Below are 56,370 nucleotides of genomic sequence, written 5' to 3' on the forward strand. Positions count from 1 at the left end.
TTAATGAACGGTTCTCCAAATAAAAGGCCCTGGGCCTCCTTTCCAGCCTCCGTCAGAGCTAGGTTTGACAGCTTTGGCTCAATTTTGAAGAGGATGGCCTTTCGCCTCTCTATAGCCAAGGACGTATTCACGTTCCCTGCTATGCAAATGGCCCTCTGTACCCATTCGCGCAATTCCAGCGGGTCAACTTGCTTGTCCTCGGCTTTAGCAGTCTCTGCCAGGTCGAAAAGCTTAGCTAGCGGGCCAAATATGTCCAGGAGTTTATCCTGGCAGGATCGTAGCGCCGACTCCAGACCCCTACGCGGGTTCCAACCAGATTTGGCGAGGAACTGCGTCATCTTGGGGTCGACCGCTGGAGTCTCGCACACCCTGTTAGGGATGACGGGTCTGGGGCACTCCGCCCTAAGCTTATTGCGAGCCTCTTTGGAAAGAGGACATCGCACTCTAGCCTCCAAATATTTGGAGACGTGCTCCAACGGTAACCACTCAGCCGAGCGGGGGTGGTGGAGCGAATCTGGGTCGAACAATGGTTCCCCAGAGGGATCCGTCAAGGGTGCAGGCATACCTTCTGCAGCAGACAATAGGGAGCTACACCCAGGTAGGGGGTTATCCTCCATGACCCCTGATGGGTCCTCCTCTGCCTCCTCAAAGGCGTCATCTAAAGCCTCCTCCTCGGATCCGATATCAGAGTCGGAATCCATCTCCTGCAGTGCTCTAGCACTTTTCCAGTTGCGCGTGCGTTCTGCCCGACGCGTACGGGCTCTCTTGCGCGGACCAGGCGCGCCAACATTGGTGGGAACATCATCACCTTTCTGAATTCTTTTTCTGGAGGCGGACGGCCCTGGCCTGGTGGGCGAGGACACCATGACGGGCTGCGGGGACTGAGAGGTAGTCGGATGGGCAGCTAGGGCCTGAGCGATAGTCTGGGAAATGACCGAAGTCATTGAACCCATGGCTGCAGCAATGGCGCTGGACAGCGACGCTTGAAAATCAATGGTCTGATCCCCAGGGATCGGGATATGGCCATCCTCCCCCGAAGGGGTTAATTCCACCAGAGGGACGTCCTCTGCTGCAGGGCCCTGGCCAGTATGCACATTCTTAGGCATGATGGCCTGTGCAAGTGTGTACTGATAATGGTACTGCCTTAGTATAATAGGCGATCTAGCCAGTTATGGTATGAGGGAAGACAGGGTTAAAAACCCAGTCTCAATCACACAGAAAAAACGCTAACAATGGCCGCTCAATAGAACAAGCGGCAGCCACAGGAGCGTCTGGGGAGAAGGAAACTGGTGATGGGGATTTGCCCCAGGCCAGTAACAGGGGATCGCTGCAAGAGAAGAACCTAACCGGACACCCAGGGACGGACCGAGGCAGCCGAGCTCCAGGCCGAGAAGACGCGCAAAGCGGAAGCGGAAGTGCCCGAGATCTCGCGAGATCTCGGGCGCGCCTGCCGGGAAGGAAGAGAGCGCAGCCGCGGCCGCACTGAGGTAAGCGGCGGCGGGAAAAAGAGCCGCCCGATTAGGAGGGGGGAACAGAAGAGGGCACAGTGAGGGAGAACCAGAGGGAGAAACAAGATGTCCGTCCTGGGATCCGAACCACCAATAGGAGACCCCAAAAGAGACCAATAAGATAGGGGGAAAAGGATAAATTTAACAGGCACAGTATAAAATCACCTATATGCACCCCCAAATAGCCCCACAAGGGGAAAAACAAATCAAGACAAATTTCCCAAAGAATATAAAAGCATCAGTAAGACATAATGAGAAAAACAGTAACAAAGCACTACTTATCTCTGCGGTCAGCAGCAAAGAAAGAGAGAGGATTTGCAGGCGGTGTGGCCTGTTATAGAGAGACTATGGGGAGGGGCTGATGACATGTTTCAATATTTTTATTTGTTCTTTGCTGCTATTGGTCAGAGTAAAGAAGGAGAATAGCAATAGGAGCCTCCGGGTCTTGTAATAAAATCTGTATGTAGTGAGCTCCCTCTAGTGGTGGCTGTATAATCTGTATGTAGTGAGCTCCCTCTAGTGGTGACTGTATAATCTGTATGTAGTGAGCTCCCCCTAGTGGAGGCTGTATAATTTGTATGTAGTGAGCTCCCTCTAGTGGTGGCTGTATAATCTGTATGCAGTGAGCTCCCCCTAGTGGTGACTGTATAGTCTGTATGTAGTAAACTCCCTCTAGTGGTGACTGTATAATCTGTATGCAGTGAGCTCCCTCTAGTGGTGGATGTATAATCTGTATGTAGTGAGCTCCCTCTAGTGGTGGCTATATAATCTGTATGTAGTGAGCTCCCTCTAGTGGTGGCTATATAATCTGCATGTAGTGAGCTCCCTCTAGTGGTTGCTGTATAATCTGTATGTAGTGAGCGCTCTCTAGTGGTGGCTGTATAATCTGTATGTAGTGAGCTCCCCCTAGTGGAGGCTGTATAATCTGTATGTAGTGAGCTCCCTCTAGTGGTGGCTGTATAATCTGTATGTAGTGAGCTCCCTCTAGTGGTGACTGTATAATCTGTATGTAGTGAGCTCCCCCTAGTGGAGGCTGTATAATTTGTATGTAGTGAGCTCCCTCTAGTGGTGGCTGTATAATCTGTATGCAGTGAGCTCCCCCTAGTGGTGACTGTATAGTCTGTATGTAGTAAACTCCCTCTAGTGGTGACTGTATAATCTGTATGCAGTGAGCTCCCTCTAGTGGTGGATGTATAATCTGTATGTAGTGAGCTCCCTCTAGTGGTGGCTATATAATCTGTATGTAGTGAGCTCCCTCTAGTGGTGGCTATATAATCTGCATGTAGTGAGCTCCCTCTAGTGGTTGCTGTATAATCTGTATGTAGTGAGCGCTCTCTAGTGGTGGCTGTATAATCTGTATGTAGTAAACTCCCTCTAGTGGTGACTGTATAATCTGTATGTAGTGAGCTCCCCCTAGTGGTGGCTGTATAATCTGTATGTAGTGAGCTCCCTCGAGTGGTGGCTGTATAATCTGTATGTAGTGAGCTCTCTCTAGTGGTGGCTGTATAGTCTGTATGTAGTGAGCTCCCTCTAGTGGCGGCTATATAATCTGTATGTAGTGAGCTCCCTCTAGTGGCGGCTGTATAATCTGTATGTAGTGAGCTCCCTCTAGTGGCGGCTGTATAATCTGTATGTAGTGAGCTCCCTCTAGTGGTGGCTGTATAATCAGCCCTAATATTATGTTATCAATCACTGATTTACACGTTTTTTTCAAACTTTAAACATAAAAACACAGGCGTCATTATTACAGGGCACGAATCCTGATGTCGCTACAGCCGAAAAAATATTACGTGAATCGGAGGCATTCCATATTAATGAAGGGATATTGCCGGCCCTCGCTTTGGTTTTCAGTTTTCATCTCGGCCACTAGGTGTCAGTCTTACAATCCAGAGGACTCTCTTGCTTTACAGCCTGCTGCCAAACTGATCACCTCGTTAGTGCTAATTATGACAGATGGAGTGTATATATATCTATATATATATATATCCAGACACAGAGGTGTCGGCCACGTCTGTGTCATTCGTATATGTAACCTGGCATTGTGAGATATGTCGCTCCCTGCAGCAGACAATCACTACTGACAGCCTAATGGGAGGCCTGGCGCTAATAAAGGGGCTGCGGCTTACATCCCCCCGGGGCCTTAATGAACGGCAGGCTGGAAGCGTCACGTCACTTCATATCAGGCGTCTAATGAACACATCCGCATTGCCCGTAAATGAAAATCTGGATGAGAATTGGAGTCTGACTCCCCTCTGGGCACCGCAGGGAGCGCCCCCTACCTGCGGGGCTTATGAAGGCCACATAGGATAGGTTTGATACGATGTACGACCGAAAAATAATGCAAAAAAACGGATACAATATGACTGATGTGATGCCGGAAGGATACAATGTATCTCATGTTTGATTCTATATAACAGACACAATACATAATATAACGTCCCCTGCTGATGAGTCTACGTTGTATCATTCACTGTACAATCAACGTAAGCGGCTGTGACATCACAACTGTTTCAAATAAGATACTGTGATGTCACAAGTGGATTTAGTCGGTTACACCACGCTCCCGTGGCCACAAGTCTGGGTCTTACAGTTACATCACACTCCACACGTATCACAAAATAAGTAGCAAATGAAGGTGCCCTATACTGTGCTGCTGGTGCCCACCCCACAATGGGGCACACTCACCTAGGCGGGCTTCTTACAGTGGTCTTAGTTTCTCCCTCTGTGCTGCTGTTAGATTCATATAATTTAATGACAAGGTGTGTGCATCTGTGGCAGCCTTTGCGCCTGGCATAAAAACTACGCTACCCCCGGCTTGCGTCATTTTTCGCTAACATTCATCCCTTTTTCCAGGCATAACCATTAGTAAATTTGCCGGGGCTGGAGTCCCGACCTCAGCGTGGCCCCTGACACGCCCGGCCCAACTGGTGGACACCGTGTAAAAACCAGCTCTGCAACTAAATATTGTCAAATGATCAGTTAAAAAAAGGGTTAGGGAAAAAGGTTTTACGCCTAAAATAATCGCCCTTAGTAAATGTGCGCCAATGTATAACTAATATAACGTATAATGATCAGGCCTGGCGGTGTATAACAGATGATACAATGGATACCTGCTGTTGTGGTGCCGTCTCACCTTCTGCTTTTCTTGCCTCCACTGATGATCTCTCCAATCTAATCCTGGAGGCCCTGAACTGTGATATCTATGGCGCCATCTCATGAAGCAAGCAACGATCCAGAGTTGTGTTCCAACAGATTCCTGGAGGAGTCACTAACTACTTATACGTCCCATCTGCAGCACTGGACATAATGGCCACCAGTCCCTAGCACTGGAGCATGTAATTAGTAGCTTTCATTTTTTAATTACCAGTAATCATTTCAGAGAAAAGTCTGGGGGGGAAAGTAAGGAACATCATAACCCCTGATACAAAATTCACACTGAGTCGTCAAAGCCGACATATTCCCATTGCATCTGTAATATACTATAGTGCTCACCGTGGGACTGAGCGGCCACAAAGACCCAGGAATGACACCGCTCAGAAGTGGTTAATGATAATCTACTAGCAGCCACCGCTAGAGGGAGCTCACTACATCCAGATTATACAGCGACCGCTAGAGGGAGCTCACTACATCCAGATTATACAGCCACCACTAGAGGGAGCTCACTACATACAGATTATACAGCCACCACTAGAGGGAGCTCACTGCATACAGATTATACAGCCACCACTAGTGGGAGCTCACTACATACAGATTATACAGCCACCACTAGAGGGAGCTCACTACATACAGATTATACAGCCACCACTAGAGGGAGCTCACTACATACAGATTATACAGCCACCACTAGAGGGAGCTCACTACATACAGATTATACAGCCACCACTAGAGGGAGCTCACTACATACAGATTAAACAGTCACCACTAGAGGGAGCTCACTGCATACAGATTATACAGCCACCACTAGAGGGAGCTCACTGCATACAGATTATACAGCCACCACTAGAGGGAGCTCACTACATACAGATTATACAGTCACCACTAGAGGAAGCTCACTGCATACAGATTATACAGCCACCGCTAGAGGGAGCTCACTGCATACAGATTATACAGTCACCACTAGAGGGAGCTCACTGCATACAGATTATACAGCCACCGCTAGAGGGAGCTCACTGCATACAGATTATAGTCACCGCTAGAGGGAGCTCACTGCATACAGATTATACAGCCACCGCTAGAGGGAGCTCACTGCATACAGATTATACAGCCACCGCTAGAGGGAGCTCACTACATCCAGATTATACAGCCACCGCTAGAGGGAGCTCACTACATCCAGATTATACAGGCACCGCTAGAGGGAGCTCACTACATCCAGATTATACAGGCACCGCTAGAGGGAGCTCACTACATCCAGATTATACAGGCACCGCTAGAGGGAGCTCACTACATCCAGATTATACAGGCACCCGCTAGAGGGAGCTCACTACATACAGATTATACAGCCCCCGCTAGAGGGAGCTCACTACATACAGATTATACAGCCACCACTAGAGGGAGCTCACTGCATACAGATTATACAGCCACCACTAGAGGGAGCTCACTACATACAGATTATACAGTCACCACTAGAGGAAGCTCACTGCATACAGATTATACAGCCACCGCTAGAGGGAGCTCACTGCATACAGATTATACAGTCACCGCTAGAGGGAGCTCACTGCATACAGATTATACAGCCACCGCTAGAGGGAGCTCACTACATCCAGATTATAGTCACCGCTAGAGGGAGCTCACTGCATACAGATTATACAGCCACCGCTAGAGGGAGCTCACTGCATACAGATTATACAGCCACCGCTAGAGGGAGCTCACTACATCCAGATTATACAGGCACCGCTAGAGGGAGCTCACTACATCCAGATTATACAGGCACCGCTAGAGGGAGCTCACTACATCCAGATTATACAGGCACCGCTAGAGGGAGCTCACTACATCCAGATTATACAGGCACCCGCTAGAGGGAGCTCACTACATACAGATTATACAGCCACCGCTAGAGGGAGCTCACTACATACAGATTATACAGCCACCGCTAGAGGGAGCTCACTACATACAGATTATACAGCCACCGCTAGAGGGAGCTCACTACATCCAGATTATACAGCACCCGCTAGAGGGAGCTCACTACATACAGATTATACAGCCACCGCTAGAGGGAGCTCACTACATACAGATTATACAGCCACCGCTAGAGGGAGCTCACTACATACAGATTATACAGCCACCACTAGAGGGAGCTCACTACATACAGATTATACAGCCACCACTAGAGGGAGCTCACTACATACAGATTTTATTACAAGACCCGGAGGCTCGTATTGCTATTCTCCTTCTTTACTCTGACCAATAGCAGCAAAGAACAAATAAAAATATTGAAACATGTGATCAGCCCCTCCCCATAGTCCCCCTATAACAGGCCACGTCGCCTGCAAAACCTCCTCTTTCTTTGCTGCTGACCGCAGATAAGTAGTGGGATTTATTGCTTGTGTCATTGTGTCCCACATATAGATTTGGTTTTATTTTGGGGTTTTCAGTTTTATCTGTACTTGATTTTCCCCCCTTTTGGGGCTATCTGAGAGTATATATATATTTATGTGGATATAGATTGTTTTTCTTTTTAGGTTGTTCGCTCAGCTTGTGGCGATCAGGTGGTTAATTTGGCGTCTTCCCTCTCTTGTTGTGGGGCGCTTTTCATTTTCATCCCCCCCTTGTTCTGCCGTTCCGTGCCCTCTCTGTTCCCCCCCTTTGTCGGACGGCCCTTTTTCCCGCCGCCACTTACCTCCGTGCGGCGGCTCTCTCTTTCATTCTTGCAGGCGCGCCCGAGATCTCGGGCGCTTCCACTTTGTGTCTGTACCGATCGGCGCTGCCTGCGCCTCGGTCCGTCCCTCGGCTCGGTTTTTCCAGGTTTCTTTAGGTTTCTTCTCCTTTACTGGCTTGGGGCAAATCCTCATTGCCAGCATATTAACCCTCACTCCCCCATCACCAGCACATTAACCCTGCGCCAGCATAATTAACTCAATGCTGGTTCAGGGTTATATACTCATATATATATATATATATTAGTCAGCAGTTCGTCAGCCATATCTGCCAGCAGGTCAACATGCCTAAGACTGTGCATAGTGGGCAGGGCCCTGCAGAAGAGGATGTTCCTCTAGTTGAATTAACCCCTTCGGGGGAGGATGGTCATGGTCTGACCCCTAGTGATCAATCTATTGATTTTCAGGCGTCACTGTCTAGCGCTATTGCTGCTGCCATGGGATCTATGACTTCGGTCATTTCCCAAACGATTGCCCAGGCCCTTGCTGCCCATCCCGCTACCTCCCAAACCCCACAGCCCGTCATGGTGTCCTCACCCACCGGGCCAGGGCCATCTGCCTCCAGAAAGAGAAATAAAGGTGATGATGTTTCCACCAATGTTGGCGCGCCTGGTCCGCGCAAGAGAGCCTGTACGCGTCGGGCAGAACGCACGCGCAACTGGAAAAGTGCTAGAGCACTACAGGAATTGGATTCCGACTCTGAAATCGGATCCGAGGAGGAGGCTATTGATGACGCCTTTGAGGAGGCAGAGGAGGACCCATCAGGGGTCATGGATGATAACCCCCTACCCGGGTGTAGCTCCCTAATGTCTGCGGCAGAAGGTATGCCTGCATCTTTGACGGACCCCTCTGGGGAACCATTGTTCAACCCAGGTTCACTCCACCACCCCCGCTCGGCTGAGTGGTTACCGTTGGAGCACGTCTCCAAATATTTGGAGGCTAGAGTGCGATGTCCTCTTTCCAAAGAGGCTCGCAATAAGCTTAGCGCGGAATGCCCCAGACCCGTCATCCCTAACAGGGTATGCGAGACTCCGGCGGTCGACCCCAAAATGACACAGTTCCTCGCCAAATCCGGTTGGAACCCGCGTAGGGGTCTGGAGTCGGCGCTAAGGTCCTGCCAGGATAAACTCCTGGACATATTTGGCCCGCTGGCTAAACTATTTGACCTGGCGGAGGTGGCAAAAGCCGAGAACAAACAGGTTGATCCGCTAGAATTACGCGAATGGGTACAGAGGGCCATTTGCATAGCAGGGAGCCATTTGCATGGCTATAGAGAGGCGAAAGGCCATCCTTTTCAAAATTGAGCCGAAAATGTCAAACCTGGCTCTTACGGAGGCTGGCAAGGAGGCCCAGGGCCTTTTATTTGGAGAACATTTCATTAAGGACCTAGGGAGGTTTGTGGGGGTTTCCATGGCCCTAGACAAGGCCCAAACCTCTATGAAGAGTTTTTCACGGTAGGGTCTCTACCAGGGCCGGCAGTTTCAGGGGCCGCCTGTCCGTCCGTGCCCAGTTTCAGTCCCGTGGTTCGGGCCGAGGCTCCTTCTCCCAGAGGTCTTCCTTCCAGGAGCACAGACGAGAACAGTCATCGTTCTTCCCTTCACAAGGAAACTCCTGGCGTCCAAGAGGATATAGAGGAAATCCTTCTTCCAGGCGTCCCTACGGTGAGTCTACCAACTCGTTTCAATTCTTTAAAGGCTTGTGTAGGGGGCAGACTACGTATTTTTTCTCCAGCTTGGTCCCGCATCACCTCAGACCAATGGGTCCTGTCCACGGTCAGGGGTTTCCATATCGAGCTGACGTCCTCCCCACTGTCCATCCCACCTCCGCACCCGGCAATACTCTCAGCGGAAAACCGCATACTGGTCGACTCAGAACTGTCGGATCTTGTCCGCAATGGAGCCATAGAACCGGCTCCAATGTCCCCTGGCCTGATAATCAGCAATATTTTTCTAGTGGCAAAAAAGGGGGGCCAACTTCGGCCTGTTATCAATTTACGCACCCTCAACGCGTTTGTCAGATACCGCCATTTCAAAATGGAGGGCATCCATCTCCTTCGGGACCTCCTACAGATGGGCGATTGGATGGTCAAGCTGGACTTGAAGGCCGCTTATCTTACTGTCCCAGTAGAGGACGCGTCCAGGAACCTTCTCTGTTTCTCTTGGCAGGACAGGATTTGGCGGTTCACGTGCCTCCCATTCGGCCTAACTTCAGCTCCCTGGTGTTTCACCAAGCTGATGCGTCCGGCTATGGCGTGGCTACGCAGTCGTGGAGTTCGCCTCATCGTATATCTGGACGACATTCTGGTCATGGCCCGGAATCGGTCAGTATTGCTGGATCATCTTCGCTGGACCATGGATCTTCTGTTGGATCTGGGTTTCCTCCTCAATCAGGAGAAATCTTGCCTCACCCCGTCTCACGAGATGGAGTTCTTGGGGTTTCTGGTGGATTCCACGGCAGGGACGCTCAGCCTACCTCCGGCCAAGGTTCGGTCCATACGGAAGGAGTTGTGCAAAGCCAGGTCATCTTCCCAGATCCCTTTGCGCCAACTAGCCAGGATCATAGGTCTGCTGGCCTCATCTATCCAGGCGGTTTTTCCAGCCCCGCTCCACTACCGGGCTCTGCAGCGCCTGAAGATCTCCCACCTACGGGCGGGAGCTTCCTATGCGGATTGGATCTCGCTGGACGAGGAGACCAAGGAGGAACTATCCTGGTGGATCCACAATCTGCAAGCTTGGAACGGCAAGGCGATCTTCGGCCATCGTGGTGGATTCGGATGCCAGCCTGTCGGGCTGGGGAGCTCACTGCGAGGGGATCACGACTGGAGGAGGTTGGTCAGAGGCCGAGGCAGGATTCCATATCAATGCGCTGGAACTGTTGGCTGGATCATTTGCGATCAAGAGCTTCACGAGAGACACGGCCAGATCCTGCATCCAACTACGCATGGACAACGTGTCAGCGGTGAGGTACATCAACGGCATGGGCGGAACCTGCTCCACCATCTTGTCTCGTTTGGCGAAGGATTTCTGGGACTACTGTCTAGACAAGGAGTTGATTGTTTTGGCGGAATCTCTCCCTGGCGTCCAGAACATTCATGCGGATTGGAGTTCTCGGTATCTTTCCGATTCCAGCGACTGGCAGTTAGATCCAACGGTGTTCCGTTCCTTAATGTCAGTCTGGGGTCCTTGCTGCATCGACCTGTTTGCTTCCCGTCTCAACTCGCAACTACAACGTTTTTACCGTTGGCGCCCGGACCCGGAAGCTGAAGCGGTGGACGCGTTTCTGCAGGATTGGTCCAGAGATCTGCTTTACGCATTTCCTCCATTCCAGCTGATCCCCAGGACCCTGATTCAAGTGCGACATTATTCGGCGGATCTGGTGCTGCTGGTCCCATTTTGGAACTCCCAGCCATGGTTTCCCCACCTTCTGGAGATGATGGTAGAGATCCCGTACCTGCTCCCGACATCTCAGACTCTCCTCCGAGGACCGAATCACCAACTACATCCTCTTCTCCTAGACGGATCCCTGCGCCTGCTGGCATGTCGGATTTCAGGGGACCCTGGGAGGTCCCAGGAGTTTCGGGAACAGCTAGAGTCCTTTTGGAAAGTGCGTAGGCCCCAGAAGATCTTACAGAATATGAAGCTAACATAGGGCAGACTAATAACATGCAGAGTCTAATGTTATGAAAACGGGGGGAACATGAGCACCCGGGTGACTGCAGCAGAGGCACAGAGAGCGCCCCCTCCTGTAAAGGAGATGGACATTTATCTTTGTAGAATAAAAAGTTTTGCAACTCTAGTATAAATTTCCCCCCATTTCAAGATCTCTGCTTGCTGCCAGTAAAGCCAGAGGCTGTAAACTGGTCCTAATCATGTGCCACAGCTGCATGGCTTGTCACATGGGTTATAGCCTATGGATGTGAACAAGGCTTCCATTCACTAGGTGCAAGCAGAGATCTGAAGTGGTGAATGCTGAAGCAGCAGAATTGTTCAACATATCAGAATACGAGAAGCGGCGGAGCGCGCGGCGCAGGGGGATCCGCCACCCGGACCAATCCCATTTTCCTTCCACCGCTTTTCTCTGCACAGAAAACGAATAAAGCCTCGAACTAAACGTCTGGTAATTCATCAGAGAACGCGACCCTCTGCTCCGAGGATGGAGAACGCCCCTCGGCTGCCCCTCCCCCACTAACTCCGCCATCCGCGTCCTGCTATCGATTTTCCAGCTAATTTGAACATAAATGACAAATTGTTTTTCATTTTCTTCCATCTACAGAAATTGTTGCTAAATAACGTTGTTTGCCGCGTCCCCCGTGGCTGCAGCGCCAATGATGCACAGCTTCTGCCATTACTCACAGGGCACAGCAGTGGCGGGATGGCGCAGCCCACATTGTCTTCTTTTTGAACCTGCCTGGCATCGAGCGCCGCCGCTGCCCATTGCTGCCAACGCCGCAGATCCGGTTCAGCTGGAGGTCTTCATAAATGAATCTGCAACAATGTCGCCATCTGGTGGCCTGAGGCCGTATGACAAGACCATTAGAGCAGTGACGCGCAGCAGCCGCCTTAAAGGGGGACTCTAATTATAGTGCCTTGGAAAACGATTCACTGCCATTATCTCTTCACTTCACAGATACTTGGACTTTGTGTCAGTCGATCACATAAAATCCCAATAAAGTACTAAATTACGTTTTTGAGTTTAACGTGAATTTTTTTTATTTTTTTTAAGTTCAAGGGGTGTGAATACTTCTTCAAGGCCCTGCATATATGACACAGTAATTAAGGACTTGGAGCAGAGTCCCCACTTCTCGTCTCTGCTCCGTGACTCCAGCTCAGCTGCGTCGTCTACTGGAGTCTCCTACCTCATGAGGCTGCTGATCTGTCTCTCCACCATGCTTTACCCTGCAGCAGTAATAATTAGCACCAGCATATGAGGCTGGAGTCCAGGACGGGGACTAAAGAATTGCCTAGAATGAGTGCCATCTTGACCTTGTGCTGCTGAGGGTTTGTTACAATGTATCAGTCGCACCACACACCTCTCTGCTGGGGTCCAGGCTGAAGGCTCTTCCATAAACTGACACACTGTAACAAAGTGCAGGTGTGTGAGCAGGCATTGATTCTCTGGCTGTAGAAAAGGATGTCAGTCACTGACAACAAGCAGAAGTCTTGAAAATGGTGAGTAATTGCAATATACTGTAAGATGTTACAAAGTTGTAATTTATTTACAGCGTCCTGAATTTTGGCCTGCCGACTGCTGACTTCAGCCAGATGTGAACAATGGCGCGGTGACGAGACGGCGACATCTGGAGCGCGCTCACCGGGAGCAAGAAGATGTGTCAGAGGCGGAGCCACGAGTGATCCTCATCATCCGCCCGGTCACAATACAGCGAGACGACCACCCGTACCGCACAGGGACAGCGCCATCCGCCAGACTGAATAGTCATTCTGCTCCGACCACCATGGGGGAGGGGAAGTGGTCAGCGGCGATCATCAGCCGCTTGCTTCGTCCTCGTACGCTATAGCGATCCCTCTGCGGCCCTCCACGGCCTTCACAACCGGCGTCTCCCCTAGAGCCTTGTCCAGTCCCTGCCAGCTCCGCGACGACAGGAAGGACGCTGCAGAAGAAAGCGGAAGAGGTCACAGGTACTACAAGTACCACCATCTGACATCACAGTACAGATCAATACCAAGTAAGAACCTGGAGAATTGTAAATGCAGCTCTGGCTGTGAGTGGAGTATAAGCCATAGTAAAACTACAATTATAAATGCAGCTCTGGCTGTGAGTGGAGTATAAGCCATAGTAAAACTACAAATATAAATGCAGCTGTGGTTAGCATGGAGCATATCACATGATAAATCTGCAAAATGAATGCAGCTCTAGTTGTAACTGGAGTATAAGACATTACAAAACAGTATAATTATAAATGCAGCTGTGGTCATGACTGGAGTATGAGACGCGATGAAATGTTAGCATTGTGAATGCAGCTCAGGTTGTGACTGGAGTGTATGACAAGGTGTAATTGTAAATCAAACTATTACTTAGGGGATTGTAAACTAGAGATTTAAAGGGGAAGTCCATCTAAGAGAACTCGGGCAGTCACAACACAATCTGCAGGCTTTTATGATGGATTCCTTGTTTGGCCGCCCGTTACCTGCAGGCCCCAGCTCTGCCACGGAGGTGTTACTGTTCCTGTGCACCAGGGTGGCGCTGGGCTCCTCCGCCGACGCCTCCTCCGCCCCTGATGAGAACCGAAAAGACCTCAGCTCCCCTGTGATCAAGGAAACATCTGTCCGGTCCGCGTCTTCGGGGTTAATCTCTGGGAACACCACGTGAGCTGCACCGCCTATAACGCCATCACAAGAACACAAGATATGCATAAACAGCTGCTTTACACTGCAGCCTTGCTCCATTACAACCCTGGTGGCCCATGACCGCCGCTGTCTCGCTCCTTGAGCAGGCACAGGTGCAGCAAGTGGTCCGGACCGACTTGCCCTCCTCTACCCACCAGCACCAGGCCTGACCGCCGGCGCCCCGCACTGTCTCCTCTGCCGCAGACTAAACTTCCTTCTAAGACCTTCCAGCTCTGCTTCTTGGGCGCACGCTCTCCAGCTCTTAAAGGGCCAGCACATGTGCACCCAGTCAATGGCCGGTCGCTGCTGGATACCCTATGGGTATAGTCCTAGTGAAGGTGTCTGTGTGCCAACCTCTGCCCGTTTCCTGACCCCGAGTCTCCGCTGCCAGAACTGACCATTGTCTGTTTGCTGCCTCCCCTGACCTCAGACTAGTTTGACAGTCCATGTACTGTGTCTGCTCTGACCGCTGCCTGCTTCCTGACTACGACTATCGCCTGATGTCTCTGATCCCCGAGAGTCGGCAGTCTACCTCTAAGAGGTAGCAGCCTGGTGTCTCCCCTGCAGCGAAGTCCAGATCCCTTTATAGGGGGTTAAAGGGTGAAAACCGGGGACCACCAGGATAACGCCCTGAGGTCTAGCCTGAAGTCAAACCATTTGGTTGGCACAATGCATCCCATGCCCATAAACACACCCATGCCCTGTGACTCCAGCCTGGCTGCATTGTCTATAGGTAGTCGGAGCTTTATCTTCAAGAATTGCCACCTATGGCCTTCCGAGCCCCCTTTAGCGTCGCTCACCCCTTGTTTCCCCATTTCCTCTACATACCTGGAAGTATTTCCCGGAAGTCAGTGATGCAGCGGCCGCCCCACTCCCGCGCCGGGTTACAGGCCACCTCCATCTCATCCGGGGTGACGATTGGCCGGTAGAAGTCAGAAGAGTCGAGCAGGGAGTTTTCGGGACAGGCCACCAGCACAAAGACGTCCACCTCCGGGAAGTTGGCAAGCTTGGCGGGGTTCAGCTTCCCCATAGACAGCAGGTAACTCTTCTTACCGGCGCGGTGGAGGAGGGCCTTCAGGTGGGACAGTGCAGAGAGATAGTCCGAGACCCCCAGGGTTCCCACCAGTATACCCACCACCTGGGCATCCCGCGCCTTCTCGATCAGGTAGAAGCGTTTCATGAGCGCTCGGTTGACGTGGACGCCTTCCCTCCTGGACTCGTTGGTCACTGGGTTGAAGCTGAAGAAGGTGCAGTGCGGCCAGGTCAGCAGGAGGTTCGTGAGCGCCGCGCCTTCTCCACCCACGTAGAAGAAGCTGTAGCCATCTGGCCAGAGAGCGGGATCAGGAGAGAACTTCCTGCCAAACTTACAGACTTCACCAGCAGAGGGCGCCTCGTTCAACCAGGACAGAGTAGAAAAGACTATGCGGGAATAAATGGGGGCAAAATGCATGTCCAGCTCACCTGCGGGCACAAGAGCAGCGTGTTTAGGGCATGTAAACCAAAAGAGACGCTTATCTTATCATTAGGTCAATGGCACGAGGGCGACACCTGCAGGCAGCAGGAGGTACAGCACCAAAACCAGTACAATCACAGATAAGAGCGACACCTGCAGGCAGCAGGGGGTACAGCACCAAAACTAGTATAATCACAGACAAGAGCGACACCTGTAGGCAGCAGGAGGTACAGCACCAAAACCAGTACAATCACAGATAAGAGCGGCACCTGCAGGCACCAAAACCAGTACAATCACAGACAAGAGCGACACCTGCAGGCAGCAGGAGGTACAGCACCAAAACCAGTACAATCACAGAGGAGAGTGACACCTGCAGGCAGCAGGAGGTACAGCACCAAAACCAGTACAATCACAGACAAGAGCGACACCTGCAGGCAGCAGGGGGTACAGCACCAAAACCAGTACAATCACAGACAAGAGCGACACCTGTAGGCAGCAGGGGGTACAGCACCAAAACCAGTACAATCACAGATGAGAGCGACACCTGCAGGCACCAAAACCAGTACAATCACAGACAAGAGCGACACCTGCAGGCAGCAGGAGGTACAGCACCAAAACCAGTACAATCACAGAGGAGAGTGACACCTGCAGGCAGCAGGAGGTACAGCACCAAAACCAGTACAATCACAGACAAGAGCGACACCTGCAGGCAGCAGGGGGTACAGCACCAAAACAAGTACACTCACAGATGAGAGCGACACCTGCAGGCAGCAGGGGGTACAGCACCAAAACCAGTACAATCACAGATAAGAGCGACACCTGCAGGCAGCAGGGGGTACAGCACCAAAACAAGTACACTCACAGATGAGAGCGACACCTGCAGGCAGCAGGGGGTACAGCACCAAAACCAGTACAATCACAGATAAGAGCGACACCTGCAGGCAGCAGGGGGTACAGCACCAAAACCAGTACAATCACAGATAAGAGCGACACCTGCAGGCAGCAGGGGGTACAGCACCAAAACCAGTACAATCACAGATAAGAGCGACACCTGCAGGCAGCAGGGGGTACAGCATCATAGTAAGTTTATAAGGCTGAAAAAAAGTCCTCCATCTATCAAGTTCGCCCTGTTATCCTGCAAGTTAATCCGATGGAAGGCAAAAAACAAAACAAAAACTGGTAGAAGCCAATTTTTCTCACTTTAGGGAAAAAAAATTCCTTCCCGACTCCAATCAGGCATCAGAATAACTCCCTGGATCAATGACCCCTCTCTAGTAGCCTGTAATATATACAGACAAGGGTGACACCTGCAGGGCTATAAGGCAGTGGTCAGGTGCAGGATGGTCGCAATGACATCTTTCCAACCTCTTGCTCTGGGTCACAGGCGTGAGGAGGGGGGGGGGGGCAATGTTTACACAACTGCGGGGCATTATATGCACATAGGGCACTACTGGGGGATAAAAGGCGGCATTAATACTGAGAGAAGCTGTGGTCGGAGTCGTCATGGTGATCTGCGCAGAATGACTCCAGTCAGAGGAGACATCCTCTGCAAGTCACTGAGTGCAGCCCCAACAGGGTTATTAATTACTGTGCGTGATCCATTACCCCCTCCCCCACAGGTGTCAGGACTGGAGCTCGTGGAGACGTTGCGGTCCGGCGCAGACGTACCGAGAATGTGATCATAGACGACATCGCTAAGCACCACGACTGGAGAGTCTCTCTCAGGGAACAGGTTCCGGAACGCCTCGGTACAGAGATCCACGTTCACAGCTTTACGTCCAAACGCGTATGTGACAGGCAGCCGCCGACACGGGCTGAGACAGGCCTGCCCATAATGTACCAGAGCGTCCGCTCCGACGTGTTCTGCCGCCACCTCGTCCACACAGCAGCTGCAACAGGAAGCAACACAATAACATTGATCAGAGGAAAAGGGAATATGAAATGTATCCGATCCTGGGAAAGCTGGGTGACAACCAGACTGTCTGCCAGGGCTTCAGGAGGTTGTCATCCATCTTTCTCAGGGTCCTGATCGGTCCGAATCTACAGCACAATGGGCCTGCTTCCGGGGGACTTGGCGGCCATATTGGCGAGACGTGACGCCCCTCACCTGCCGTAAGACGTGTCTCCCAGGATGTAGATCTTGGCTCCGGTGGCGTCCTCCAGTTTTCTGGCTATAGGGACGGAGCAGCCGAGGAGACCGTCTGGAAACTGCAGAGCCACCTGGGATCAGAGAAGACCAAGTTAAAGGGCCGGCGCCCTGAGGCTTAAAAGGGTTCTCCAACACTTTATAACGGATGACCTATCCTCAGGACAGGTCACTGGTATCTGATCAGTGGGGTCCGAGACCCGGGACCCCCGCCAATCAACTGCTGAGAAGACATCAGCACTCTGCGAGCGCCGCGGCCTTCTCCCCGCTCACCAAGCACAGTGCCGTACATTGTATAGTGGCCGTACTTGGTATTACACTCTGACCACGTGACCGATGAACGTGACGTCACCGGCCTAGGAAATCCGTGAGAAGGCCGCAACGCCACTGCCTTCTCAAACAGCAGATGGGTGGGGGTCCCAGGTGTCAGACCCCACCGATCCTATGACCTATGCTGAGGATAGATAATCAGTTATTGTGACATAATGAAGTTCTGCAACTCTGTGATCACCAATTCAAGATCTGCTTGCTGTCACTGAAAAGGAACATTTATGTTTACCTCCAGGGATAGATAAAAAATAAAAAAAGTCAGCTGGCGGTTTGTTCCAATGTATCGGTGCAGATGAGAGCTGTGACGTCAGACAGCAGAGATGAGTTTAGTTCACAGAGATTGTCTCCACCGACACAGTGCAGCAAACCCTCAGCTGTGAGCCGGACACTGGCTCCTCCCACAACATAATAAGGAGAAATAAAGGGGGACGCCCCGCGACGCAGCAACACGGCAGTAGCAGAATAACTATATAACGGTGCCCCCGTAATCCGGAGGGCCCCACGCTGATGGCGGATCATCCGATGTCCTGGACATTACCGGCCGGGCCCCTCGTGGTGGTCACTGACCTTTCTTGCTCCCTTCTCCTTAATGAAGTCGATGGTCTTTGGAATTTCGTAAATATCGTCCAGCACTGCGTCCGCGGTGACCGCTGCGCTCGGCTCCGGGGGGCTCAGCTCTCGGTGGATGACATCTGCGCCATCGCTGCTGAACAGAGCGCTCGTCATCTCGCTGCCGCCGTCAGGACCTGCCGAGAACACAGAGACCCTGTCAACCTGTAGGGCGCCTAACTGACAGCAGCACAGAGGATTTCAGGGGAGAAGGGTACTGGCAGGGAGTTACACCGTGAAAGTAGAATGGGCCCCCCAGCAGCACAGAGGATTTCAGGGGCGAAGGGTACCACTGATTGTATGGGAGGTCACTGGCAGGGAGTGACATAGTGAAAGTAGAAGGGGGCCCCCAGCAGCACAGAGGATTTCAGGGGAGAAGGGTACCACTGATTGTATGGGAGGTCACTGGCAGGGAGTGACATAGTGAAAGTAGAAGGGGCCCCAGCAGCATTTAGTTACCTCCTCTATAAGGCAGCGGGAGCTCCACCATTACACGGGTCCGTCCATCACCAGGAATCAAGCACACTGACAGCAGAGCAGCCGCCACATGGAGGAGACCCCGGAACTCTCCGCGCCACCTCCAACATGGCCGCCCGCCGCCAGCGGAAGACAGGGGAACGTAACGTCATGACGTCATCACAACGGCCTGAATGAGCAGCTGAGGGCAGGTAACGGCGGCGACTTCGGCGATACATTGTAACTACCCCCAGCTCTGATACATTGTAACTACCCCCCAGCTCTGCTACAGTGACCCCCCCTCCACAGTGATAGATTGTAACTACCCCCAGCTCTGATACATTGTGCCCCCTCCACAGTGATACATTGTAACTACCCCCCAGCTCTGATACATTGTGCCCCCTCCACAGTGATACATTGTAACTACCCCCAGCTCTGATACATTGTGCCCCCTCCACAGTGATACATTGAAACTACCCCCCAGCTCTGATACATTGTGCCCCCTCCACAGTGATACATTGTAACTACCCCCAGCTCTGATACATTGTGCCCCCTCCACAGTGATACATTGTAACCACCCCCAGCTCTGATACATTGTGACCCCCCCTCCACAGTGATGCATTGTAACTACCCCCAGCTCTGATACATTGTGACCCCTCCACAGTGATACATTGTAACTACCCCCAGCTCTGATACATTGTGCCCCCTCCACAGTGATACATTGTAACCACCCCCAGCTCTGATACATTGTGACCCCCCCTCCACAGTGATGCATTGTAACTACCCCCAGCTCTGATACATTGTGACCCCCCCTCCACAGTGATGCATTGTAACTACCCCCAGCTCTGATACATTGTGACCCCTCCACAGTGATACATTGTAACTACCCCCCAGCTCTGATACATTGTGCCCCATCCACAGTGATACATTGTAACTACCCCCAGCTCTGATACATTGTGACCCCTCCCTCCAGTGATACAGTGTAACCACCCCCAGCTCTGATACATTGTGCCCCCTCCACAGTGATACATTGTAACTACCCCCAGTTCTGATACATTGTAACTACCCCCAGCTCTGATACATTGTGCCCCTCCACAGTGATACATTGTAACTACCCCCAGTTCTGATACATTGTAACTACCCCCAGCTCTGATACATTGTGCCCCCTCTACAGTGATACATTGTAACTACCCCCAGCTCTGATACATTGTGCCCCCTCTACAGTGATACATTGTAACTACCCCCAGCTCTGATACATTGTGCCCCCTCTACAGTGATACATTGTAACTACCCCCAGCTCTGATACATTGTGCCCCCTCTACAGTGATACATTGTAACTACCCCAGCTCTGATACATTGTGCCCCCTCTACAGTGATACATTGTAACTACCCCAGCTCTGATACATTGTGCCCCCTCCACAGTGATACATTGTAACTACCCCCAGCTCTGATACATTCTGCCCCCCCCTCTACAGTGATACATTGTAACTACCCCCAGCTCTGATACATTGTAATTCCTAACATCCCCTTATTCTCATAGCTTGTTCCCCCTAACTTACCACCATACCCTCCAGAACTGTGATAACATCCTCCAGTCTGCTCTCAGCCTCCTCCCCTCAAACTGTGATACATTGTAACTGCTAAATCCCCCCCAATCTGTTACATTGTAAAAACGTTCATTGTCCAGCATGTCAGGAAGGGACAGCCTCGCCATTTCACCGCAGGATATGTGCGGCACGATCTGGGGGGAGTCTGTGTCCGGATCCACATGATGCAGCGTATAGGCCCGGTGTGGATGTACCCTTATGGTGATGGCACCATAAGTAACCACTACCCCATGATGTATTTTAACCACTTATGTGCACACACCCTCCGCCTTTATAATTATCTGCGTTTGTTCTTAAAGGGGTCCTCTCACTTCAGTAAGTGGCATTTATCACGTAGAGGAAGTTAATACAAGCCACTTACTAATGTATTGTGATCCTCTATATTGCTTCCTTTGCTGGCTGGATTCATTTTTCCATCACATTATACACAGCTTGTTTCCATGGTTACAGACCACCCTGCAATCCATCAGTGGTGGTCGTGCTTGCACAGTATAGGATAAAGCACCAGCCTATGTGCGCTCCGATGGTCCCGGCCACCAGGGAGGCTGATGCTTTTTCCTATAGTGTGCAAGCATGACCACCGCTGCTGGATTGGGTGGTCGTAACCATGGAAACAAGCTGTGTATAATGGGCCAGGTGTTAGAATGAACTGAATTGGACGTTCCGTGCAGCGATCGGCGGATATCACGCGGTTTGGCCGCAGTGTTTCTTGGGGCACAAACATTTCTGCAGCAGACATTGGAAAGCGTCATCTCATAAAGTATCTGCACAGGATCGGCACCCTCCGAACGTGTTCCCCGCTCTGATCAGCTCTTTCTTCCAGGTCATCTCTGGTTGTGCGTCAGTCATGGATCCGGCGTCCACCGCCTCCCTGCGCTCGCTAGAGAATCACGCACAGCTGGTGCTGCAGCAGATGGAAAAGATGAGGCGACGGCTGGAGTTCTGCGACCTGCACCTCCACGTCGGTCCGGTGGTTTTTGGGGCACATAAGCTGGTGCTGGCCGCGAGCAGCCCTTACTTTGCCGCTCTGCTGTCTGGCGGCCTGAAGGAGTCGTCGGGTGACGCGGTGCGGATTCAGGAGGTGGAACCCGCCATCTTCCAGCTGCTGCTGGACTTTATTTACTCCGGTAAGTGGATTATCCCATCATCTCTGCTGCATGAACAACCTGCATATATACAGGTGTAGCAGAGCTGAGCGTGTCATCACTGGAGTAGCAAAGCTGAGCATGTCATCACTGGTGTAGCAGAGCTGAGCATGTCATCACTGGTGTAATAGGGCTGACCATGTCATCACTGGTGTAGCAGGGCTGACCATGTCATCACTGGTGTAGCAGGGCTGAGCATATCATTACTGGTGTAGCAGGGCTGAGCATGTCATCACTGGAGTAGCAAAGCTGAGCATGTCATCACTGGTGTAGCAGAGCTGAGCATGTCATCACTGGTGTAATAGGGCTGAGCATGTCATCACTGGTGTAGCGGGGCTGAGCATGTCATCACTGGTGTAGCAGAGCTGAGCATGTCATCACTGGTGTAATAGGGCTGAGCGTGTCATCACTGGTGTAGCAGGGCTGAGCGTGTCATCACTGGTGTAGCAGGGCTGAGCGTGTCATCACTGGTGTAGCGGGGCTGAGCGTGTCATCACTGGTGTAGCGGGGCTGAGCGTGTCATCACTGGTGTAGCGGGGCTGAGCGTGTCATCACTGGTGTAGCGGGGCTGAGCGTGTCATCACTGGTGTAGCGGGGCTGAGCGTGTCATCACTGGTGTAGCGGGGCTGAGCGTGTCATCACTGGTGTAGCGGGGCTGAGCGTGTCATTATTGGTGTAGCAGAGCTGAGCATGTCGTCACTGGTGTAGCAGGGCTGACCATGTCATTAATTGCCTAATTATACTGTCATCATAAGAGCAGACGATGTATAGATGTCAGCAGACGCTGTTTCCTTTACTTGGTTGAAGTGTCCTCCATCTTCTGTGTGATGATGTAAATGGCTTCTTAGCCATTTCTGTTTCTGGTAAAGCTGGGTGGCAGCCATTGCTATATATACAAACTGAAAAGAATAGCGTGGTATTAGCAGGTGCTCAAACCCACATGCAGTCGGGCATATATACAGGGGAGCAAATCCTGCACTTGTGGCCCGTTGCTAATGACAATCCCCAGCAAAAATGCATACGTTGGAGGATGCCCGCAGCGAACCACAAGTACCACAATAGACATCCCACACAAGATAGCAATTATGTGGATGTGATAATCAATGTAACAATATAACAAAATAATAGCAAAGCCAGGTGCACTCTGCGGTCTTACTAAACCCTCAAACTGATTTTAAAATTGAGAAATTAGCCAACATGTCTTACGGTGTAGGACATGTCTGAGCCCGGGCACCGCGCCAAGGTTTCTCAAGTAGCCCAGGACCTAACACTCTCCTACCTGAGCCGTATGGGCAATACCAGGAGCCAGTGGGCAAATTACAGGAGCGTGAGGTCTGACTCGGACCACTCACATGTTGGCTAATTTCTCAATTTTAAAATCAGTTTGAGGGTTTAGTAAGACCGCAGAGTGCACTTGTCTTTGCTATTATTTTGGCAGCCATTGCTACCATGGAGTTTTGCAGCCATATTGGATGTCACAAAGTTTCCCAGATACAGAGAAGACATGAGGCTCATATATTGTGGATCTTATTTTTTTGGGCCCAGGCTCGGTCCTCATCAGTCCAGAGAATGTGCAAGAATTGATGACGGCGGCTGACATGTTGCAGCTGAACCAGGTGGTGGCGCTGTGTTGCGATTTCTTAAAGGAGCAGATCGTGCCCGGCAATTGCATTGGATTCTTTCAGTTCTCGGAGCAGCTGGCGTGTCAGCCCCTGCTAGAATTCACCGAGAGCTACATCCACGCTCATTTCCCAGAGGTGCAACAGGGGGACGAATTCCAGGCACTGACGAAGGAGCAGCTGATCCGCCTCTTGCGCAGCGAGGAGTTGTGCATTGAAGACGAGCATCAGGTGTTCGCAGCCGCCATGTACTGGCTCCAGAAAGACACCACGACACGGAAAAGGCATGTGGTCGAGGTCCTAGAGCCCGTGCGCTTCTCTCTGCTTCCACCTCAGCGGCTCCAGAAGAACATTGAAGGTAAGAACGGTCTCTGCTCACCGCGCCCTCCGACAGGAGCGCCTCGTAGTCCTGACCATTTGCTTCCGTGTTACAGAAGTAACAGATTTCAGCCTGCGGGTGGCGCTGCAGACACTTCTGAGGGAATACTGTGACACCAACCTGTCCCCTAAAGATAAGAAGCTCTGCAGCTTCCTCCAGCCCTCGCGTGTCCGACCGCGCAGGAAAGCGCGCAAATTCCTCTATGCTATAGGTAAAGGTCAGGATCATGGACCAGGGGTAATACTGGAATCCTGGATATTGTAACATGTGGACCTTCTGCCATACAGGGGGATACATTCGCCTGCAGGGTGGACGGTGGAGCGACAGCCGGGCGCTGAGCTGCGTGGAGAGGTTCGATACGTTCAGTCAGTACTGGAGCACAGTGTCCTCCCTGCACCAGGCACGTAGCGGGATGAGCGCGGCCGTCCTGGAGGGGCGGATCTACGTGGTCGGAGGTACGTAACAAGCTGCCCAGGCTCCGCCCCTTATAGAGGCCCCTCCTCTCAGTCTATTCAAAGTATGGAGGAAAAACAGAGCAATGGATGGATTTCCAACTATCATGGACTCCAATAGAATAAATTAATGAAAATAACACGAGTAGTGCAGTGAGGACTGACACTTTACAGACAACGGGCATGTATATAAACAGGGCAGAGTTCTGTACCACGCAGGGTGTGTGAAGGGGTGGTCCGTGGCACCTGTGGACTCTATAGAGCTGATGTTTTGTGTTTCGCCTGCAGGGGAGAAGGACTCCATGATCTTTGACTGTGTGGAGTGCTACGACCCCGTGTGTAAGCAGTGGACAGCAGTTCCCTCCATGAATCAGCCACGTTGTGGTCTGGGGGTCACTTCCTGCCATGGTGCCATCTACGCCATGGGTGAGCGCCGCTCCTATGATAAGTCACTGTATCTGTATCACAGCTGGAGACGATAGAATCTCTCCTCGTCTGTCCCCGCAGGCGGCTGGGTGGGCGCAGAGATTGGAAACGGCATCGAGCGGTATTCACCAGAGGACAACGCCTGGCAGATAGTGGGGCAGATGTCCCTGCCCAGATATAACTTTGCTTGTTGCGAGAGACAAGGTGATCGGCGCAGTTATCTCATCCTCATTGTAATAATTCTATGTGCTCGAAGTATAATATATAAAACTCTAGTGTTCTATTCCTGGACATCGTTAGGGTCTAGTAGTGCCCCCCAGTGGTCAATCATTAGGGTGACAATGTATACAGGGAGAGGGGAGTATCCCAAAAATTTCAAACAAAGAATGCATCTGACTGACTGATCCTGAGTTACATCCTGCATTATACCCCAGAGCTGCACTCACTATTCTGCTGGTGCAGTCACTGTGTACATACATTACTTATCCTGTACTTATCCTGAGTTACAGCCTGTATTATACCCCAGAGCTGCACTCACTATTCTGCTGGTGCAGTCACTGTGCACATACATTACTTATCCTGTACTGATCCTGAGTTACATCCTGCATTATACCCCAGAGCTGCACTCACTATTCTGCTGGTGCAGTCACTGTGTCATACATTACTTATCCTGTACTGATCCTGAGTTACATCCTGCATTATACCCCAGAGCTGCACTCACTATTCTGCTGGTGCAGTCACTGTGTACATACATTACTTATCCTGTACTGATCCTGAGTTACATCCTGCATTATACCCCAGAGCTGCACTCACTGTTCTGCTGGTGCAGTCACTGTGTACATACATTACTTATCCTGTACTGACCCTGAGTCACATCCTGTATTATACTCCAGAGCTGCACTCACTATTCTGCTGGTGCAGTCACTGTGTATATACATTACTTATCCTGTACTTATCCTGAGTTACATCCTGTATTATACTCCAGAGCTGCACTCACTATTCTGCTGGTGCATTCACTGTGTACATACATTACTTATCCTGTATTATGTCTGTGTTGTGATGCAGGAACCTTCTCTTTTAGGGCTGATCTATGTGGTCGGGGGTATTAGCTATGAGGGGACAGAACTTTCTTCTGCCGAAGTGTTTGATCCCATTGCCAAGCGCTGGACATCACTCCCTCCTATGGGGACCCGCAGGGCGTATCTGGGTGTAGCCTCGCTAAACGACTGCCTGTACGCGGTGGGCGGCTGGAATGAGCGGCAGGACGCTCTGAACACGGCAGAGAAGTTTTCTTTTGAGGAGGTAATTCATTGTCTTATGAAACATCTTTGCACTTTGTTTTCTCTTCCTCTCTCCAAAGCCTCACTGTTTTCAATATCTCTGCTTGTTATCGGTGAATAGAAACATTCTTGCTGACAATCAGAGGCCTTCTCACAGCTGTGGGTTTGTTCGGCTACATGCACACGGCGTTTATTTAACAGCCGACCACTTTCAGCACCAATGAAGGTCTATGGGGCTATTCACATGGCCAGTGACTATCAGCCGTCAAAAAATAGGACAGTCACATGACATCAGTGGGGTCCACCTAGAACAATATAGTCTTTTAGGGGTTAAAAAAAGTACTTGCCTCATCCACTTACACGTGTAGCAGCAGTCGCTCCTCTCTTGATTGAAAAGGACCTGCGTGATGATGTCAAGAGTGGAGTGACCGTAAAAAATGTTTGCTAAAAAATTGCAACTGGGGGACATTATGTGCACTGAGGGCACTGCAGGGGTTGGGAAATTCATCCGTTTTTCATGGGTATTTTTAACGCCATGAAAAACTGATGCAAAACGTCCATTAAAAACGGACAGATGGCCTAAAAATCGATGGAAAAATAGTTGAAAAATGGCCATTAAAAACTGCCAGTGTCTGTTTTTAATGGATGTTTTTTCCCTGTGGTGCGCATGTAGCCTTACACATGTATCCAGCCTAGCCACTCCTCTCCTGACAGATACATTTTGCCCGCAGTGATACATTGTAACAAACTCCCAGGGCAGGAGCATTTCCTTCAGTTCTCACTCCTTGTTTTCCTTGCTTTGCAGGAGAAGTGGGTGGAGGTGGCGCCGATGAGGACCCCGAGAGCGGGCGTCTCTGTGATCAGTGTGAACGGGCTGCTGTACGCGGCGGGGGGGAGGGCCAGCGTGCAGAATTTCGCAGCCCCGGTGACGACCGATTCTGTTGAGGTTTATAACCCGCACACAGACTCCTGGACGGAGATCGGCAGCATGATAACCAGCCGCTGCGAGGGGACCCTGGCCGTCCTGTAACCTGTCCCTGCTGTACTGGCTGGTGTGATGCTGCTGACGACGGAGCCTGGCGGTTTATTATTGGGTGCAGACAAGAGTCCCTGCCGGTGCACTTCGGAGGCTCTGTCAATGGTTTGCCAGCTGGATAACCCGCTCCTGGCACCTATGTGAGAAGTGCAGCGTAACGACACAGCTGGCACCAAAGCTTATGGTAGTGCGGGAGCGGCCGAGGTCAGTCACTTATAGAAGGTCTACAAGCTCTGGAGAGCGATGATCGTGGGGCAGGGAGGTCCCTGTAATTCCTGTCACTACCTGATAGCAATAGACTGCATAGGAGGACTGCAGCTCCACCAGCTGCAGTGTAAAGCATAGGGTATGGACAGAGCACCAGATGGGAGGCGGGCCTTCATCCTACCTCAGACGGCAGTGGACAGTGCGGATACAAGTCACTGACTGGAGCTGAAGATCGGGCGTTGGCGTCTGCTCGAAGGTTGTACCATAAGGGACGTGTCTGCGGTTTTTGGAGCAGTTTTGCCGCTGATCTCGCCCCTGCCTATGCTGGTTCTGTATGACGCTGTGTAATCCGCCACGTGTGCAGGTCGCCCAGCAAAGCTTCTCTGTGCCATCAGCAAAATGGACAATCCCTGCGGAGGAGTGCGACCTGGAATCTGGGTAAGGGGCGGCCACGTGAGGATTTCTGCAGTGTGACGGGGCTTTCACTTTTTCACAATGTGTATTTTATGGTTTGTTCGTTTTTGTACAGGAAAGTATCTGATGTCACTTCCTCAGTATGAAAAAAGCCATTTAAAATAAATAAAAAAAGCAATGTAAAAAGACCAGAAAACTGCAGCGCGCACTGAGAGAAAGACAGCAAAAAGTGCCAGAGCCATTACACCATATCCCCAGGGTAGGGGATGCGTCTGACCTCTGGGGCCCCTGCCAATCACAATAACAGGGGCCCCGTGTTTTTACCACCATGCTGAGTGCAAGTGCTCACTCATCTCCAGCGGCCCCAGAGATGAATGAGGTGACTGTGTGTCTGAGGCTCCATTCGGATGGCGGAACACGGGCCCCCGACCTTTGACCGGTGGGTGCCCCAGCGATCAGACGCTTATTCCAGTATATCATGAACCCCCAACTATCGGAACGACACCTCCAGGCTGCAGCAATGCCCCCTCCCCCGCACGGGGGGGGGGGGGGGGGGGGGGGGGGGGGCGCCAAAACATCCGCAAACGTGTGATACATGGTTCTAGTTCCTTATAAATCCGCAGTTCTCACCTGCAGGCGCTCATTCCTCTCATCACAATGTGCGCTAACGACTGCAATGTACAAGTATAATGCATGCGGGTATAGATCATGGGTTTGCAGAAATCTTGGCGCCCGCCGGTTGCTGCCACGTTTTTGGCCCCGCCGTCAGACTACATTGGAACCTGCACATTTATTCTAATTTCTGAGGCAGCCATCTAGGTTGCTATGGGCGACGGCTCCAGTTTTAATAAATCCCCATCAATAGACACCGGGGAACGTTGATTGAAACCTGTTAAACTTTATTTACAAGGACGTGGACAGAAAAAGTGAACGTGGATCATGTGAAAACATGATGTCTTCTACTCCAGTCACATCCAGAGCTGCATTCAAAATGTTGCAAATTCCAGGATGGCTCTCCGCTTCTTCTGACTGCGGTCATGCATGGTGAGAGATGTAGCATCACACTGGATGCATTATGGGGCGTACTGAACCCAGGTTTAACTCTTCATATTCTGAATAGAACAGCTGGAACCCCTGAGATTCTGCATCAGTAAAACCAGAAGTGGAACCTACAGAGAAGCGGTAGAGCAGAAATCTCTGGCCTCGTCTGTATTTTGGACCCACTCCTGGTTTTGCCTTACAAATACTGACCGTGTGAAAGAGGCCATAGATCCATACGGTTCCGGTCCAGTAGCCCTGGGGGCGGTCGGGTTCTAGCAGTAACATCCAGCATACAATCTGCTCATCTGGTTGCAAACGTCCTTCACAGGGATTTTTGGTGCAGCTTTGGCTGTGACTGGAGCCTGATACAGATGTAATTCAGGACCAGTGGAGCTTTTGGCTGTAATCCTCCCGTTGGACACGCAGCGCAGTGATTTCCACACGACGATTCGCCCCGAACACGGGGTTTATTTTGGACTTTGATTTTTCAGTGATTTTTCTGGGTAAACGGCCGAGAGCCACAATGTGACCAAGATGGCGCAGGTCGTCACCAGGAACGAAGCGGCTCTCAAAAAGCTGAGCCAAACCGGGTAAGGAGGGAGCATGCCAACCCCCCCGACTGCGCCCAGGAGCATCCCGCCAATCACCGTCGCCCCCGCCACGGAGATATTGTCCAAGCCAATCAGAGACATCCATGCAACGAGGGGAAGGAGCGCGCCCAGGCCGAGGTTCAGCGAGTCCGGTCGGATCGGGCTGTTTTCAGGAACAGAAATGCCCCAGCGAATCCCACCGTAAAATGACAGGAGGCAGTTGGCAGCGGCGAGCTGAAGGAACGCCATTTCTGGGTAATAATAACCGCCCAGACACATGGTGAGGGGAGCGACCACCACGGGGACCAGTCCGGTGACGCTCAGGTACACGGCCGGCCTCGGCGTCTTGCGCAGCTCCTGGCGGTAACTCTGCAGCGTCTGGCTGAACTCCTCGTCTTCGGGGTTTCTTCTCCTCTTGTGGAGCGAGCAGGAAGTGTGCAGTCCGCGGGCGAGGAGGAGCGGTGAGCGCTGAGGGCAGGGGAGGGCGAGGACAGCCGGGGCTCGCGTCCTCCAGGTCACCGCCTCATGCGACCACTGCCTGCACACCGGAGCCGCCATCTTACATAACTGAAAAATAAGAAGTCAGGGTCAGGTACGGGCACAACACAGACACATGGTCACAATCGCCAAGCAAAACGTGCCCAAAAGTGTCGCGGGACGTGAGGTGAGGAAGTGGCTGGCAAACTGCAAAAACTAAGCATTTCATGACACTATGAATCCCTTCATGTTTCGGTGCTTTACTCTGAGATTTTAGCTTGCTGTCAGTGAATGGAAACATTCTTACATCCAGACCCAGTCCGGCTCACACAGCCGAGGGTTTGTTACAGTGTTATCAGTGTAGATAATCCTCTGTAAAGTAAAGCAGAAGCACAAATCTCTCTCTTCATTTCTGTGCTCCAGGCAGACAGCTCTGCACTGATACACTGTAACAAACCATCACCTGCATGAGCAGGATTCAGAGGGGCTCAGTGCTGAGAGAAATCAGAAAATATAACGCCATAGAGGACGATCGTCTGACGTCACCGGTACAAAGTTTCCAGGTTGTTATGGGTAACAGCTTATTATTTATATATATATTACACCACCCACACACACACTTTTGGGCTCGTGGACCCTGCATCCGTTATACCTGTAGGGCCACAGGCCGACACCTCACACCCAGACGCAACATCGCGCAGCTCCAGCACCTGGTGACGAAGAAAGGACAGAGTATAAGAGGCAGGCACTTCTGTAGATACGTCATCATCACCTATAATGGATAGGTGGAGCTAAGAGTATAATCATATACTGGTCTCGTCACGCGACCACCGGAGTTATAATCATACACTGGTCTCGTCACGCGACCACCGGAGTTATAATCATACACTGGTCTCGTCACTCGACCACCGGAGTTATAATCATACACCGGTCTCGTCACGCGACCACCGGAGTTATAATCATACACCGGTCTCGTCACGCGACCACCGGAGTTATAATCATACACCGGTCTCGTCACGCGACCACCGGAGTTAGAATCATACACCGGTCTCGTCACGCGACCACCGGAGTTAGAATCATACACCGGTCTCGTCACGCGACCACCGGAGTTAGAATCATACACCGGTCTCGTCACGCGACCACCGGAGTTAGAATCATACACTGGTCTCGTCACGCGACCACCGGAGTTAGAATCATACACTGGTCTCGTCACGCGACCACCGGAGTTAGAATCATACACTGGTCTCGTCACGCGACCACCGGAGTTATAATCATACACTGGTCTCGTCACGCGACCACCAGAGTTATAATCATTCACCGCTCTCGTCACGCGACCACCGGAGTTATAATCATACACTGGTCTCGTCACATGACCACCAGAGTTATAATCATACACTGGTCTCGTCACGTGACCACCGGAGTTAAGCCTCTTTCACATGTACATGTTCTCCGCGCACAGCACACATCCCCATTCATTTTAATGTGTGTATTCACACATCAGTGTTTTTAGCACGGATGCACGCTCTAACGGATCCATCGCGTCCATTATAGTCTATGGGTCCGTGTAAACCATGGATGCCATCGGTGTTGCATCCGTGTTTCACAGATCATTAAGAAGAGATGCTTTGAAAATTATTTTTCAGCTGTGCAGTGTCAGTAAAACACAGATAACACACGGACAGCAAAAAACGGACACACAGACGCATCACTGACCACCTGCTCACAGATTTGGACACGGACGTGTGAATGAGGCTTTATAATAGCACACTGGTCTCGTCACATGACCACAGGAGTTATAATAATACACTCGTATAATCGTAGCTCTAGAACACAGTCGCACTGTAACATACAAGATCCCACATGTGACCAGTAAGTTCAGGGGGTCCCACTGCTGCAGCCCCCACACCAGCTGAAATCACCCGGGCAGCCAGGACTATGGGGGCTGCCCACCACCCCTCCTCACTATAAAGGTCTGTACTCCGACCTCAGTGTGACCCCAAGACACGGAACCAGCAAGGATACAACCTAACACCTACCTACAGCACTGCTACCGACAGGAAGTGACACAATACCGCTTCCTGTGGGCAAAGAAGCAAAAGCGAGTGTGGGCAGATTACTGAGCATGTGCCAAGTGCGGGAGGTGTGTCATGTCAGGGATCTAGCCTGACCAATCAGCAGACCCGCCAGCTGTGTATCTAATCCTACCCTACGTGATACAGTCTGCTGAGCTGTGTATCTAATCCTATCCTGTGTGATACTGTCTGCTGAGCTGTGTATCTAATCCTATCCTGTGTGATACTGACTGCTGAGCCGTGTATCTAATCCTATCCTGTGTGATACTGTCTGCTGAGCCGTGTATCTAATCCTGTCCTGTGTGATACTATCTGCTGAGCTGTGTATCTAATCCTCTCCTGTGTGATACTGTCTGCTGAGCTTTGTATCTAATCTTATCCTGTGTGATACCGTCTGCTGAGCTGTGTATCTAATCCTGTCCTGTGTGATACTGTCTGCTGAGCCGTGTATCTAATCCTGTCCTGTGTGATACTGTCTGCTGAGCTGTGTATCTAATCTTATCCTGTGTGATACTGACTGCTGAGCTGTGTATCTAATCCTACAGTGTGTGATACTGTCTGCTGAGCTGTGTATCTAATGCTATCCTATGTGATACTGCCTGCTGAGCTGTGTATCTAATCCTATCCTGTGTGATACTGACTGCTGAGCTGTGTATCTAATCCTACAGTGTGTGATACTGTCTGCTGAGCTGTGTATCTAATCTTATCCTGTGTGATACTGTCTGCTGAGCTGTGTATCTAATCTTATCCTGTGTGATACTGTCTGCTGAGCCGTGTATCTAATCTTATCCTGTGTGATACTGTCTGCTGAGCCGTGTATCTAATCCTATCCTGTGTGATACCGTCTGCTGAGCCGTGTATCTAATCCTATCCTGTGTGATACCGTCTGCTGAGCCGTGTATCTAATCCTATCCTGTGTGATACCGTCTGCTGAGCCGTGTATCTAATCCTGTGTGATACAGTCTGCTGAGCCGTGTATCTAATCCTATCCTGTGTGATACAGTCTGCTGAGCCGTGTATCTAATCCTATCCTGTGTGATACAGTCTGCTGAGCCGTGTATCTAATCCTATCCTGTGTGATACAGTCTGCTGAGCCATGTATCTAATCCTATCCTATGTGATACTGTCTGCTGAGCCGTGTATCTAATCCTATCCTATGTGATACTGTCTGCTGAGCCGTGTATCTAATCCTATCCTGTGTGATACTGTCTGCTGAGCCGTGTATCTAATCCTATCCTGTGTGATACTGTCTGCTGAGCCGTGTATCTAATCCTATCCTGTGTGATACTGTCTGCTGAGCCGTGTATCTAATCCTGACTCCTGTGATACCGGCAGCAGCAGGCCTGTGTATCTAATCCTGACTCCTGTGATACCGGCAGCAGCAGGCCTGTGTATCTAATCCTGTGGTGACTTCTGACGTTTTGGCGCCACACAGCCACAAGATGGCCTCCGGGCGCCGCGCCGTCTGCAGTCTGTGGGCCAGGACGTGCGCATTACCGCCGGTGTCCAGCTGGTGGCGCTGTGAGCGCTTACAGTAAGAGAGAGGCGTGTCCCCAGCCTTTCTAGACTCGGCGGTCATCTCTATGGTCGGGTTCCAGGGGACGCCATTTTGGTGCGCGCTTTGTTATGGTTTGTGAGGAGCAGGAAGCGGCTGTTAGCGGAGAGCGGGGGCCCCCGGTGTGACAGAGGCTCCGAGTGTGAACGAGGAACAGGTGAGTGTGCGGCCCGGGCGCTGCCAGGAGCTGTGTCTGTGGGCGCGTGTTATGGGGCTGGTCACATGGTACAAGTTGTAGTAGTAGTGCAGCCTTCCTAAATGGAGAGGGGCCCCTGCGTTGTGGCCCTATCATGGGAAGCCTGTTCCTGGGATGTCTGGCTGCAGCTGTGTGTAAATCCCTGCAGCTCATCAGGAAGACAGCCCTGTATACCCCTGCTGTGACGTCACTGAGGCCATGTGTACCCCCAGTGTGCAGCATGGGCTCCCAGTCGATGACGTCACTCCAGGGCCAGTCTGTGGCTGCAGGGGCCCCGCAGAGCTTCTAGTCTCTTATCAGCCACATTGACCTTCGGGGGGTTATTGTCACAAGTTCAACAACTTTTTATACAGTTTCCAGACCTCTGCTTGCTGTCAGTAACTAAAAATTCAGGCACTGAAAACTTGTCCTGATCATACAACTGGTGATTTGTTACAATGGGTCTGTGCAGATGGAAACACTCAGCGGTCCGCATGGGTCTAGTTTACACTGTTACTTTGTAGCAAACCCTCAACTGTGTCATCTGGTCAAGGCCGGGATGGGTCTGTAAACATAAAGGTTTCAGTTTACTGACAGCAAGCAGATATCTTGGGGCTGGTGAACCATAATATCAATTGGCAAGTTAATGCATTCATTATATAATAAGGTTCATTTCAGGGCCTTCTCACAGCTGAGGGTTTGTTACAGTTGTATCCATTCCTCTATTGTCGTGATTCCACTTTGCTATAATGTATCAGAGAGGTCAGATTTCCGTTTTTTATGTTGCGTGATTGACCTCATTCACTGACATGAAGATAATCTTGTGCTGTTTTATTTCTGCATCCACCGCTGGAAAACCCCAAAACGGATGACTTGTCTTTATTCCTGGAAAAACCCTTTAATTAGCAGAAAGTAAGGTCATGTGACCTGGGGGGGTTGACCTCTTCTAGTCTCACATTTACCTTCTGTGCAGGCGCCGGTCCGGGGTGATGGACGCAGCGGAGAATCCACCGTCACCGCGGCTGTTGTATCAGCTGTGACCGAACCCTCGTCTGTCATCTGCTACGTTATAAATAAAGCTTCAGCGTTGTGGACTGCTGACATGTCTCTGCTTGCTGTTTCCACATACGGCTGAGGGTTTGTTACAGTGTAGTCGCCCCTCCATGAGCTAAGCACACAGGTTGGACGCTCAGCCACTTGATGCTGGTCCTCAGCAGGTTTTCTTTGTGGCGCCGCAGAGCTTGCAATCAAACGCACTCATCGACTTTCCAGGAGTTTCATTGCCTAGACTTAAGCGACTTTTAATGCAGTTTAGATCTTTCTGCTTGTTTTCGGTGAACAGAAATCTTCATTTCATCTCTTCATTTCATCCAGACACTTAACAGCTTGTCCTTTACTTGCAGTCAGTGAATGGGGCTATTCATTGTTTACATGCAGAATGCCGCCTGATGTAGCTCTGTTCATAGAGCTGAGGTTTTGTTACATGGTAATCAATCCACACATTTCCAAAATTCACTGATACATTGTAACAAGCTCATCAGCTGTGCTGGGTCGGGACATGTTATCAGGGAGGGACGCTCCTCTGTTAGGCAGGGTGGGTAATGCGTGGCACAACAAACCCTGCGGGGGCGCCACCAGAGATTTTACCGCTTGCTGTCAGATTGCAGCTGATCTCCGGGGGTCCCATACAGTCTGTTCTGCTTGATTTGGGGACCTTTTTAACCAAATGGGATTGTCTAGAACGGACTGCCCTTATAATGGATGTAATTCCATTCACTGACAACTAGCAGAGATCTTGCTAGTGATGAAGAAATGAAACCTGAGATCTGTTGCAGGATAGTTAATTTCTGGACATGACAGTCTCCGGTCCGTTCCCCCTTGAGCCGCAGAGTCTGAGCCCCAGAGCTGACCATCGGAGTCCGCGTCCATTGTAGGTCCTGGTCACTGTGGAGGCCGCTCCATGGATTGCAGCCGCTCGCCTGTCTGTGGTGTGATCTGTGCCGGCGGGCGCTTCCTCCGGGCTAACTGCTGCTTGTGCCCAGGTTACGGGGGGCTTTCTCTCCTTGTGAAGAACGACGTAACTTCTCCAGGAGACGTGAAGTTCCCCTTTTGCAGAACTGTGCGGGAGAGATATTCAGATCGGTCTCCTACCACAAGCTGCTGTTTGTGGCGGTCTGGAGTCACTCAGTAGTGACCGCGCCTGGAGGGATATCCAGCTTCTACCTCTGCTATCCGGCCAGGCTTGTGCTCCAGAGACTCGTGCACTGCAGAAAAGCCTCTTGCTGAAGTCACTTGACAGCAAGCAGAGATGGTGTTTGGTTTGGAGGGTAATAGTCCTTGTATAATGGTCCAGCATCGTCCTGGATGTGTCAGAGCTGCGGAACGGTCCTGTGCATGCGCTGCGTGCCGGCTGAATCACTAATTGCACTTTCCTCAGTAAAGTAAATCGGAAGCGACCTAATCCTGCATCAGAAGGGCGACGCTCACTTATTGGAGGAAGTCCTCCCCCCGTAATGTGCAGCCATCGATAGCGGGTGACATATGGTATGAAGATCCATCAGGATCGAGTGTCTTCAAGGTGATGTAGCAGAGCTGTGCGGAGCGCACCGTGTGGTGGCTTCTGTGTCCCTGTGCACTGATGAGGACAATTAGGTGTGTGAAATTGAAGGTTTCCTTTATTGCACTGAGGCGGTGCACTCTGCTTTAACTTGGTCTCAGACGTATTTGAACCCTGGTTTATGTCCAGTTCTCATCTCTTACTTAGTGGTCACCACCTCTGCTTGCTGTGTACCTATTTGCTTCCATCAGTGACCGCCTCCTTTTATCTCTGCTCTGTTAGGACACAGTTGTGATCAGTAACTCTGGCTCGTGTGCACCTGGCAGCCCAAGGCTTCTGTGTTGGTCCCAGGTTCATATGTGTCCATATCGCTGAGAAAAGGTAAGTATTTTTTTAATATATGCAAATGAGCCTCTAGGAGCAACGAGGGCGTTGCCATTACACCTAGAGGCTCGGATCTCTCTGCTCCTAAAGCCTCATTTTTCTCAGCAGTGCGGGCACATATGAACATAGGACCAACACAGATGCCTTCAGCTCCCGAACGCACATGTAACAGGTACAAAACTGCTGACAGATGCCCTTTAAGTTGTTCCCACCTGTGCTCAGTGTCGCCCCCTGTAGTGTGTGTCGATGGCTCTGCACATACACATTATTAAACTGTTTCGCACAGGATGCTGCTTCTACCAGTTCATATCCGTGTCAGAAGTCTGCGTCAGTCGTGCAGGACCCCCTTATTCTAGCCTGCGGTGGTGGTCCCAGTTCAGCAGGGTTACACTTTAGGTTTGTTTTCTGCCCTCTGACTGTGGCTCCACTATATGATCTGCACGGGACACACAAATACTAATTTTCTCGTCTCTGCCCGGGAGCTGTGGCGGTTGCGTCACCCGTGTTGGCCGGCGTCCTATGTTTACGGACTGGTGCTGTGTGATAATGTGCCAGGTGCTGGTGAAGATAAGTCCTCGGAGCTGCTCTGGCAGATAGCGAGCTCTTGGGACGTCTGTTTCATCACTGCTTCATAGGGTTTTCTGGCCTTTAACCGTCCCCCGTTATGTGTCACCAGGGCCCCTGCAGTCTCCGTTGCTTCGTCCATGTCACCTTGTGGCTTCCTGCTGTTTATTGGATGGTATTAATGAGACCATCGTCCAGGATTGCTAAGGTGGGAGGTAACGTAGTCATCTGAAGAGGAAAAGCTGATTTACGTCCGGGCCGCGGTTATAGTGCATCGTAGTAAAGCTTGTGTGCAACTCTGTCATTAATTGGCTTGAAAAATGAAGCACTTTATAAACGGTCTTCATTAAAAAGTTCCTGGGATTTGGCTTCTGTAGATTGTGTGCAGGTGCTTCACCTAGCTGCTGGGGCTGCTCCATCCGTGTGCCTGGGGCTGCTGCTTCTCGTGTCTCCTCTCCCTTTTCTGTAAAAGCGGCAGGGAGGGGGAGGAAGTTGTACAAGGCAGATCAGATTGTGGAAGAGAGGGGAAGCATCCATGGAGGAGGGCAGCTGTCTCAGCAAGGGGAGAGAGCAGCATCCTGGGCACACAGATAGTTTTGGTCCGCATGCCGATAAGCTTTCTTTTTGGATCAAACACAGACCCATTCACCTCCGTGGGGCCACAAAAAATGTGGACCACTCACTGTGTGCTGTCTGCACACGCACGTCCGTTCCACAGCCTTGCAAAAAATAGAACATGTCTTGTTCTTTTCCAATTTGCAGACAAGAATGGGACATTTTTTACAGAAGTAAAAAAATTAATAAATAAAAAATGGCAGCTTTTGCTCGGCCGGGATCCGCGCTTTGCGGACTCACCCTGTGCATGAACAGGGGCGCTCGGATGCAAGATTTATTACTAGGGCATGGGTGGGGGTACATGCATCCACCTCAAAATGGGGGGGGGGGGGGGGGCGGCGGGGGGCGGGACAAGTCCAAATGAGAAAAGACTTGTATAAGATGCTTGGTCTGAAAGTCTTCCTCTTACACAGGCCGATACCGGACTAATGAGGGCCGAGCAGCGAGATTCAGGGCGATCGGTGCTTAAAGGCCTGATGCAGTGAAAGGGGGAAGAACGATCGTCATTACAATCATTCATGCCCCAATCACTTTGCGTATTGCCGGCAGCACTTCCTCTGTTCCCACACGGCAGTTTTAGATGTCGCCTGACAAATAAGCGTTTGCTGGTCTCCGGTCACATCCGAAGCTGTGTTCAGAATTTCACATTATTCTAGATCCTTGTGATAGTTGCTTGCTCCACGATCTCTACCTGTAGGGACCGCACGAGATGCCCACGTGCGGCGCGTCAGGATCCTCGTGTTTTGCCCCCTCGGCTCTTGTCGCCCTCAGTCTCCAATATTCGCTTCATACAAGAGTCCTGCACACGTTCAATATGTCAGGATATTGAGACTACCCAGTGGATGATGGGAGTCTTAAAGGGCCAGTCCCGCCTTCTGTAACTGCAGCTATTGTATTGCCAAGAGTCCTGCAACTTTCTAATCTACATTTTGGTTTAATTCCTCATACCTTCAGGAACTCTGCTTGCTGTCAGTGTCAGGAAGCTTGTTATACAGAGAGAGCGTGCAGAGGATTGCCTGCAGTAATACACTAACGTTTTGGTTTCCACGCTTACTTAATGATGCACTGTAACGACCCCTCAGCTCTGTCTGCAACACTACAACCCTGCATGAGTTGAATGTCAGATCTGCTGAGTTTCCAGCAGTGGCATTAATAATAAATCTGCTGTGGGCGGCCGGTGGAGGGTGACGGGGCAGAATCCACCTGCCATTGATTTCTCTTATCTCCTTCATTGTGTTTGTGCCGGGATGGAATTTCCCTGGACAAACATGAGTGTCGGCATCGGTGCTGCCAGCGTTAGAATGACCCCCGTGGAGTCCTCCCCGGTCATAACACAGTCTGTTACATTTACATTGTGTCACCTACTCCAGTCACATCCACAGCTGCATTCACAAGCTGCCTCGTGTAACGAACACATAGTTGAGGCCCAGAAGTACACAAGGAATTTATGGATTATTTTTTGCTTTTTAGATGGAATGTGCAGACCCTGCATTGCTGTCTCTGATGTAACCAGTAGGGGGAGCTTTAACCAGAAAAGTGCAGCCAAGCTTCTTGTGCTCTTTGCTAGATGAGTTCAAAGGGCACCTAGAAAAGGGGTGGAGCTAAGAGGGGACGTGACATTTGTAAGATTTGTTTTTGTGCAAAATATTGGCGTAAGGGGAAGTGAGCAACGTAGTGCACGGCACGTGCCGCGGTGATGAACCTGTTGCATCTTCTGTCTCGTCTACATTCATGTTGCTTACATTTTAGACAAACTGCTGGGGCCCCACCAACCTTGAGAACAGGAATCCCCTTCTAATGGAGGGGCCGGTGAAGCAAGCGCCCTGCTGATTCTCTATGGGACAGCTGCTAGTACGTGAGCGCTGCACCCTGTCCGCGCCGTACAGAATGCACATCCAGCTGTAATCATGGGTGATCAGTTAGTTGTCACGTGTGTTTTTGGTTAAAGGACGGTGACTGATGCGAGGACTCAGTATCTTCTTCTGAATTGTGAGTGTGCAGCGAGCGCTGCGGTCCGTGTTATACCGGTCTGACGTGTTCTCGCCTGATGTAATAGAAGCTTGTGTTATATAACTGGTGTGGGGCTCAGTCATTAAGTGAAGGTGTCGGCAGCGCTCACTCCCTGCCCCGGTGAATAATGATGGCAGCGGGTCACACAGCCCCGCTGCACCGCCTTTGTTTACTGCAGCAGCCAAAAAACCTTCCATGTGAACGTGGCCTTAAAGCTGCAGAACATGCATGGAGCGTGCACTGTGTGCGCTCTCCGTGAGCCGGCCTATGGGGAAGGCCGTAATGCCCTCCTTCAGGTATAAAGGTTATTTTAACATTTTTTTTTTTATTTTTTTTTCCCCTCTTTTCTTGCAGAGGCTGCAGCCCACAAGAAGCTTCGGTTCGAGAACAATCTTCAGAGCGGTTCCTCCCGAGCATTTGTCCGCAGTCTGCTGCCCCGCTGTCATCCATACTTGACCGTCTTCCATGTTGATCAGGGACACGACTGGATTTTTGGGTCTTAGTTACAGATTGTGACGCCTCCACCTCACGCCATGGTGGTCGCTTCACCGTAACTTCCTCATAGCCTCCTGGAATAATAGGGGTTTTTTTTTTTGTTTTTTTTTCCTTCACATTTTTACTTGATTTTCCACTTGGAATTATTTTTGTTTTTTTCTATTTATTTATTTTTCTTCTTAATTTAATGAAGGCATTAGAACAGCGTGGAGGGTCGGCACCAGAGCGGACTGTCCCAGCGTTGTCCTTTCTTCACCTCTGACCCGACCTCCGGAGAAGAGCGGATGGGGTTTCTTGTATGACTCTCATCCTCCTTCACATTGACTACAAAATGACCCTCATGTCTGTTTCATGAGGTGAACGTGGAAATTAGTGAATTTTTTTTTTTTTTTTGTACTGATCAGTTACTAGGGTTGTGCCCCATGTGACCTCTTGAATTTACAAGATTAAATTTTTTTATTTTTGTAATTTTTTTTTTTTTTTTTTGTTTTGATGGAAACAATCAAAATGAGCACTTGAAGACATGCTAGGGTCACAATAAGGGCGCACTGGCATGTAGAAGCAGGGTTCCCTGCCAGTCTTCTCGAGGGGCTGCCCTTTACCCTCTGTCGCCTATAAACAGTGAAAAATATCAAGCAACCTCCTGGCCTACGATACTGGAAGGCGCTGCCCTGCGTGCTAGGACCAAGGGGTAAGTCCGCTCTGTGTAGGTTATGACGCCAGGTGCACACTTGTCAGAGCTGCTATAATACAGGAGCAGCGAGATTACACTGCGTTCAATGACTGTACAGATACATAAAGGTGTCTGCAAATCATCACAGCCGCCTCTGTGCAGACTCTGAACAAGCAGAACACACTGCCAGAGTCTGACACCTGTAGTGTAAAGCGCAGCTCTGGAGTATAATACAGGATAAGTACTGTATGTACACAGTGAGTGCAGCTCTGGAGTATAATACAGGATGTAACTCAGGATCAGTGCAGGATAAGTAATGTAATGTATGTACACAGTGACTGCACCAGCAGAATAGTGAGTGCAGCTCTGGAGTATAATACAGGATGTAACTCAGGGTCAGTACAGGATAAGTAATGTATATACATAGTGAGTGCAGCTCTGGAGTATAATACAGGATGTAACTCAGGATCATTGCAGGATAAGTAATGTATGTACACACTGACTCCACCAGCAGAATAGTGAGTGCAGCTCTGGAGTAACTCAGGATCAGTACAGGATAATGTATGTACACAGTGACTCCACCAGCAGAATAGTGAGTGCAGCTCTGGAGTAACTCAGGATCAGTACAGGATAATGTATGTACACAGTGACTCCACCAGCAGAATAGTGAGTGCAGCTCTGGAGTAACTCAGGATCAGTACAGGATAATGTATGTACACAGTGACTCCACCAGCAGAATAGTGAGTGCAGCGCTGGAGTATAGTACAGGATGTGACAGTGCGTCTCAGATTTTGCCCTGTTTTAATTTATTTTTTTTTTCCTCAATTGCAAAGCGCTTCAGAATATGGTGGCGCTATCGCTATATAAAGATTTTTATTTTTTGCTCAGTTTTTAGTACTGATGCATCTCGAGTGTCTGTTCTGTATGTGATGGGTGCGCTTACATTAGTTTTGACTTTGTTTTTCAGCAGACCCTGCCTTGGCCATGAGGATTAATGCCTCAATTCAGTGCTAGACGATCTACAACCTAAATGGCGCAGCATGACTTCGTTCCAGCTTGGCTTAGCTTCTCCACACCTCAGTCCACCAAGGTAATGATCAATAGCTCTTCCATCTTCTCCTCAGCTCCTATAGCATATAGACATGTGAAGACCCCCAATAAAGTGCAGTGGGTGCATCGGGTTATTTCCGGTGTTTGGTTGGGAGGGGGTGATTTGGGTTTTTCACTGGGGGAGGTTTCAGCCGGTCTCCCCTCTGGCTCAGTCCTCTGCAGGCGTTGTCGAGAAACATGGAGAGCACCTTCCTCGGGGTGAGGGCCGTTTGGGAGTGAGTCGCAGAAGACACAATTCTTCTGATGGTTTCTTCAACAATGGTCCCCTACGCACCACAGGAGGTGAGCCACGAGCCTGACACTTGTATTGTTTCACGTCCTCTGTGATTGTTGTCAGTGAATAACATCCCTGTCTACACCCAGCTGTTGGTTGGTTGGTTACACTGTATCCAGGATGAACCATTTTCTGTGGGCCAGACCTTCCTGTTTGTTAGTGTGTCAGCTTGGCGTTCAGGCTGTTTAGCTCACAGAGGATTGCTCATGCTGGATACGAACTCAATAGGACATGAGATGCAGAAGTAACATTTTCATTACGGTCTCCCGCCCCGCAGACTCATGGCACCAGCCATCCCTTCTACGCCATGATTCGGTGGATTCTGGGGTCTCGAAAGGCACTAACCCATCGTCGCAGGCAGGGTGGCATGGGCTGTCACGGGGGCAGCAGGATGGCCCAGTGCAGAGAGGAGGCAACAGCAGTAACGGGACAGGGAGCAGCGGCCATCGCCACCGCAACGGCAGTGCTCTCCGTAAGAATGCTGCCCTGCAGGACAAGCAGCCGTCCGAGACCAGAGAGGAAAAGAACGCGGACAAAAAGAAGCCACAGTTCGAGGAGGAAGACTTTGTAAGTAGGAGCTTGTGATCAGGGGTTTGTTGTCATGAAAATCATGGGTATCAAGAGTGTTTCACAGAATTTGGGGAGCGGAGGGTCAGAGTAGCCGTCTCCATGTTCACGGCTTTATTACAAGACTTATTTTGATCATTGGTCTCTTCTCTTTATAGCCATCTTTAAATCCTGAGACTGGAAAGCAGAATGTGCAGAGCAAGCAGACTGGGACCCCGACAGGAGTCTGGGGTACGTGAGGCAATAGCTTAAAAGTGTTAGTTGCAGTGAGAACCATGGTTAAGTAGACATTTTAGGCTACTTTCACACCTGCGTTCGGCGCGGATCAGTTTTGTATCTGCAGACGGATCCGCACCGATAATGCAAATGCTTGTATTCGTTCAGAATGGATCAGTTTGCATTATTCTTTTTAAAAAAAAAAGTCTAAGTCAAAACGGATCCGTTCTGACTTGCATTGAAAGTCAATGGGGACGGATGCGTTTTCAATTGTACCGTATTGTCAGGATCAGTTTGGCTCCACATCGTCAGGCGGACACCAGAACGCTGCAAGCAGCCTCCAGTGCGGAATGGAGGCTGAACGAAGCCAAACTGATGCTTTCTGAGCGGATCCTTATCCATTCAGAATGCATTAGGACATCCCTGTATATCTACTTATAGTCTTGCATTTTATCGTCTTAAACTCCACTGATATCCAGAGCTGTATTCAGGATACCTCTTTCTTTGTGTTTTTAGCTCCAGTAGAGATTGGTTTGCTGTGAGCTGCAATGAGCTGATGCTCTGCAGGAGATGTGGCAGAGCGTTACTGTCCAAAAGTCTCCTCCTGATATGTTAGCATAGGACCACGATATTAAAGGGAGTCTTTCACCTAAAAGCTCCATTATAGAACACTAACATCAGGATCTCCATTACATTCCCCATATTAGAATGTTGCCTTCCCTATTGCTGTCAATCGCTGATTTTATTTATTTTCTCTGAGAAAAAACACTTTTTTATTCAGTATGTTAATTAGCTTCAGAAGGTGCTCAGGGGTGGCATTTATCCGGCCGTTGCCCAGGCCCCTCGGTGCTTTTCGTACGTAACCCTCTCCCCTTTCACCCCCTCTGGCAAGCCCGAGGTTCTTCTAAATACGTCCTCCTCTAAGTGAGAAATCCAGCGCCATTCATTCCCCACTATGGGCAGAGGCACAAGAGCGTTTAATGTAAATGCTGGCCTTGTGCCTCTGCCCATAATGGGGAATGAAGTGCGCAGGCGACGGCGAATCTGTTGAACGGCGCTGGATTTCTCAGTAAGGGGAGGACGTAATTCCGCAGAACCTAGGGCGGGCCAGAGGGATGAAACGCCGCCCCTAGGCACCTTCAGAAGTGAATTAACATATGTGTTTTTCTGAGAATCGGCGATGGACAGCAATGGGGAATGTAATGGAGATCTTGATGTTCATGTTCTATAATGGTGATTTTAGGTGAGAGACTCCTTTTTAAAACTTGTAACTCGTACACGACTGCAATCACTACTCAATTTACACTACTCATTTAAAGAGGACCTTCCATGGGTCCAGACATCCAAGTATCAGGATGCGTGGGGCATAGCGCAGGGATCTAACTGCACTTACTATTTTTTTTCTGGGCGCCGCTCCGTTCGCCCGCTGTGGCCCCCGTTGTATTCCCCCACCTGGTATGCTAATTTGAGCATCGGAACAATGAGGAGGAGACGGAGTCTTCCTCCGTGGGTGTCTCCTTCTCCCCTGGATATAGCGATGTCCAATCGCAGCGGAGAGTGTCACAGCCAGGGAGAAGGTGAGGTGTGTTTTTTGTTTTTTTTTTTTTTTTTTTTTTTTTTTTCTCTCCCTGGCTGTGACGCTCTCCGCTGCGATTGGACAGCACTAAAGCCAGGGGAGATGAGACGCCCACGGAGGAAGACTTGGTCTCCTCCTCACTGTTCCGATGCTAAAATTGGCATACCAGGCGGGAGAATACAGCGGGGGGCCACAGCGGGCGAACGGAGCGGCGCCCAGAAATAAATAGTAAGTGCAGTTAGATCCCTGCGCTATGCCCCACGTATCCTGATACTTGGTTTATAATGTTTGGACCAATGGAAGGTCCTCTAAGATATCAGCAGCAGCTGTTTTTAATAATTTGTATTTAATAATTTTTGTATATTTTTTAGAAAACCCTCCCAGTGCCAAGCAGCCGCTCAAGATGCTGGTCATCAAGAAGATCTCGAGGGACGATCCATCCGCTTTCTCCGCTGCCTTTGCATCTCCTGTACCTCACCTTTCCAATGGAAACAGCAAGACCAGCCCCTCCGGGCCAATCGTGTACAAAAACCTGGTGCCCAAACCAGCGACCTCATCCACTAAGGTAATGTATCTGTGAGTAAACTGTCCAGCCTCCTCAAAGAACTGATTACAGTCCCCCCCTCCCCCCAGGGCAGATATACAGGTCCTTCTCAAAAAATTAGCATATTGTGATAAAGTGCATCATTTTCTGTAATGTACTGATAAACATTAGACTTTCATATATTTTAGATTCATTACACACCAACTGAAGTAGTTCAAGCCTTTTATTGTTTTAATATTGATGATTTTGGCATACAGCTCATGAAAACCCAAAATTCCTATCTCAAAAAATTAGCATATCATGAAAAGGTTCTCTAAACGAGCTATTAACCTAATCATCTGAATCAACTAATTAACTCTAAACACCTGCAAAAGATTCCTGAGGCTTTTAAAAACTCCCAGCCTGGTTCATTACTCAAAACGGCAATCATGGGTAAGACTGCCAACCTGACTGCTGTCCAGAAGGCCATCATTGACACCCTCAAGCAAGAGGGTAAGACACAGAAAGAAATTTCTGAACGAATAGGCTGTTCCCAGAGTGCTGTATCAAGGCACCTCAGTGGGAAGTCTGTGGGAAGGAAAAAGTGTGGCAGAAAACCCTGCACAACGAGAAGAGGTGACCGGACCCTGAGGAAGATTGTGGAGAAGGACCGATTCCAGACCTTGGGGGACCTGCGGAAGCAGTGGACTGAGTCTGGAGTAGAAACATCCACATGCGTGTGCAGGAAATGGGCTACAGGTGCCGCATTCCCCAGGTCAAGCCACTTTTGAACCAGAAACAGCGGCAGAAGCGCCTGACCTGGGCTACAGAGAAGCAGCACTGGACTGTTGCTCAGTGGTCCAAAGTACTTTTTTCGGATGAAAGCAAATTTTGCATGTCATTCGGAAAACAAGGTGCCAGAGTCTGGAGGAAGACTGGGGAGAGGGAAATGCCAAAATGCCTGAAGTCCAGTGTCAAGTACCCACAGACAGTGATGGTCTGGGGTGCCATGTCAGCTGCTGGTGTTGGTCCACTGTGTTTTATCAAGGGCAGGGTCAATGCAGCGAGCTATCAGGAGATTTTGGAGCACTTCATGCTTCCATCTGCTGAAAAGCTTTATGGAGATGAAGATTTCATTTTTCAGCACGACCTGGCACCTGCTCACAGTGCCAAAACCACTGGTAAATGGTTTACTGACCATGGTATTACTGTGCTCAATTGGCCTGCCAACTCTCCTGACCTGAACCCCATAGAGAATCTGTGGGATATTGGGAAGAGAAAGTTGAGAGACGCAAGACCCAACACTCTGGATGAGCTTAAGGCCGCTATCGAAGCATCCTGGGCCTCCATAACACCTCAGCAGTGCCACAGGCTGATTGCCTCCATGCCACGCCGCATTGAAGCAGTCATTTCTGCAAAAGGATTCCCGACCAAGTATTGAGTGCAGAACTGAACATAATTATTTGAAGGTTGACTTTTTTTGTATTAAAAACACTTTTCTTTTATTGGTCGGATGAAATATGCTAATTTTTTGAGATAGGAAATTTGGGTTTTCATGAGCTGTATGCCAAAATCATCAATATTAAAACAATAAAAGGCTTGAACTACTTCAGTTGGTGTGTAATGAATCTAAAATATATGAAAGTCTAATGTTTATCAGTACATTACAGAAAATAATGAACTTTATCACAATATGCTAATTATTTGAGAAGGACCTGTATAAAGCATGGCATTTCTGTCCGTTGGAATAAATTGTAGCAAGAGGTACGCTTCCCTTAAAATTCTGCACCTCTTAGCTTTCCTAGAGACAGTAATCTACGCCTGCTGTTTTTATGTTGTAGCATTCGCCTCCTGCAGTTGTCCATTATAGTCCGTGACACCTCTCGTGTAGAAGGCTTTATAAATCCCTATAACCACTTTATCATTTTATTTTTATTTTTTAATTTTTTTACAGCCTGGCATCTGGAAGGCAAACGGTCGGGAGCCCAAATCCAGCTCGTTTTTCAACAGAGATTCCTCTTTCACTAGCCCAGTGTTGGCACCGGCACCTGTATTGTCCTCACCCAAAGAGGTAAGGTAGAACCCAGTCAGTAGTGTGAGGGCAGTCCTGTGTATCTCTGTATTCATCTGCAGGTCACAGACCAGAATTCTCACTCTATAGTCAGTGCTACACGGTTAAAACAATGCTCCTACTCGGATGCTGGTTATTTCCGTGCAGAGCGGCTCCCGTATCGGATGATCCCTGGGGTTCACCACTGCCTTTAGCTATTTGTGTGCAATGATAGAGGCTGCAAGAAATCAGGTAAATCCTGCTGTCCCTGCCACCACCCAAGTTCCCATTCCGCAGCTGCACTGTTGATCACAGGGATATGTAGGAGTAAAACCACACATGTCTATTGGACATGATTTCCAAGACCTTGTCGTGAGATTGGCTTTAGTGGATTCCCAGTTTATTTCATTTCTTTCAATGAGAACTTGCATCTCCCTCTCGTCTTGTCCAGGGCACAGCAAGTGTTACCCCACCGCTGGAGCTCAGCATCTCACGTCTCACCCGCATGACCCGACGAGTCCCAGACAAGAAGAGCGAGTTTCTAAAGGCACTAAAAGACGAGCAGGAGGCGGACCAGACGGAGGACAGAGATGGGGATAAACTGGAAGATGTAAGACTCAAAGTGCAATCAGATTCTTCTGATTCTAAGCTTGGCCATAAGCATAGAGATCATTTTGCCCGTCAGAGGTATTTCTTGCAGCATCTTTCACCCCTCTCCTATTCACAACGCATGCATGTATGGGAGGATCTGGGAAGAACGCATGTTGTGCAAATGAACATTAGCCTCAGAATTACCTCTTCTGTATGGCCGGCTTAAAGAGCATCCATTAGCATGATCAACCAGTTAAACCAGGCATATTGCTTGGTAGGGTTGATAATGCTGAGTAAAATGATTATTATTTTTTTTTTATTCTCTGTGGGGTGAATTGCTGCTGAGATATAATGTTTTATATGTATGCAGATTACTTATTTCAAGAATCGATGAGCTAGCCGTAGCGCTTGGTGCACAGCTGACGCTAGGCCTGTGTGCTTTGTGAACTCTCCCCTTTGAAAGGGATAGATAGACCTCTCGTCTAGTCCTTTGTTCTCTCGCCTGCGCCGAGTCTGCTCAATGACTCTCTGCTCGTGCAGTGGATCAGATCCACTGTACAAGCGCCGAGTCACTGAGCTGAGTTGGCACAGGTGCAAGAACACTGGACTAGATGAGAGGTCTCTTCTAGCCCTGTCAATTATAGGGGAGGGGGTTCTGCAAGGAGCATAGGGGCGTAGGGTTAGAGGTGCCCCAAGCACTTTAATGGGGTTGATCATGCTGACAGAGCTCTTTAAGTCCTTCCTCGATGGGCAAAATTTGTGAGCACTTGAAAGTGACTTCCTTAAAGGGATTCTGTCATCAGATTTGTGCTCTAAGCTAAACATATGGCCATGTCGGTGCTAATAACACGAATCCTAAACTGCCCTTATTAAACCTGCTTGTGGCTCTTAGCCCAAAAAACTGTTTTTTATAAGCTGTCACTCACCTAAGGTGCCCAAGGGGTTTTACGTTGAGCGAGGGTGCCCGCCTGCACCCCTCGCCGTCTGGTGCCCAGCACCGCCTTCCTCACCTCAGCGCCACCTCCTCAATCCACCCATCCCTCTGCCAGATCCGGCGCCTGCGCACTAGGCTCAGCCTGATGTGCCGCGGACTCCTGGCAGCGGCTTCGTTGAGCGAAGTGTGCATGCGCACTTCACTCAACGAAGCCACTGCCAGGAGTCCGCGGCGCATTAGGCTGAGCCTAGTGCGCAGGCGCCGGATCTGGCAGAGGGACGGGTGGATTGAGGAGGTGGCGCTAAGGTGAGGAAGGCGGTGCTGGGCACCAGACGGCGAGGGGTGCAGGCGGGCACCCTCGCTCAACGTAAAACCCCTTGGGCACCTTAGGTGAGTGACAGCTTATAAAAAACAGTTTTTTGGGCTAAGAGCCACAAGCAGGTTTAATAAGGGCAGTTTAGGATTCGTGTTATTAGCACCGACATGGCCATATGTTTAGCTTATAGGGCACAAATCTGATGACAGAATCCCTTTAAGTAACTCTAGAATACTACCACTCCTTGTGCGGCCCTGACAGCAGCTGGAAAGCTTTCCATGAGTCTTAATATGACCCAAGGGATATAGTGTTTGTGGCTCTCCATCTTTTGCAAAACCAAGGCTGTCGGGACATGCTGGGAGTTGTAGTTGTCGAGCCACAGTTTGTAAATGTTGCTCTTGGGCTCCTATATACCTGCTTACTCCTGGTCAGTATTTGTGTGTGCTGTAAGCACTTCTTGTACTCACTTTGCTCTAGTCCTGGATAAAGTGTTCCTCTCTTGGTACAGGTGCAGAGTCCATGCCCCTTGGATCAGAACGACAATTCTGCAGAGCACATTAATATGGGCAGCCATCACAATGGTATCTCTGGGGAGGAGAGAAGGGACCGGCTGTCATACTCGCTGGAAGCAGAACACCGGTAAGAGGGCAGAAATGCAGACAGCGCTGATAATACCACGTGCACCGGGTTTTTGGCATGCGCTATTAGAGGTTCACCTCTGACGACACCTAATGTCCTATACATTGATTAGGACTATAGTAGAGAATCGCCTGAGTAGTGAGTCTTTTTCCATTGTCCTTCAGGCTTTTGAAAGAAATGGGATGGCAGGAATCTCCAGAGAATGATGAGGATTGTCTGCCCCTGACTGAAGAAGAACTGCGCGAGTTTCACATTAAGTCCCAGCAGGTAAGTAGGCTTTCCAGTGTCATCTGTGCTGATCTTGACACATGTTGCATTAATGCGGTAATCCCACAGGCGAGGTGATAAGCGTTGGATCACTGGGATCTCCAGGGGTTCTCCACTGTCTGTCTGAATGGATTACTAGTGCATATGTCTGTCACCGCTCCATTCACTTCAGTCTGACTGACGTAGACTGCCCTCCTGGGTCCCATAGAAGTGAATTGAGCAGTGACACATGCGCACTACCATTCCATTCACACAGAGGACTGTGTCTACAGATGGGTAATGAATACTATACCTGGGGTAAATCCTTATGCGCACCAAGATCTAGGGTTATGTTGTGGTATGGAGCAGGCTCACACAGCCGCAATAACAAGGATCGGCTATGATGCTGATCCCCGCCGTTTAACCCTCTAGCGTTCATGTCATCTGTGGAATTACGGATAGGGAGGGGGTTTATTCTGCCTTCCAGTCAGCGAAATTGCAGGGCTCGCACGGCACATCGGTCCTGGGGCCTTTCTCAACCAGTGACATTATACATAGATGCTCAGTGCATTTAAATGGGGTTCACAATATAATTCATTAATTAACATAATTATGTGTAAAAAGGTATATAAAGATGATTATAATAAGAAACAAATGGTATACGTGTGTGTATATCTCTATCATAATAATGATTTAAAAAAAAAAAGTGAAATTCATATAAGGTTCCATTCACACGTCCGCAAGTGATTTGCATTCGGCATTTTGTGGACCGCACATGGCCGTCACTTTAATAGAAATGCCTTTTCTTGACCATGTCTGCGGACAAGAATAGGGCATTTTTTTGCAGAACAAAAGTGTGGATGCAGACAGCACACTGTCCGCATCTTTTCCGGCCCCATTGAAAATTTATGGATCCGGATCTATTTTGCGGACTTGTGAATGGACCCCAAGTGTCTCTTAAATTAATATAATATCCTAATTGCCAATCATAGAATGATAAAAGTGCACATGTGCTAAATTAAAAACATAATTATGTGGACACAGCCAGCATGGATCCCGGTACAGCAGGTGCTTCTCGGCGTATACTGAGCATGCGTGACTAGCGCTTTCTCCTCCGTCGTTCTCTAGGAGCGCATCGGTGAAAACCACATCTGATTTACAGGGCCTTATCACATGACCGGCAGTATAATAACCTATAATTAGAAAACAGAGTATATATGTATGTTGAGCTTGACATGGGCCAATATGTATGAAAAAATAAGGATAATGCATATATTACCAGAATGGCAATAGGAACGCGTAGGAAGCTTTGTCCAGATTTCTTTTGTGGGCCAATATCTGCATGGACCAGTCTGTCCCTCAAGATACAGACACACACCGGAGTGCCGTTCATTTTCTGGACTGTTTACTGGAGTAAGAAGCCTATTCCCTTAAGAACGTGCACCCAACTTTTCACGATTTGCCAGTGCCACCATTTTTCTCAGCAACCAATCCTGTCCACGGCAACCAATCAGAGCTCCGCTTTCAGCTCATACAAGGCTCTGGTTGCTGTGGACAGATTTACAATTAGGCAGTTTGATTTTCAAGATATTGGAGGCGACTTCTTCTTCTTTTTTGGGTCGGCCACCCTGTATAATGTTTTGGGATTACCCCTTTAACTTCTGCATTTCATTTGAGTTGCTGTAGAAAATGCAGCTTTATTTGTTGTCGCCTTAGAATCCATTGTTTCTCAGATTATCTCTAAGTTGTAAAGTTTTAACAACTTTTTTTTTTTTTCTTTCTCGTCTTAAAGCTAAGAAGAAATGGCACCGGACAAAATGGCTTTCTCAGGCAGCCCCGAAGATGCGCGCTTCTCTTTCCTTGGCGTGGCCCTCTGACCCCCAACCCTAGCGAGTGCTCAGACTCGGACACAAGCAGCACAGACACTTCAGACGATGAATCTTGATGCTTCTGGCACGCAGCAGATCTCGCCTCGTTGCATTGTCCTTACCGCGTCTCCAGACTATGGGGGAAATAAAAACACGTCTTTGTGTTCAGTCCGGGGTCCGCGGCCTCCGCATCTCCAAATAGCTCTTGAGTATTTTGTGAAAAAAAAAACAGGACATCATTTTGCAGCTTTTTGGGGTGGGGGAGCGGAGGTGCGCTCATCGTCTCTCATGCTTCCTTACCTGAGCGCTGGAGGCGAGCGGATGGGATTTTGTTTTTGTTTGTTTTCTTTCCCCTGCGTCCTCCTTGTTTTTGTGGAGTTTGACACATTATTTGCAGCGAAGCTTCTAACTGTGCAGATTAAATTGAAGTTAACCCACTAAAATCAATCACTGTTTGGATAAACGCTCACTTTTTTTTTTTTTTCATATTTTTTTTTGATCATCCTGAGCGCGATGACATGTCTGTTCTGCAGCGCTAGTTATGGCGGGTACGCGGAGCTCTAGCTTGTATGTTTTAAGGGGGAATGACTTTGCATCTGTAAGATATTCAGAAGATTTTTTTTTTTTTCTTTTCTCAAAGCCTTGACATTCAGGGTGGATTGTAAAATAAAAACAGATTTGGGTAAAAAATAAAAAAATAAACGTAAAAAAATAAATAAAAATTGCGACCGTTGTCGGAAACGCTTTCAGAAGATTATTTTGATAACATTATTTACAGATTAAACCGGTTACCTGTATGTGAGGGCGGCGTCGGCTCTGCAGCCAATAACTTGGAATAAATATTTTGCATCAGTTTGGCAAACTCAAGTTGTGTCGTCTTATGTTGTAGGACTGGAAGTGGGCACCTGCGGACAGTCACGTGGGGGTCCGGGGGGGCATAAGTGTGGCTGAAAGCGGCATGGGTTTGCATTTTGAGCTAAGGCCCCTTGCAGACTAGTGAGTGTCTCACAGCGAGGCACCCGGCCTGACCTGCCAGGTCACATAGCATTATATTGATTTAGGATGCTATGTAACCCTAAGGCTAGGTCTACGCGACGACATTTGTCATAATGGCAGTCTATGGGGTCGCACTGCAACATGCGACTGCATGGATTTTCAGCCACTGTTGCGTCGCAGCATGTCGCATGTTGCAGTGCGACACCATAGACTGCCATTATAAAAATTGTCGTGCGACAAATGTCGTCGTGTAGACCTAGCCTTACAGTTCTGGAATGTATTGGACAACACTGGCAGTATTATGTCAGTGTCATCTAATACATTCCAGAACTGTAAGGCCTCTTTCACACGAGCGTGTCTGGATGCGTTGCTGCAAACCTGCGTGAGTAGGTACCCAATTGCAGTCGGTTTTGACTGCGATTTGCGTTCTGTTAAAAAAAATAATAGCATTCTGAATACAGAATGCATAGTACAATAGGGCTGGAGGGGTTAAAAATAATAATTTAACTCCCCTTAATCCACTTGTTTGTGCAGCCGGCATCTCTTCTGTCTTCTTTGAGGAATAGGACCTGTGGTGACGTCACTGCGCTCATCACATGGTCCATCACATGATCTTATACCATGGTAATGTGATGAGCGTAGTGACGTCATCAAAGGTCCATTCCTCACAGAACAAGACAGAAGAGATGCCAGCTGCGCGAACAAGTGGATTAAGGTGAGTTAAATATTTTTAACCCCTACAGCGCCATTGTACTATGCATTCTGTATTCAGAATGCTATTATTTTCCCTTCTAACCATGTTATAAGGAAAAATAATAAAGATCGGGTCCCCATCCTGATCATCCCCTATCAACCATGCATGAAAATCGCACCGCATCCGCACTTGCTTGCGATTTTCACGCAGCCCTATTCACTTCTATGGGGCCTGCGTGAAAAACGCAGAATATAGAACATGCTGCGAATTTCACGTAACGCAAAAGTGATGCGTGAAAATCGCCGCTCATGTGCACAGCCCCATAGAAATAAATGGGTCTGGATTCAATGCGTTCACCTCACGCATTGCACCCACGTGGAAATCTCGCCCGTGTGAAAGAGGCCTAAGGGTTACATAGCATTATATTGATTTATGATGCTATGTGACCCCGGAGTCCGCAGCGAGACACTCGCTTGTCTGCAAGGGGCCTAAGGCCTCTCAGATGGACGTGATTTCCTGTTATGAACACTGCTCGTGTGCATCTCTGCATGATCTTCTACAGAATTATACTGACGGCATTATGTCGGTGCAATACATCCCAGATGACGTCTGTTAGGGGCACACAGCTTTATAAATCGGTAATGCCATGTGCTCCTGCAAAACGAGCAGTGTCCATAAAGGGAAATCGCACACGCAGAATGATTTCCGCATAGGACACGATCTGTTTAAAATGCTCTGAATATTCGTAAGAACTGACAGAAGGTTGCCGCTGGCGATGACAAAGGTGTCAGGACATTGCAGCTTGGTGTGTACCCGTCCATCCTGACCCCTGTCCACCACCAAAAGCGCTTACAATGAGTATGTGAGTCATCAGACCTGGAAAGGAGGCTACATCATCTGGGCAGCTGGGCGTGTGAATCACTTACCTGGCAAGAGATGGCACCAGGTGCACTGTGGGAAGAAGGGAAGCTGGCGGAGGCAGTGTGACGCACTGGGCAATGTTCTCCTGGCAACCTTAGAGGTGGTGGCATCTCACACATTGGTGCCATATCAGTAGGATACACCACCAATGTCAGTTGTGGGTACCACCTCTGGGGGAGCCACACCTATCTATCTGTAGAACGGAGCCCCCAAAGCGAACAGGAGTGCACTGCACATGCACAGCGTGCGCTCTTCACTTGCCCTGCGTGCAGCGTGCTCTCCGTTCTCTTCTATGGTAGTGAGTGCACGCTGTATTTTCAGAAGTCCCATCGAAATGAATCCAGAGCTAAAGCGCGGTCACCACTCCATTTCCTTCCATGGGGCTGCCAGAAATTGCCGGGTCAGCAGCTATGCTTGGAAGTCCCATAGAAATGGAGTGTGGCCGTGCATGTGCAGGGGGCTGGTGTTCACTTTGAGGGCTTCGTTCCAGAGAGAGGAGTGGGTCACGTGTCCTAGCCATGTGCTGCCAATGTGTGAGGTGAGACAGTCCCTAGAAGTCCTGCCATCATGTGGATGTGACACCATCTTCCGGACTATTGTATAGACAATTACCCCCTGATGGCGGCGGCCTTAATGTAAAAACTGTCCAGGAATGAGGGACTTCCACTGGTCCCGGGACGCCTCGGAGGTGGGGAGCGTTATACTAGACGGCTGATCTAAGAGACCAGTTGCAGCGCAATGACTGGCCGAGCATCTGATTCTATCTCTCTGATCCTCCCGGCCGCCCCAGAGAAGACATTGTCCAGTGTCTGCTCTCCTGGTAGACGTCTCTCCCTGCAGCCTTTACATGTGGCGGTCATTTTTATGCAGCTGCGATCTTCCATTGTCCGAAATGAGCCGTAACTGAGACGCAACTGTCCGTCATCATCCATACGGAAAGGTCTCTAGAACCGGTGGATGTGTCTGCCAAGGCTGGACCACAGACCGGCGCCTCGCACATCCTCGACATGCACTGGGTCTTCTGCCTTGGATGGTGGTGAACCAGATTGGAGGCTCTTCTGCTTTTGGCTGACGTCCAGTGAGCACTTTTTTGGGTGATGAAATCTCACGTTTATTTTTTGTAAAAATCAAGTGTCGCCAACCCCAGAGTCGAAGGCTCAGCCCCCGAACAGCGCTTACCTCCTGTCTACATCATAAGTAATACGTGTACGATCAATAGAGGAAAAAACGGAAAGGTCCAGCTTCTAAAAATCCAATTTCTTTATTCCAGCAGTTTAAAAAGTTTTCTGTACACAATCTACACGTTTCGGACTCACAAATTACAGTCCTTACTCATGACGATCAATAAGACCCCCACCAATTGTGAGATCCCCAAATCCCAGGCGTCCACCCCTCCATTCAGTTCTATGAGGCGCACAGCCGGGTCGGGCCCCCCACTCTCATAATCAGTTTGGGGTCCTTTTACATTTTTGCCTGTTTTTCTTTGAGGATTTGTTCACACGTAGCAGATTTGGTGCAGAATTTTCTGCAAATGAAGACTCCATGGTGTCCCTGTGATTGGGCGGCGGTTCTGCAGCCTCCATGGTGCCCCTGTGATTGGGCGGCGGTTCTGCAGGCTCCATGGTGTCCCTGTGATTGGGTGGAGGTTCTGCAGGCTCCATGGTGTCCCTGTGATTGGGCGGCGGTTCTGCAGCCTCCATGGTGTCCCTGTGATTGGGCAGCGGTTCTGCAGGCTCCATGGTGTCCCTGTGATTGGGCGGAGGTTCTGCAGGCTCCATGGTGTCCCTGTGATTGGGCGGAGGTTCTGCAGGTTCCATGGTGTCCCTGTGATTGGGCGGCGGTTCTGCAGCCTCCATGGTGTCCCTGTGATTGGGCGGCGGTTCTGCAGGCTCCATGGTGTCGCTGTGATTGGGCGGAGGTTCTGCAAGCTCCATGGTGTCCCTGTGATTGGGCGGCAGTTCTGCAGGCTCCATGGTGTCCCTGTGATTGGGCGGCGGTTCTGCAGGCTCCGTGGTGTCCCTGTGATTGGGCGGCGGTTCTGCAGGCTCCGTGGTGTCCCTGTGATTGGGCGGAGGTTCTGCAGGCTCCGTGGTGTCCCTGTGATTGGGCGGCAGTTCTGCAGGCTCCGTGGTGTCCCTGTGATTGGGCGGAGGTTCTGCAGGCTCCATGGTGTCCCTGCTGCATGTGACTGTTCGCAGGCTTACAGGTATACCGCAGTGTGAATGAGGCCTTATAGTTGTGCAGCTGAATCCACGGGATGGCCACTTTCACCGGCCCGTGCTGTGCAAATTGAGGCTCCACGCGGCGCGGTCTCACGTTGGACACCTATAGACTTGCATCAGTATAAGTCCTTACGT

The 56,370-nt window shown here is 49.9% G+C and overlaps 4 protein-coding genes across 4 annotated transcripts; 2 read left to right on the forward strand and 2 right to left on the reverse strand.

Moving 5' to 3' along the window:
- Positions 1-12,572: 12,572 nt before the first annotated feature.
- On the reverse strand, positions 12,573-18,878 carry DPH2 (diphthamide biosynthesis 2). The gene is made up of 7 exons (XM_044301343.1): positions 18,723-18,878; positions 18,222-18,400; positions 17,286-17,398; positions 16,847-17,067; positions 14,554-15,186; positions 13,527-13,718; positions 12,573-12,989 (listed from the first exon to the last, which is right to left on the reverse strand). Exons 1-7 carry the CDS (start codon positions 18,751-18,753, stop codon positions 12,865-12,867), a joined length of 1,494 nt encoding a protein of 497 aa, XP_044157278.1. The 5' UTR covers positions 18,754-18,878; the 3' UTR covers positions 12,573-12,864.
- A 24-nt stretch (positions 18,879-18,902) lies between these two features.
- On the forward strand, positions 18,903-27,466 carry LOC122943535 (intracisternal A particle-promoted polypeptide). The gene is made up of 9 exons (XM_044301342.1): positions 18,903-18,931; positions 21,150-21,453; positions 23,017-23,448; positions 23,525-23,680; positions 23,757-23,924; positions 24,210-24,347; positions 24,429-24,551; positions 25,429-25,649; positions 26,433-27,466. Exons 2-9 carry the CDS (start codon positions 21,174-21,176, stop codon positions 26,655-26,657), a joined length of 1,743 nt encoding a protein of 580 aa, XP_044157277.1. The 5' UTR covers positions 18,903-18,931; positions 21,150-21,173; the 3' UTR covers positions 26,658-27,466.
- A 700-nt stretch (positions 27,467-28,166) lies between these two features.
- On the reverse strand, positions 28,167-31,464 carry TMEM69 (transmembrane protein 69). The gene is made up of 3 exons (XM_044301517.1): positions 31,429-31,464; positions 30,045-30,102; positions 28,167-29,482 (listed from the first exon to the last, which is right to left on the reverse strand). Exons 2-3 carry the CDS (start codon positions 30,084-30,086, stop codon positions 28,793-28,795), a joined length of 732 nt encoding a protein of 243 aa, XP_044157452.1. The 5' UTR covers positions 30,087-30,102; positions 31,429-31,464; the 3' UTR covers positions 28,167-28,792.
- A 1,572-nt stretch (positions 31,465-33,036) lies between these two features.
- Positions 33,037-52,269, forward strand: GPBP1L1 (GC-rich promoter binding protein 1 like 1). The gene is made up of 12 exons (XM_044301971.1): positions 33,037-33,176; positions 39,679-40,510; positions 41,460-41,582; positions 41,755-41,884; positions 42,154-42,443; positions 42,602-42,674; positions 44,607-44,800; positions 46,713-46,829; positions 47,260-47,418; positions 49,158-49,288; positions 49,453-49,555; positions 51,327-52,269. The coding sequence occupies exons 3-12, from the start codon at positions 41,523-41,525 to the stop codon at positions 51,477-51,479; spliced, it is 1,410 nt and encodes a 469-aa protein (XP_044157906.1). The 5' UTR covers positions 33,037-33,176; positions 39,679-40,510; positions 41,460-41,522; the 3' UTR covers positions 51,480-52,269.
- Positions 52,270-56,370: the final 4,101 nt, after the last annotated feature.

The sequence above is a fragment of the Bufo gargarizans genome, chromosome 7, assembly GCF_014858855.1.
Source record: "Bufo gargarizans isolate SCDJY-AF-19 chromosome 7, ASM1485885v1, whole genome shotgun sequence".
Taxonomy (NCBI): domain Eukaryota; kingdom Metazoa; phylum Chordata; class Amphibia; order Anura; family Bufonidae; genus Bufo; species Bufo gargarizans.

Bases quoted from the DNA above. Each gene is read 5' to 3' on its own strand.
- DPH2 (XM_044301343.1), bottom strand. From the start codon at position 18,753: ATGGTGGAGCTCCCGCTGCCTTATAGAGGAG. The intron at 17,399-18,221 runs GTCAGTGACCAC...CTCTGATCCCAG, and splicing joins AGGAGAAGGGAGCAAGAAAG to GTGGCTCTGCAGTTTCCAGA. The intron at 13,719-14,553 runs GTATGTAGAGGA...ATGGCGTTATAG, and splicing joins CTTCCGGGAAATACTTCCAG to GCGGTGCAGCTCACGTGGTG.
- LOC122943535 (XM_044301342.1), top strand. From the start codon at position 21,174: ATGGATCCGGCGTCCACCGCCTCCCTGCGCTCGCTAGAGAATCACGCA. The intron at 21,454-23,016 runs GTAAGTGGATTA...TTTTGGGCCCAG, and splicing joins GCTGGACTTTATTTACTCCG to GCTCGGTCCTCATCAGTCCA. The intron at 24,348-24,428 runs GTGAGCGCCGCT...CTGTCCCCGCAG, and splicing joins TGGTGCCATCTACGCCATGG to GCGGCTGGGTGGGCGCAGAG.
- TMEM69 (XM_044301517.1), bottom strand. From the start codon at position 30,086: ATGTTGCGTCTGGGTGTGAGGTGTCGGCCTGTGGCCCTACAG. The intron at 29,483-30,044 runs GTATAACGGATG...CTTATTTTTCAG, and splicing joins GTCGGCCTGTGGCCCTACAG to TTATGTAAGATGGCGGCTCC.
- GPBP1L1 (XM_044301971.1), top strand. From the start codon at position 41,523: ATGGCGCAGCATGACTTCGTTCCAGCTTGGCTTAGCTTCTCCACACCT. The intron at 42,444-42,601 runs GTAAGTAGGAGC...TTCTCTTTATAG, and splicing joins AGTTCGAGGAGGAAGACTTT to CCATCTTTAAATCCTGAGAC. The intron at 42,675-44,606 runs GTACGTGAGGCA...TATATTTTTTAG, and splicing joins GACCCCGACAGGAGTCTGGG to AAAACCCTCCCAGTGCCAAG.